The 72,089-nt window shown below is 33.9% G+C and overlaps 1 pseudogene; it reads left to right on the top strand.

Moving 5' to 3' along the window:
• The first annotated feature begins 34,836 nt into the window (after window positions 1-34,836).
• Window positions 34,837-60,168, top strand: LOC149545818 (protein ASYMMETRIC LEAVES 2-like; annotated as a pseudogene).
• Window positions 60,169-72,089: the final 11,921 nt, after the last annotated feature.

Here is a 72,089-nt window from a genome sequence, read left to right as displayed (position 1 = left end):
TATTTGGGGAAGGCAAGTGTCTATTCAAAGGTGGACCTTAAAACTAGATACCATCAAATTAGAATCAGGGGTGGAGATGAATGGAAAACATCATTCAAAACCTTAGAACGATTGTATGAATGGTTTGTGATGCCTTTTGGCTTGTCAAATTCACCTAGTACCTTTGTGAGGCTCATGAATGAAGTCTTGAAACCTTTCTTGAACAAGTTTGTTGTGGTGTACTTAGATTTCATTTTAATATTCAACAAGGATAGGGATGAGCGCTTAAGGCACCTTGATTTGGTTTTGAAAAGGCTTCATGAAGAAAAATTGATAATAAATTTGGAAAAATGTTCAATTTTGCAGCATGAACTAATCCTTTTGGGCTTTGTGATATCAGGAGGAGAACTAGGGATGGATACTTCCAAGGTAGAAGCCATCCTTATTTGGCCACCACCCACCACTCCATCAGAGGTAAAATGTTTTCATGGTATGTGTAGTTTCTATAGAAAATTTATAAGAAACTTTAGTGGTGTGTGTGCCCCAATGATAGATACAATTAAAGGATGAAAGAAATGTGTATTTTCTTGGACTAAGGAGGCAAATGATTCCTTTGAATGTTTGAAAAGAAAAATTGCAGACCAAATGGTCTTGGTACTCCCTAACTTCTATAAATTGTTTACAGTAGAATGTGATGCAAGTAACATGGAAATTGGAGGAGTTTTAAATCAAGAGGGTAGGCTTGTGGCCTTTTTTAGTGAAAAGATTAATGAAAGTAAGAAAAAAAATTCAACTTATGATCTTCAAATCTATGCTATGGTGCAATCCCTTTGAAAATGGAGGCATTACTTGTTGCCTAAAGAATTTTTTGTATATATAGATAATCATGCTTTGAGTTTCTTGAATAGGCAGGAAAAGTTGAATAATAGACATATAAAATGGATTGAATTTCTACAAGCCTATACCTTTACTATTAAGCATAACAAGGGAGAAACTAATAAGGTTGCTAATGCACTTAGCAAGAGGAATCTAACCATTTAGGAAATCTAGTTGGAAAGCATTGGAATCCATGCAATGAAAGACATGTATGAGCAATATGAAGACTTCAAGGAGGCCTACCAAGTTTGGAAATCCATGGTGAAAGGTACCACGTTGATTTGGTGAGTATATCTTGCAAGAATGTCTTTTGTTTAAGGGGAGTTAGCTTTTTGTTCCCAAGGGATCCATTAGGGAGAACATCATTAAAGAAAAGCATTGTGGTAGTTTAGCCAAACATTTGGGGTTGGATAAATCTTTGGAGCAGGTTAGAAGGTTTTATTATTGGCCAAGGTTAAAAATTGATGTTAGGAGATATGTTAGGGAGAATATCATTAAAGAAAAGCATTGTGGTATTTTAGCTGAACATTTTGGGGTGGATAAATCTTTGGAGTAGGCTAGAAGGTTTTATTATTGGCCAAGGTTACAAACTAATCTTAGGAGATATGTTGAGGAGTGTCTAGTTTTCAAACAAGCAAAGGAAGGCTCACAAAATGTAGGACTTTACACCCCACTCCTAATACCTCATAAACCTTGGGACTCAGTGACTATGGATTTTTTTTTTGGTCTACCAAGAACCAAATCAAGTTTTGACAATTTTTTTGTAGTTGTGGACAAGTTTTCCAAAATGTCTCATTTCATGGCTTGCAAAACCACTCATGATGCCTCCCATGTAGCAGGTTTGTTCTTCAAGGAGGTTATTAGGCTACATGGTTTGCCTTTATCCATCATATCAGACTGAGACCCTAAGTTTTTGGGGCATTTTTGGAGGACATTGTGGAGAAAACTAGGCACTAACTTGTGTTTTTCATCTGCCTATCATCCTTAATCTAATGGGTAGACTGAGGTAGTCAATAGATCATTGGGAAATATACTAAGATGTTTTTCTAAACAACATGGTGCTTCTTGAGATTGTGTCTTACCCTAGGAAAAATTTTCCTTCAATGATTCCATCAATAGAAGTACTAGTTTAACACCTTTCTAGATTTTTTATGGCACTCATCCAAGGGGCACTTTGGAACTTAGGAAAGTAAAGAACATGGAAAGAAGAAGTGCATAAACTGATAACTTTGCAGAGGTAATGAAAGAAGTCCACCAATGGGTCCAAGATAGATTGCAAGATGTTTCCAACAAGTATAAACAACAAGCAAATAAAAAAAGAAGAGAACTCCAAATTAAGGTGGGGGATATGGTGATGATTCACCTCAACAAGACCAAGCTTCCAAAGAAATTTCATACCAAATTGTAGATGAAGAAAATTCATCCTTTTAAAATAGTGAAAAAGTGTGGCAATAATGCCTATCAAATTGATTTTCCTTGAAATATTAATTTGTCCCATATCTTCAATGTATCTAACCTATATGCTTTTAAGGGTGCTGCTATAGATGATGTTGATGCATGTACTATAGTAGATCTCAAGGAAGGATTGGGAAAAATCATTCCACCAAAGCCTAAACCCATTGTGGAAGCCATCCTAGACAAAAGGATCAGCAAGTAGACTATAAGGAGGAATTACTATGAATATCTTGTACATTGGAAGGGACGACCTACAATAGATGCAACATGTATGTCCAAAAAGCACTTCAAGGAACATTGTTTTGATCCTTCACTTCTGAATACTCCAAAGACTGGAGTTTCTTTTATGTATGGGAGAATGGTGTAGAGCACCTAATCAATTAGTTTGTTTTATGCAATGTAATAAGGTCTTAGGATTGACAAATATCTCCTCAAGGCCATCCACCATTTGTGATGGACACAAGACCCCAAGGTGACAATATGTACCTAGGAATTGATTGGTCAAAGGTGGAATTTGATTTATACTTTTCTTTTTAGATTGGTTTAGTGGTTTTGAGTCTTAGAATAATCATTTATAATGATTAGAATTCATTTAGGTTGGTGGTTAGTTGAAATTCCAAAAAAGTGCAAAAATTGTAGAGTTGCATTAGCAACTTTTGCAACAACTTAACAACTTTTTTCAATAATTGAAAACAACCACTTTGGTGGGTTCAAGCTATTTACAAATGCCTTTATACACCCCGTGCACTTGATTGAGAGGCATAGAAGGAGTTTGTTATGTTTTTCTTCCAAGGATCTAATAAAAAACCCACTATTCCAAAAATCTATGACTATTTTTGGCCATACAGTATGGATTTTCTGATTGAAAGGGTGTTATTTTGCATTGGTCAGTTAGTGCATTTAATTTGAAGAATTTTGGAGGTGGTTTGAAGGAGATATCAGTTTCCATTTGCAAGTTATACAATTTTCTTCCTCACTACCTATGAAACCCTTGAACCTAGGGTTTGGCCAACGAAATGGCTCTAGTTTGAGTTCCCACACTTGGAATTTCTTCCAAACTTGCATGGGGTAGGCTAGGGCTATGTATTTTCATATTTTGATGGTTTTGGAATAGGAGGTTGAAGTGGGAATTAATGGGAGCAAGCCCTAGGTCTAATAAGACCCATGTATTAGACCTATTTTGAATGCTTTGATCGATAAATGCAAAGAATAAGAGTTGAGGATTTGACAAATTAGGAAAAAACCCTCACCTAACCTAGAAGAACACTCTAGAGTTGAAGAATGAAGCCCATTTACCCATTACTTGGTCTTTGTTTTGTAAACCATGCCTACACTTACTAATTAGGCCTGTGTGCAAGGTAATGGTTAGGGTATGCTGGAGTGGAGAGGAGTTTTGAAACTCTAGAGTCTTAATGTACTTGGAAAAGGGTGTCTTGAACTATTATTACGTTTCCAAGTCCTTTTTCACAATCTCAAGTTATTGGTGAAAAACATTATTGAAAAACCTAACTGTTTATTAGGTCTGTTGTATCAATTTTCACTACATGTTGTATATAGTGGTTCCAGTCAGTGATATTGCTTGGTTTGATCTTTTTGAAGGTGGATTAACCCTTCTTTGGTGTTTGGGACCCTTGGAGTCTCCAAATCTCAATTGTGTTACTTTGAGGGAAACAAAACTAAATGTTCTATTCTGTCGTGTGATTGATAATAGTCAATCTTCTCATAAATTTTATTGGTTTGAGTTGTGTTGGATGGTTTTTTGGTTCCTATTAATGATAGGAAGGGTGGAATTGTTAATGCCACAAATTGCCAAGGTGGGGAGTATGAGGTCTTGATTGGTACAAGGGAGGAGAAGTTAGAATTTAGTCTTAGTTGAAGAGTTGGATTTGTATAACCAATGGAACAATTTTAGACCTTAGTGTAGTCTTTTTGAAAGAGAATCAAGCCCTAAGTGATGTTGTGGAGTAAGGGGATTTGAAAGGAAGTTGATTTGCTTGGTGATTCAAAAGTTCTTGGAGTTGTTTGGTGCTTCCAAAGTGCTAACTTTGCATCATCCTACCCCCTTGGGAGAAAAATTGAAATATGACACACTAGAATAGTTATGTCAAGAAATATATCAAAAGATACTAAGAAATCCAAGGTTTGGAAGAATATAGATCAGATCAGAAGGATCTAAGGAATATTTGAAGTCAATTTGAGGTGATTTTGAGGTTGAAAAGACTAAGTTTGACCAAAGTTGACTAGATTTGACAATTTTTAACCTTTTTAAGAAATTTTGGAAAATTTGAAGAAAATTTGATTTGTAAATATTCCAAGATTCACAAAGTATCAGAAAAACATAGACTGCAGAAGTGGTAGATCATGTTGGTCCCAAAATTTTAAAATTCAATTGTGAGTTGTTTAAGTGTGTTATATTTCAATTTGGATCCCAAAAAGGGGTCCAGAGTAGCCAAATTAGCCAAGGGGTGATTTTTATGCCAAATGTAGCACTTCAAAAAATTAGTTCAAAACCTATATAAGGGCTCAAGCATCATTTTCAATTCATTTTTTCTTTTGTGAAGAATAAAGCTCTAAGGAGAAAGCTAGTGGTCCCCATACATACGTATCTATTTGAGTGCTCCATGTGATAGAGTTGATCGGTGGACTATGGACCTCTGGTGAGTAATTGATAATCCTACTTTGCATTTCAAATTTCATGTATTTCGAGTCATTTTTGGTATACTTTTAGGGTTTTTTAGAGGTCACAATGTTGGATCTTGTGCAAGTATTTTATTCTTCGTACAGCTCTAGCTCACCTTTCACACAAAGAAGTGCCATCCTAGTACTTCTTTGCATCACATGGTAGATTTTTTGCATGGAGGAGACCTACTTCTTATGCAAAAAACCCTAAACTTGGCTAATTTTGCGATGAGTATTTTGAATTTTCTTGTGTGAGAATGTATTTACTCATGCAAAAAGTTGCAAACTCACATGAGAAGATGAAATCTTGTGTGAACATCTGGTGTAATTTACAAATTGAATGCTTGAAATTCAATTTTTCATTGATATTTAGTGCTTTCAGTCATTGTTTTTGCATATCTAAGACATATTGTTTACATGTTTTTTTCATGTTTGTAGGTTAGCTTTCTTGATGTTGGATTTAGATCACATTATTCACCCTATGGTGCCTTGATTTGATAGCTAGATGATACCAAAATGGAAAACATTGATGCCCTTGGTCTATGATATCTTTGTTAGATTCTCATATTGTTGGTAAATCATGACCTATTGATAGCATTGGTTGAGCACTTACATTCAAAGATGAACACTTTCCACTTTCCCTAAGGGGAGATGACTATCACCCAAAGGACATCTACTAGATTCTATGGATCTCATTCCATGGGCCACCAATAGTGTATGACATAGTGCCACAGACTAGCATAGCAGCACTAAGGGCTAGATTCTTGGAGGATCTCATCATGGGCAGAGCCATCACATGGGATGAGCTAGTGCATACATACGGTCCCACCCACAGGTTAGCAATAGTATTGGGTATACACACTAGCTACTTTATGATGCCTAGTAGAGGCCAACATGGACTTGAGTGTGGATGGGGTAGGATGTCGATATGATATGGATGGGGTTAGTGCATGCTCACCCATATGTTTCATGAGATGCATGGAATTGTTTACCATGAGATGAATAGCATGGCCATTGGGGTCTATGTCCTTCAAGTGTGGACATGGGAGAATTTTTCCATCATGAGACCCATTTTTCCTAATGAGAGATAAGTTGTAGAGCCATACATATGTAGATATTAGTGATAGTAGAAATAAACAACTCTTGGGAAGACTAAGTAGTGGAAACATTGACTAGATGACCTAGTAGAAGTGGTGTGGAGACCATGGAGAGAGACAGAGCTATGGGATGATGCACTAGTAGAGATAGGGTATATGTTTGCATCTTGACCACCGATTGGTTGCTTCATGTAGGTTATTGAAAGATTCCCACTTACTCTTGTCTTGTGACAATATGGTTGACCATAGGAGATCTTACTAGAGTATTATTCATATGCACAGTTTGCCAAAGATCTGGATCGTGGGTTTTCTATCATGTTAGACTAGGGTTGTTCAATGATTGATGTGTGGACCATAGTGTTGACATAGTGCGATTACATGCCAGTTGTAGTAGAAAGGGGGATGGCTCTAGCATATTAGGTACAATTTGTGAGTCATCATTTCCCATGACTCACAAACCTAGTAGAGATGGTCATACATATACAGCTAGTGCTAGTACCCTAGCCACCACTATAGAAGCCACAATAGGAGAGAGCTTGATTGAGGAATTGATAGGTGCATATTCCTCCTTGCTAGATAGGGTTAGATCCAGATGCTAGCAATAGTGGTACAAGACATAGATATCCTCACAGTGAGATGGGATCCTTAAGAGAAATTAGAGAAGATACATAGAGGCCTTGTACAAAGGAGCAACCATCCCAATAGGTAGAGTAGGGGATGGGTGATGGGGAGATATAGGATCCACCTACTCCTAAGCCATAGGGTGGGGATATCCTGGCACAAACCTAGGATACCCTCAGGAGATTTGAAGATTGAGTTTAGACAATGCAACAGTAGTTGTGAGAGATGACTATAAAGCTCATTTTTAGGGATGCTCAAATATCAGAGTGGGATCAAGAGATATATGGATTATGAGAGCAATTGGAGTGAGAGGATCATATATCATAGCCCTAGTAGGATGTGATTAGCCAACAATTAGTGAGAGTGTTGTACTACTATGTAGTTTATGTTGCAGTAGTACCATTTGAGGTAGAGTAGGTGCCACAATTTTAGCAATATGCTAGAGAGTTGGGGTCCACCACCTTCAACTAGACCAAAGATGCCTCCTCCTACTCCACTTGGGGGGGGGAGAGGGATAGAACTAGCTCACTTTTCTTCTAATTTCTTTTAGGGTATATATCAATTAGTGTGCTAGCATCATTTTGTATGATATTAAGATAGATAGCACTAGAGTAGCATTTAGTTTTAAAGTGATCTATATAATTGACTTCACACACACACACACACACACACACACATGAGAATTTTTTACTCAATTATCTTTGCATGTTACTTTCTCTCTTTAGAGATTGTTTTGCATGAGGTGTTCATGCTTATGATTATGAATGAAAATTTTGTATGATGTAGGAATGTAGTGTAGATGAGATGAATCATGAAAGTATGTATACAAAATTTAAAATGTGAATGACCTAACATCTCATGCAGTGTTTTATTTTATTGATAGTGGCATGTATCTCATGGAGATCAAGAGGATGAACCAAAGAACTAAATGCTTGTGCAGTCATGAAGAATCATGATACTTTGTAGAAACTAATAATCCCTCATCATGAAGCATGCAAATAAATTAGTGGTCAAATCTTGTGCTTAGTCAATGTAACCCTATGTTAGATACAACCCTAAGTCTAGTTACCAAACTCAAAAATGATCATCATTGAGTATTTAGCTAAATCCCAAATGTCATACGATTTCCACTGATATTGCAATCATGGGATTATGAATATGACACATGTTCTAGTTTTTTTGGGATTAAATGAAAGCATTCAAGGCACAAAAAGCCAAAATGACCAAAATATTTATTCATTTTGATATAGCAAGTGAACATAAGCATCAGAGCATAAATGCTAGGATGATCAAAATGTTTCTTGCACACAAACACATCAAATATATGAGATATCCTTCTCATGCTAAGTAATCGGTATGTATTTTATCTACAATGACCCTTGCATTCATAACCTAATACAAGTGTGCTAAGTATACTCACAGTGACCCCTATGTTCACTTTGCAGAATGAGTATCAGTATTTATTGTAGCATAGAGAATTCACTCAAACAAGCAAAGAAAAGAGCCAACCTCAGTGAAGAGTCCATATGAAATGAAGGTACAAAAAGCCATCCAACAGAAGATAGAGGCTCTTATAGTTGACACCCCTTTCATATGGATGCTTCAGATTATTGGAACTAAACCATTAAACAAAAAGAAAAGAAAGTATCATGCCCCCAATCCTCACTTCTCTAGTCGAAAGTGACATTATCAAGTTGCTCAAATAGGCATGATAAAGAAAAAGAAAAAGAAACAAAGAAAAGCTCATCATATCCCAAATAGGGTGTTTTTTAGTGGTGAAAGTTCATATATTTGTGAATTTTTTTAAAAAAATTGCTAGTAATTTGGCTAATTATTTAAGATTTAATGCAACTTAAATCTCCACATTTTTATTAAAATTAGTTCTAAAATATTTTAAATCACTCATTAATTTATTTTATTAAAAAAATTAAACTCAAAGATTTGCCACAATATTTGATACATGATTAGATTCGATTCACCTAATTATTATATATATTATCAAATAAATTAAAATTAATTCACCAATAGTTATCATAATTAATAGTTTCTTTAGGGATATATTACAAATATTAGTTTTCACTATCTATTTAAAACATAATGTAATTATCCACACAATTTCCATGAGATAAAACATGTTCAATTTTTGTTTGTAATATACTATGACAATTAGCAAAATTCCTATTATTATTGAGATTCACCAATATTTTCTACTAAAAAATTATGATTCCAAAATAATTGCTAATCCAAATAATATTTAAAATTCAAAAATTGAGAGATTCACCGATAAAAATAATTTGGATTTTCAAAATAATGAATGATTTGCCTATAATTTATATCTTTTTCTAGAGGGGGTTTCTTTAAGTTTACCCTAATCCCAAACAAGTTCATCATTTTGAGTTTATTTTTTGTGTCATAGGATTGCTATCAAGTATTAATGTTTAGAACAACTGTGAAAGAAATCTCTTTAGTAGGAGTGACGATAATAGGTAGATGAAATTAAAAAAATTGGTAAGTGAAGTCAAAGAGGAATCTTTAGTGAGAAGAACCTTAGTAGGGGACTGAGCAATAGTAGTTAGACATAGTTAGGGCAACTAGTGACTGACATGAGAGAGATCCTCTTCAAGAGGAATCTCACTAGTGACATAAGAGATAGTAGGTAGATGGAGTTATAATAAGTAGTAACTAGTGTGAGAGATCTTTCGTGAGAGGAATATCTAAAGTGACACAAGTGACAGTATGAAAACATAGTTAGAACAACTAGTAACTAACATGAGAGATCATCTATGAGAGGAATATCTAAAGTGACACAAGCGACAGTAGGAAAATGTAGTTTCAACAACTAGTGACTAATAAAAAAGAGGTTCCTACGAAACTATAGGGTGTTTCCCTCGAGTTATGACATGATTCAATCCATGGATGCATGAGAAAAAGTAGAAAACTAGATCAGGAAAGCAACTATACAAGAAGCTAGAAGATGCACTATGAGATATAGCCTTTAAAACAAGAGGGGCCTATTTACTAGGTTTTTTCTTTCTTGGCAGAGATTCTTTCTTTCTATGATGATTCTTGTTTGTTAGGTTTTCATAAATGGCACTTTCTTGTTTTTCAATTTTTTTGTATTTTTCTTTTTTTGTTTTTTCTTTTGTATCTTTTGATTTTTCAAATTTTTTTAGAATTACCAAAGTGCCTATTGCTATTTTTTAACAAGATAATATTTTTTTTAAGTCGTTTTATAAATTTTTTAAATTTTTTTCAACACTTTTAAGTATATACAAAGAGCTTTTGAAATTAGGTCAGCTATAGAACTGCTTTAGATGGAGAGTGTTGATGAGCCCCTTGAGTGCCTCTCCATTGGCTATAAAAACTTTTTAATCACCAGATCCAAACACTGCAATAACTATCTATGGACCAAGTCAATTGGGTTTGAATTTCCCTTTTTGTACCCATTGTTGCTAATTCTTAGGGTTATTTATGATAATAAGATCAACCAGCTAGAAGTCATGTGACTTAATTTTCTTGTTGTATCTTCTAGTCATACACTGCTAATAAGCTTGAAGATGATCGAACACCACTTGTTGATGTGCATCTAACAATTCTAACTCTTGAAGCCAAGATATTTTATAGTCATCATTAGTAATGAGGCCCTTCATGGAGATTCTTAAAGTAGGAATCTCAACCTCAATTAGAAGCACAACATTCACTTGATATAACAAGGTAAAGGGCATTGTATCCATTGGTGTTCTAATACTAGTTCTATAAGCCCATAAAGCTAGATTAATTTCAAGGTGCTAGTCCCTTCTAGATTTTTTAATTGTGATACAAGATCTTAAGGACCATCTTGTTGGATGCCTCTGCTTAACCATTACCCCTAGGGTAACAAATAGAAGATCAATGTTGCATGATTCTAAATTTTTTACAAAATTCTTTAAGATCCTTATTTTTAAACTATTCTTCATTATTAGTAATGATGAAGGTACACCATACCTATAGATGATGTAGTTCATAATGAACAGAGCTACAATTTTGTCATTTTCTATAGAAAGAGTGACTACCCATTTAGTGAAGTAGTGTGTAGTTGTAATGATGAACTTCTATCCATTTGAAGAAGATAGGTTAATCTGAGCCACAAGATGAAAGGTGCATTGTTGGAATAGCCACAATTTGAACGATGGAATTAGCTCCTTGGATGGAGCATGAATTAGATTCCTATGGAACTAGAATTATTTGTAGGACTTGGCATATTTGATTGTAGGACTTGCCATTAGAGTGAGATCCACAAATGCCCTCATGTACATCAATTAATGTGCATTTAGACTCATCAAGTTCTAGAGACCTAAGGAGTGTTCCATCAAGACGTCTCCTAAACAAGTCATTAGCAATACTATCATACCATGAAGCATTGTGGATAAGGTGATGTTTTTCATTCTAGGTTAGATTGTCCAAAATTATTTTGTAATGCAGATAAGAGTATATATGGTGGTTTCGAGATGATTCGTGTCCTACAATAGAATAGATCATCTAAGATTCAAGGGAATTATAGGTAGGGTAGAGTAACATTTCCACCAAGAACTCATGTTAAAGATTATTCTCTGGCATATGTAACATGGATGCAAGAATAGCCATTACATTAGCCACTTTTTTTTCTACCCAAGGGATTTGTTGAAAAATAATACGAGCAAAGCATTTCTTCAGGTCATCTACCATGCATTTATAAGATATCAGCTTCTCATCCTTTGTTTGATAAACATCATTAACCTAGTTGATTATGATCTATGAATCACCAAAGATATTTAATTCATCCACTCTCCATTGAACTATAATCTTCATCCCATTAATTAGGGCTTCATATTCTACAATATTTTTTGTACAAGGAAACAAAATCTTCTATGCCTTAGGCTGTGAATATTCCTATGGTGTGATGAATACGAGTCTAGGATCAGATACTTTTTGTGTGAAGGATCTGACAAAGAACATCACCAAAGTTTGGTGCATTAGAACTAAATTTGATTAATCAAGGAAGTCAATATTTAGTGGAAGAAGACTCTACATTAGTGCTTCTACTAATTGATCACTAATTATCTATCCTTTGATAGCTTTTCTCTCAACATATTGAATGTCAAACTCACTTAATATCATGACTCATTTAGCTAACCTTCCTGTTAGAGCTGACTTGCTGCATAAATATTTTAGTGTATCAATTTTACCAACCAATCACTTAGTAAGAACAAGCATGTAGTGTCTCAAAATTTTGGAAAGCAAATATGACTACCAAGAAAGCCTTCACAATAATACTATAACTCATTTGATAAGAAATTAACATGCAACTCAGATAGTAGACAACTCATTCCTTGTTATCATTATCTTCTTGGGTAAGAAAGATACCAAGAGATCACTCTATTGCAAAGATGTAAAAGATAAGAGACTTCTTGTACAAAGGAGGCATCAAAATTATATGATTAGCAAGGTATTGTTTTATCTATATGTTAGACTCTAATCACAATCTTAGCTTTAGTTATATTTCAGCCATTTATGTTGAGTCTTAGTTAAAGGTTGTGACCTATCTGGCAATTATGAGATGAATCTACAAATTGATTGACGTCTTATTTTTAAGCCCCTCATTTGACTAATATTATGGGGTGGCAAAATATCCATGATTGCTTGAAATTTCTCTAGATCTACCTCAATTCCTTTTGTAGAGACAATATAACCAAGTAGTTTTGCAAATGTTATACCAAATGCACATTTCGTGGGATTGAGTCCCAGACTAAATTTCTCCATACAATCTAGGATAGGTTCCAAATCTTGAAGATGAGTATCGTGTTTTGTGCTCTTAACCAAGGTATCATTGACATAATCCTCTATTATCTTATGCATCATATCATAGAAAATTATAGTAATTTCCCTATACTACATGGCATCCACATTTGTCAAATCAAATGGCATTACATTCCAAAAGAAGATTCCCCAACCACAAGTGAATGTAGTCTTTTCCTTATCTTCAAGTGCAATTTTAATCTGATTATAACCAGAAAATCCATTCATGAGTGAGTACATCTCATGTTCTACTATCATATCCACTATCATATCTATGTTGGTGAGAGGAAAACTATCCTCTAAACATGCTAATTTCAGATCTTAAAAATCTATACAAACTCTGATAGATTTGTCATGTTTGGAGACTAGAATGATGTTTTGTACTCATTCAATATAATCAATAGCATAGATGAAACCAACTTTCAAAAGCTTTTCTAGTTTAGATTTAACAAGTAATGCAACACGAGGATGCATTTTATGGAGTTTTTTTTTAACTAGTTTAACTCCTAATGCAATAGATAAATGATGCATTATGAGATTAGGATCTAGGCCTAGCATGTCTTAGTATGTCCATGCAAAATTTATCTTTTTCTCTTGGAAGAAGGCAATAAATTCTTGGCTTTCTTCTAGAGATAATGATTGTGCAAGATATATCATGTGAGGTTGTTCCAAAGTTGATTAGTTGTGTTGGTTCTATCAAAAATGATGATCTTTCCTAAAAATGACTAGAAAGTGCATTAAATATCTCATTCATAGGTTCCTTAGAGAGGTTCTAACCTTTGGATACATCTTTTATTTTTACTATTTTAGGTTTTGATACTACCACAATGTGGTTTTGACCATTAGACCTTCTATTTCTTTTCATTTATATTGTGTGACTAAGATATTTGATGTTAGCTTCACTCATGTTGATGCTTTGTTCACTAGTGGAAGATGTTGTAGGTTCAATAGCATTTAACTAGCATGCAATAATTGTAAAATGTAGAGACTTCACTAGATGCATTAGAATTCCAGTCTATGAGCTTAGGATAGGTGAGTGAAATAGATGTGGTAAGTTTGATGGCATTCATACTATAGTAATCAAATGCCTAGATAAGCAATATGAGACCTAGAGAAGCTTCATTCACAAGTGTGGTCAAATGCCTTAGAGTTCTGACATCATTAATCAAAGACTCGATGGCACTAGCTAGGTGAGACTCATCTAGCCTACCCCTACATGATTCACCTACTTTGAGCTGATTTTCACAAACATGAACTTGATCTATATCTTTCTTTGCAATTGCTTCTGATAAAGAATCAAATTCATATTCTCAAGAATCTATGCTATATGGAGACAAATTATAGAATTCCCTAGTAGTAATAGGAACCCATTCTCCTTAATCATCTAGACTTTTACAAAATCTCTCAATGACTAAAGCATGACTAGATCTCCTTATTCTTGTTGAATATGGGGAGAATCAATAGTGCTATCAGAAGAATCACTATTAGTATCTGCAGTGTTGACACATGGTACAAAATCAACTGGTTCTATAAAGAATTTAGCTAGATCAACAAGAAATGGATAAGGACAAGGATCCTCATTTTCAATATCACCCTCATTTTCATCTAACTCTACCTATGACTCATGATCCAATAAACTTTTAGTTTATGGTATAGACTTGTTAATCTCTAGATGGAAGGGAATCTTCTTGAGACCTAGACTAGATGTATCTTGAGACCTTATAGATATTGTTTTGATGGGACCAATCATATCATTTGTGGTGTATCCAATCAAACCATTCCCCTAGGAGCAAAATTTTTTAGTGGGTTTAAGACCTAGACCATAATCTATAGGAGTAATTTCATGAGACTGTTCTGTGAGGTCAACTGGATTTTCCTTTTTGTATATCCATGCACGAATGGCTCTATTTTCATCTTCCTCTTCTAGAGGTACATTAGCTTTAACAAATGTACAATTTTATTTTGTTTGAGGTGTTAACACAAAAGGTCTCTTCACTTTAGACTATCTCCCATAATGATGGGGAGACTCGGGAAGAGATGTCAGAGACAGAACTAGTTCTATGTGATATTCACCCATCCTAGTTTCTTTCAACTTGAGTTACTACTGAATTTTTTTCATCTTATGATAATAATTATTTATATATTTACTATTAGTAGGTACAAAGATCTCAACAAATTTCAACATGTTATAGGTGTAACTAGTATTTGTAGGGATTGTTACCTCAGAGCTATGAAATGGAAACTTAATGCATTAGTTGTAAGTTGAACATACAACTTGAATTTTATGTATCTATGGCCTCCCTAATAGGATGTTTTATGCTAATGGGATATCAAGGACTTGACAAGTGATGTCCCTTTTTACAGGACCAACTTAGAGAGGCAATACAAGAAGACCTAAAGATTTATTCTCAACTTCATCGTATGCCTTGATGGTTATCTTGTAATGAGGATCAATAGACTCTTTAAAATAGCTCAATTTTCTAAGTAAAGTAGTAGAGACAATGTTTAAACCAGCCACATTGCCAATAAGTAGACAATAGAAATTTTTTTCATGTATCATGACTTCAACGTGTAACAGTTGGTTATGTGAATGACTCAATGAAAATTCATCCTCTTCTAAGAAGGATATATAGTAAGGTCAGGTCAGATGACCTACCATTGATTGTAACCAATCAAGATCAAGATCTTGAGGTATGTTTTCCTTAGTGAGGGCTTTTTCAAGAATCTACCTATGAACAAGTGAGATTTTGAGCAATTCAAACATCATTATTTGAGCATTTGTTTGTTGCAATTGATTGAGAATATTGTACCTAGTAGCCACAAAAGAAGTTGTAACTTTTGTACGTTTGCTAGATGGATTAGCATGAGGTTTGTCTTTGTGTTGTTCTAACTCAAGGGTAGAAGGTATAGGGCCTTTGAGTACTATCTTGGCATGAGAACATAGAACAACATTGGCACAAGATTGGGATAGTTTTTTGTCAAATGTATTTTTACCATCCCTTAAGAAAAATGGTGTCTTAGGTTTGGTGTTGTCTTGTTTTTCTTTGATGGTGATGATATCACAATTCTCACAATCCATAGGTTCAACCATGTTGATCACATCATCATCATTAGAGGACGTAAAATTGACCTTTTTATGAGGTTTTTGTTTTGAGTTTTCTCCCTTTTTATAGTGTGGGAATGGCTCCTTGAAAGCCTTCTAATCTATATTCTTGTTATGTCCATCCAAAAAAATGTCACCATCATCAATTAGGTCTTGAACTTTGTGTCACAAATTGATGCAACTTCTAGTTTTGTGAACTTTGTTCTTATGGTATTAACAAAATATAGTTTCATTCCACCATGAAGGTAATGGTCGTGCATCATAGGGACAAGAGTTATCCAGTGAAGAAATGAACTTACTTTGTAGTAGGGTCTCCAAAGGTCCACCAAGAGGTCTATACTCTCATTTTTGATATGTAACCCAAGATGATTTTTTCAATTTGTTTCCTAATGTCTTGTTTTCTAGAGGACGTTTGTCAACATTTTTAGATGCTTTGAAATTGTCTACAAGATTGGAAGCTACTTTAACAAGGTTAGGAGTAATTTTGTCCACAACTCCATCATGTACTACCTCTTGGTTCTTGTTCACATATTTACATTTATCGTTACTACAGGTTGATCCTTGTTTGGTGCATGAACCTTAAAGTTGAACTTTATACCCAAATTTTGGTTAACGATTATCGATGAAGATGTAAATTTTTTCTATTTCAAGGATCTTTCATTTATATTTGGTGTATAATTATCACCACCTTTGAAGAAATGTGAGGAAAGGTTCCCAAACTTTCTATTTAAGTTTACACAACTCACATATGTTAACTAGATGTTCTATGTTGTGTGACTACTATTGAAAAAATAGGTTAGCAATCTCATTGAATGTTTTGATACCATGATAGGGAGAGAAGGCATGAATCAATCACTGATTCATGCTTCCAGTCTACCTCTAAGACTTAGGGTGTCCTCCAAGATCACCACATGGATTTATAGGATCTTTTTCAAGAAAAGATCCCCCAATCCTAAACCTTTCTCCACTATCTTGAGAATTTTTGACTTCTTGCTACTTGTCAGGCTACCATTCTCAATGAAGATCATTAAAAACCTTCAATGAAACTAGGTCTTCTTGACTAATCTTACCAACCACTTGTATTATCATGGAAGGATTCTCACACCCTTGCAATGTAATCCTTTATCATGTCAAAATAGGTTTCTGAAACCTTCTTCCTTACCAATTTCACCAAACTGCTCCAAAATAGAGCTACAAGGAATCAAACGACAACCTATTGTCCTATCTTGTTTCTTGGCCAAATGGATTGGTGGAGAATTGTAATTTCACCCAAAGAATCTCCTTTCACTCCTATTCCAACCTCATTCAGCAACTCGCAACAAAATCCACAATCTTGCAATGTAAAATGTTGATTTATGCAACTCTTTCCTAACCGGGCTTGCTTTGGCTTGCCTAGGGCAAGAGATTAAAAATGCTTGCCAGAATTTTGAAGGGCCCTGATATTTTTCTACATATATTACATTAAGTGTACTCACTATCCCCAAAAGGTTTTACAAGTCCTATGGTGGGATAGTGAGTTATCTCATTTTCTTTACAAAATGTTGTAAACTGGACAGCAAACTACCTAAAAATAAAAGATTTTTACAACTACCAAATGAAAAGCTTTCAAGAAAAGCTTCCTAAATAATTTTTTTTCTAAATCATGCAATCTAATGTTATGTAGGTACAGCATGCAAAAATAATGAAGGAAAACCTCAAAACTGAAAAAAAAAAAAAAAAAAAAAAGTTTTTTTGCTCTCAAAATGCATGCCACATCACTTGTTTTTTTCAAAATGACAACTTCTTTTTCACTTTAGGGTTTGGGAAGTAATTTATACTTCCTCCTAGGTATTTTACTCTCCTCCTAATTCTTTTCATTGGCCTCTTTATGTTTTTCTTTAAAAAAACTCCAATTTCTAGCAAAGTACAACATTTTTTTCAAAAATTGCTAAATTGCAATAGAACAACTTTTGCAATTTTCTTGTTTGTGACTTTTTACACTTCCAACTTGTAAAAATAGTTCACCCCTTAGAAATTTCATGCTATAGATGCTTTTCTAAGTTATTTACTCATCACTTATGCTACCCATTACCCCATGGTAAAGTATACCTTGCCTTTTAGGCCATTTTGCACTCTACCTAGGACATTTTGACTTCCTACACCCCAAATACCACACTTAGGTCCAATGACCCTTATTATTATTTACAAGAGCTCTCTTGGAGCACAAGACAACAAAAAGAAAAGGTGAGGGTCCTATGTTTCAAGGTTCCCCTGCACCATACTCCCCACCAAAGAAGCTAAGTCCCCCCTAGAGACAAAATGTGGAGATCCATGCCTTTTAGCTTGAACTAATTCTTAGGAATCCATGGAGCCTCTGAGTCTAGTTGACCATGCCATTTGACAATATTTTCCTTATATGTGCCATTTCTGGTCTTTGTGTGGATCCAAGAATCTAAGATCCTCTCTACTTGAAGCTTTGGCTTAAGAGGTAAAGTTGTTGTTTGAGCATCCTTCTTAGCTTCCTCCACATGCTGATCCATTTTAGTAAGAGGGCCTTTTACCTAGTTATGTCTGCAACATTGAAGATGGGAGAGATAGCTAAGTCATCTGGTAATCCAATCATGTAAGCATTCTGCTCATATTTGGCCAGTATTGGACATGGGCTAATTCTTCTTATGTGCAGCTTTGTGGAGTTTCCTTTATCCATTCAAGCTTTGTTAAGGTGAACCATGACTAAATCCCCCACACCAAACTAGACTTCTCTCTTCTTGAGGTCAATTTTATCCTTGATCTTCTTGGTGTTATCAATAAGGGATTGTTTTACTTGTTCATGCACTTCTTTCATGGATTGACTAAAATCTTCAGCATAACCACTATCAGGTACTTGTCCATCTAGGTTTCTCAATTCACATATACCCCTAGGATGTATTCCATACACAATCTCATAGGGACTCTTACCCGTAGTTCTACTAATGCTATCATTATAAGAAAAATCTGCTTAGTGAAGGACCATATCCCATGTCAAGCCATACTCCTTGGTTAAACATCTTAGCAAGTTGCCAAGTGTCCTATTGATTACTTTAGTTTAACCATCAGTTTGAGGATGGTAGGCTGAACTAAAAGAGAGATTGGTACCTAGCCTTTTCCATAAGGATCTCCAAAAATGCCCCATAAATTTACTATCTCTATCAGATACAATGCTAGTTGGCAAACCATGAATTCTCACAACTTCCTTGAAAAACAAGTAGGCAATATGACTTGCATCATGAGTGACCTTGCATGGAATAAAATGACTCATTTTACTAAATTGGTCCACTACAACATAGATGCTATCAAAACCACTCTTTCTCCTAGGTAAACCAACCACAAAATCCATACATACACATTCCCATGGTCTGCTTGGGATTGGGAGAGGTTGATAGAGTCATGCATTTTTAGAATTCCCCTTTGCTCTTTGACATATGATGCATTGCTCATAATAAGTTCTAACATCTCACTGCATTTTAGGCCAATAGTAGTACCTTTGAACCAATTCCAAAGTTTTATTCAAGCCAAAATGGCCACTCAAACTTCCATTGTGTCTTTCTTGTATAAGGTTCTCCCTCATGGAACCTTTTGGCACATGTAGCTACCCACCTTTGAAGAGTAACCATCCTACAATGTAAAGTTTGCAAAAACACCATGAAAGTGATTTTGGTGCTCTTGACATACCTTGTATGCTGCTAAAAAATCTTCATCAGTTTGGTAGAGTTCTTTAAAGTTATCCAATCCTATACTCCTTATTTGGATTTCTTGAACTGTAAGAAACCTCCTACTCAAAGCATCAACTACCTTATTTAGCTTCCCCTTCTTATGTTTTATGGTGAAGGTATAAGACTATAGATACTCCACCCACTTGACATCTTTATGGTTTAGCTTGTCTTGAGAGTTAAGAAAACTCAAAGCTTGGTTATTAGTGAACACTACGAACTCCTTGGGCAAGAGATAATGCCTCCACTTCCTAATGGATTGAACAAATGCATAGAGTTCCAAATCATAGGAAGAGTACTTTTTTTTTTTTTCATTTAGCTTTTCACTAAAGAAAGCCACTGGTATATTGCTTTGGCTTAGGACTCCTCCCATTGCTATATTACTTGCATCACATTCTACAACAAAAGGTTCATTGAAAGTAGGCAACTTAAGAATAGGCTTAGCAGCTACCACTTTTTTTAATATTTCAAATCCCTTGTTTTTTTCCTGTGTCCACATAAACTTTGTCTTTATTCCTCCTTTGATCGTATCCATCACGGGAGCACATATCCCACTAAATTTCGTAATGAACTTTCTATAATATTGTGCTAGGCCATGGAAACTCCTCACTTCACTGGCATGTTTAGGAGTTGACCAATTCAATATTGTTGTAACTTTATCTTCATCCATTTTCAAGTCTCCTTGTGAAAGAACAAAGCCTAAATAGACTAGTTCCTGCTTCATGAAATCACACTTGTCTAGATTGATGGTTAAATGTTCCTCTTTCAATTTAGACAATACAATCCTAATATGCTCTAAGTGCTCTTCTTTACTCATACTTAAAATAAGTATATCATCCAAATAGACTACCAAAAACTTACCTATGAAGTCTTTCAACACCTCATTCATGAGCCTCGTGAATGTACTTGGAGCATTGGAGAGGCCAAATGGCATAACTAACCATTCATAGAGTCCTTCAATGATTTTAAAGGTTGTCTTCCATTCATTCCCCTCTTTGATTCTAATCTGATGATAACCACTTTTAAGGTCTATGTTTGTGTAGTACTTAGCTCCTCCTAAGAAATCCATTAAGTCTTCAATCTTGGGTATGGGAAACCTATACCGGATTGTGATTTTGTTTATGGCTTTGGAATCTATGCATAGTCTCCATGTTCCTCCTTTTTTGGGTGCCAAAATTATAGGCACAACACGTGGATTGATGCTTTTTCTTATCAGCCCTTGATCCATTAAATCTTGCACTTTCTTTGCAACTGCCCTATTATGTTCAAGAGTTAGCTTGTAAGGTGCTTTGTTTGGGAGAGATGCTCCTAGAATCAAATCTATTTGATGGCTAATTGTTCTTTTGGGTAGTAATGTTGATGGTGTACCATCTAATATAAATCTCTTTATAATCATCAAGAATCTGCTGCACTTCATGAGGTATTGCCTCCTTCTTAGCTTCTCTTTCTTCCTCACATTACCTATTATGTCTTGGACCTCACCCAACAACTGTTCAAGTTGTGCCAATCTTTCTCTCAAAGACCTATTGTCTTCCTCTTACTCATCTACCTTCTTGGCCAATTCAGCATTTGTCACCATTTTGCTAGAACCACTAGATTCACTAGGTGATAGCATTCACCTTGCTTTGCACTTGCTTTTTCCCACACATTTTTTCCTCTTTCTCTGATACCACTTCATAGGGAGAGAAGGGATGAATCAATCACTGATTCATGCTTCCAATCTACTCTAAGACTTAGGGTGTCCTCCAAGATCACCACATGGATTTATAGGATCTTTTTCAAGCAAAGATCACCCAATCCTAAATTCTTCTCCACTATCTTGAGAAGTTTTTACTTCTTGCTACCTGTCAGGCTTCCATTCTCAATGAAGATCATTCAAAACCTTCAATCAAAATAGGTCTTATTGACCAATCTTACCAACCACTTGTATTATCATGGAAGGAGTCTCACACCCTTGCAATGTACTCCTTTATCATGTCAAAATAGGTTGCTAAAACCTTCTTCCTTAATGATTTCACCAAATTGGTCCAAAATAGAGTTACAAGGAATCAAAGGACAACCTGTTGTCCTATCTTGTTTGTTGGCCAAATGGATTGGTGGAGCATTGTCCTTTCACTCCTCTTCCAACCTCCTTCAGCAACCTGCAACAAAATCCACAATATTGCAATGTAAATTTCTTATTTATGCAACTCTTCCCTAATCGAGCTTGCTTTGGCTTGCCTAGGACAAGAGATTAAAAATGCTTGCCAGAATTTTGAAGGGCCATACTTTTTTCCTACATATAGTACATTGAGTGTACTCACTATCCCCAAAAGGCCATACAAGTCCTATGGTGGGATAGTGAGTTGTCTCATTTTCTTTACAAAGTGTTGTAAACTGGACAACAAACTACCTAAAAACAAAAGATTTTTACAACAACCAAACAAAAAGCTTTCAAGCCAAACTTCCTAAATAAAAATTTCTCTAGATCATGCCATCTAATGTTGTATCAGGTACAACATGCAAAAATAATGAAGGAAAACTTCAAAACTGAAAAAAAAAAAATCAGTCTTTTTGCTCTCAAAATGCATGCTAGAACACTTTGTTTTTTTCAAAATGACAACTTCTTTTTCACTTTAGGGTTTGGGAACTTTGAGAAAGTAATGATTGTTTCAACATTAAAGTGGTGAGGTAGCTTGGGCCCCTCTCAATCAAGTTTGAGAAACTATTCCTCTTTCTCTTCATTAAGCAAGATTTCCATGACTTTTTAGAAGTTTTTATCCTTATGACATCTTTCAATGTCTTTAAGAAGTATCTCTCTATTTTCCTCATTCTCATCAATAAATTTTTCTTTATGTCTTTCATTCCTTTTGATTAAAGATTCTCCCCTTAAAACCAAAAACTCATAAGAGAAACAAAGAAACAACAAAAAATGTGAGAACAAAATATGGACTTTCTTATTTGCACCACAAATATGGAATTATAGAATTAATAGGTACAATATGGTAACCCACATGGGCACCTTCATTATAGTAATTTGTAAGGCAATGCTCTGAACTACTCCTAGAGTTGTTCTAGACAAAGTTCAGGCCTTTCTTAAATAGACAATTTTATGTCACCTGAGAAGGTTCTACACATTAAAATTTAATACCTAGGGCCTACAGACCCTAAAAATACATATAGAGTCAGTGAAATACATCTTTGACAATTATTTTAAATTTTTTGGGTAGCCAAACTTTGAAAAGCCATAACTCAAGAACTGTTGCTCTGATTGGCTATTATAACCACTTTTCAAAAAATGTAAGCTCCTGATCTATAGGCTTGGAATAGGGAAAACACCCTTCCATCGAGTTTCTGGACCTCATCCAAGCACTCTAAGGCCTCCAAGAGTGAGTCTGGCGATTTTTCTACAAACGTTTCCACCAAAAATCTGCAATAACTTCTCTAATACGTATGCTTCAGTAATGAGATTTTTATGCCAAGCTTACAACTCTAAATGAACCTTGCTGTAGAAAATGAGAACATTTTGAGCTCGTATGAAAAACTTACTAAAAATTGCAACCTCCTAGAAATAGCATCCCCCCTATCTACTAGTCCTTATTAAAATAGAAAAGACTGAAAGTAAAATATTTTTGGGCAATGCAAGATTTCTTTACACCCAGGATTCTCCTACATTAGACACCTGGAGTGATTTTTGAAGTGACTTCCTCACGTCTCAAGTTTTCAAAGGAAAACCAAGATGGTGAACCTCCTCCGTTTCTAGCCATGATGAATCATCTACTAGCCTCATTTTCCATTTGATTAGGCATTTCTCATAAGTTCTATTCCTTGTACTTTTGTTAACATGACTATCTAGTATCTTCTCAATCTCCTTTGTAGCCAGACTATTTACTGGAATATTCCACTGCTCTTCTGCAACTTCATCTCCATCACCTCCTTCATAATACTCTATCAAATCTAAAATTTTAAATATTTTTGAAATATTAAACTCAATAAGAAACTCCACTTTTTAAGCATTTCTAGTATCATGCCCTTTCACTATCTTGTACAGTCCAAAATTCTTGATCTTCAACTTATTATATGTACCCACTAGAAAGTAATCCTTTCTCAAATGAACCATGACTTCATCTCCAAGCTAAAATTCCTTATACCTTCTTTTCACATTTTCCTTAGACCTGTACTATGTATTTTTCTTTGTGATGTGTTCCCTTACCTCCTCATGGATGTTCTTCAAATGTTCCAAAAATTCTTCTCCTTTAGCACTACTTATCTCTCCTTTATCCATCTATCTTAATTTAGAAACATTTCTAGGACTACTCCCATATATAATCTGAAATGGTGATTTACTAGTAATCCTATTGATACAAATATTATATGCAAATTCTACTTGTGCTAAAATCATATCTCATCCTTTTGGCTTGTCTTCAATTAAACATCTCAACAACTTTCCCAAATAGTTCACAACTTTTGTATATCCAGCAGTCTATGGATGATGTGATGGAGTAAACTTCAAATCTCTCCTCAACTTCTTCCATAATATATACTAGAAATATCCATAAAATTTAGTATCTCAATTTGAAACTATACTCTTTTGTAAGCCATGTAGTCTCACCACTTATTTGAAAATAACTCAACCACATGAACAACATCACTAGTCTTCGTGTAAGGAATAACACGTGTCATCTTTGAAAACCTATCAACCACCACAAAAATAGAATCATTACCTCACTATTTCCTCCATAATCCAAGAACAAAACCCATGCTAACATCCTCCCATAGCTTCTCTAGTATACATAATGGCTAATACAATCAATTATTTTGCTTCACTGCTTTTGCCAACTAACATACTCTGCAACTCTATACAAACTTCTTTACATCTAGCTGCTACTATGACCAATAATATTCTCACCAACCAAAGCTATGGTTTTATCCCTACCAAAATGTCTAGCCAATCCCCCACTATGCTTCTACTTGATGAGATTCTCTCTCATTAAACTTATGGGAATGCGAAATTGACTTCATTTGAACAACATACTATCCTAGATCATGGAATCCAACTATTTTTTCCTATCAAGTGTAATAGATTCTCTACAAGCCTTCCACACTTCACCAAAATCAAGATAATTTAGATACAAAGTACTAAGCTCCTTGAACCCAACCACCTTTATCAACATTTTTGTCAACAAAAGTTATCTTCTACTAGGAGCATATGTGACTCTATTAGACTTTCCACTCCCGTGTTTCAAAACAAATGTATAACTCTACAAAAATTCAACCCACTTCAAATGTATGTGGTCTAATTTTCCTTGACTATTTAAATATTTCATAGCTTGATGATTAGTGTATAAAACAAACTGCTTAGGAAAAAGATTGTGTCTCCACTTCTTAAATGCTTGAACTATAGCATAATATTCTTGATCATAAATAAAATATTTTCTTTTTGCATCATTCATTTTCTCACTAAAATAAGTAATAGGTTTACCCTCTTGGCTCATAATAGCTCCTATTGCAATACCACTAGCATCATAGTCTACTTGAAACACCTTGCTAAAATATACAAGTGCTAAAATAGGTTACTCAATAACATTCAATTTAAATAGATTAAAACTCTTAACTGCTCTTATAATCCATTTAAATTCCTTCCTATTCCCTCTCATTGTTTTAGTTAGGGGTCCACAAATACTGCTAAAACCTCTTATGAACTTTCTCTAAAAACTATCTAGTCCATGAAAATATTTTACCTCAATGGAACTCCTTGGAGTAGTCCATTTAAGGATAGCCTTCACTTTCTTTGGATCCATATTCAGACCTTCTATTGAGGCTACAAATCCTAGGTCCATAAGCTCCTTCTTTATAAAATTGCACTTCTTCATGTTTATCAACAACTATTCTTCAATCAACTTATCAAACACCTTTCAAATATGAATCAAATGCTCCTCCAATGTCTTACTAAAGATAAATATATCATCTAGGAAAACAATGAAAAACTTACCCTGAACTCCTTCAGTACCTCATTCATGAGCTGGGCAAAATTGCTTGGTGCATTGGTTAGCCCAAAATGCATGACTAACCATTCATTGAGTCCTTTTTTGGTCTTGAAAGAAATCTTCCACTCATCACCTTATCTGATACAAATCTAATCGTATCCACTCTTTAGATGTATCTTTGTGAAATACCCAGCCCTACTCAAATAGTCAATAATATCATCCATCCTTGGCAATGGAATTCTATACTTGATTTTGATATTGTTGATAATATGAGAATCTATGCACATCCTTCATTCTCCATTCTTCTTTTATGTTAATATTTTTGGTACAACACATGGACTTAGACTCTCTCAAATTGACCCCTTCTACAACAACACATGAACTTTTCTGTTCAATTCTTCACTTTCTAGTAGTGTTATTTTGTGTGCTTCCTTGTTTGGAAAAACTAAATCCATTTGGTGACTAATCCTCCTTCTTGAGGGAAATCCATTAGGTACATTATTTGATATGATATCAAAAAAATGCTCCTAACATATCTAAAACCTTTGCACATACCACCTCTACTTCTTCTTTACTATCTTTTAGAATTATAGAAAAACACATATGCTCATGCTGCATACCATTGAGTATCTCTTTACCATCAGAAAAACATATTTTTGTAGCACTACATACCTTTTCTTTTGTATCCTTCAATGGCTTCAACTTATGCTTCATTTTGTCCTTAGTTAGAGTGTAGGTGTTTTGTCGCCCATCATATATAGAATGCCTTTCAAACTTCCATAGCCTACCCAACAACATATGGCATATCTCCATAGGTATGATATCACATAGTACCTCATCCTGGTACCTTCCAATCTTGAACTTCACTAAACATTGTTAATTTACCATGACCTTGTGGTCATCTTGCACCCAAGCAATATGGTATGGATGCCAGTGTTTCTATTTTATCACCTTCAACTTGGTAACCATCATTCTAACACTAGATTGTTAGTACTTCCACCATCAATTATCACATCACAACACTTATCTTCACATCTGCACGTTGTGTGAAACAAGCTCCTTCTTTGATCAAGTTCATTCTCACTTTCAGTAGGAGTCTTCTATTAACTAGGACCTCTCCTCTTTTAACATCTCTAGAATGTGAGTATTTGGCACCTTCATTAACATGTGCAACTCTAGCTTGGAATTCTCTTCTTCAATCTATTCTTCCTTGGCATTGGGTACATTCAAATGGTCTATGTCCTTCTTCTCTATAGTGAGAACATTTCCCATGAAAGCCTCCATTTCTAGATCCTTGTCCTCTGCCTCTTCCTCTTAGATTTCTATTATTTTGATCATGGAAATGATTGGAATTGCTTCCCCTCTGGTTCTAACTGCTACTTTTTGCCTCATCCTTATTCTTCTGATCATCATTATAGCCACCATAAGATCATCTGCTAGATCTTCCACTATGACCTCTTCCATTGTCATCATTGTCAAATTTATTACTTAGTTTTTCTCAACTCATAGGGAAAAATGGTATGCCTCCACAATATTGTTCGTCCAAACTAGACTCAGCTCATAATGAATGCTTGGCCTTAACCCATTAAGATAGCAGGCCACTTTCTCCTTATCAGCTTCTGCATGGCCAATTCTAATGGGAACTCAATAGAACTCTTTAGAATACACTTGAATAGATTTTCTCACATGCTTCAACCCTTGCATCTTTTTCAATAGATCAATTACATAACCCATAAGAATGAATTATCATTTTTTTTAGCTATCATCCAATCCCATCTGGTGATTTTTTCCTTTCCCTTTCTATTTTACTCCAACTAAACCTCCTGTCACCATATATTTTCATGTCCCTATAGTTTTGCCTTCACAAAGTTGACCCTATCAAAATCATCAATATATTCATACTCAAAGTACTCCTCTAGTTCATTAATCCAATCAATCAACTCCTCTAGGTTAAGATTTCCCAAAAATGTTGAAACCTCAAACTTAGGTCTTTTTCCAGTCTTGGAGATGGCCCTGAAAATCCTATCTTCCTCTAGGTTTAGAACTACCTCTACTTTGACATTTTCTTCTACTTCATCCTCCTTCTCACTTTCATCTTTTACAGGAAGATTCATTCCACTCTCCATTTGTTCTTCCAATACTTTCATTTGTCTTTGGAGGGCTCTAAAACCATTAGGTGTAACACCTATTGCTCTTTCACCATGCTCTCTTCATGGAGGCATTTTCACTCTTTCATTGAAGCCCTAGTAAAAACTACCTCAAAATTAATGATCTATCTACATGCTCAGCCCAAGCCATTTTCCTTATGTGAACTAGCTCATAGTTGGCGATCTATGCAGACACTCAAGAACTTGGGTTTGATACCACTTGATGAAGGATGCTCCCCTTAAAACCATAAACTCATAACAGAAACAAAGAAACAATAGCAAATACTAGAAAAAAATATGGACTTTTTTTATTTGTGCTACAAATGCATAATTATAAAATTTGCAAGTACACTATGCTAACCCACATGGGCACCTTCATTATAGTAATCTATAAGGCAATGCTATGAACTATACTTAAAGTTGTTCTAGACAATGTTTGGGCCTTTCTTAAATAGGAAATTTTAGGTTCTAGACATTGAAACTTAAAACCTAGGGTTGATAGACCCTAAGAATACATATATAGTCAGTCAAATACATCTTTGACAATTATTTTAGATATTTTGGGTAGCCCAACTTTGAAAGACCATAACTCATGAACCGTTGCTCTGATTGGCTATTATAACCTCTTTTTAGAAATGTCAGCTCCTAATCTATAGGCTCAAAACCATTAAACCACCCTTCCATCAAGTTTTTAGACCTCATTTGCGTACTCTAAGGCCTCCAATGTTGAGCCTATAGAATTTTTTGCAAATTTTCCAATGAAAATCCCTAATAAATTTTTTTGCTACTTAAGCTGGAGCAATGAGATTTTTATGATAGGCTTACCACTCTAAAGTGAATGTTCATGTATAAAATGAGAACACTTTAAGCTTGTATGACATACTAAAAATAACAAGTTCCCACAAATAGAAATCCCCTATCTACTAGTCCTTATTAAAATAGAAAAGAATGAAAAGAAAATATTTTTAGGTGATGAAAGATTGCTCTTAGACCTAGGATGCTCTTGCATCACCTTTGGTGATCTTGTTCTCTGTTATGTTCTTTGTGTTCTTGGTCTTGATCAGCCATGTCAAGAATATGATAAGTTCCAATGTATGTTGGTTGAAAAGGTCACCTGAATAAGAATTTAGCTATATTTTTTGGAGATGTATGTGTTTTGATAGTTTCAGGATCCTCTTGATACAAGGGATTCCTGATTTTTTGTAAGTTTATGGAAAACATTCTCTAAACAAAAGGTTTTCTAACAATTGAAGGAGATGATTACGACCCCTAGCTCTACCTCATCTATGCCTATGGGGATGAAACATGTTTCCATTCCTTATTGCAATAGTTGTAGACAATTACACAAAGTAAAAGCCTAGATGAGCACTAAACAAGAACATAGCCTTAAAAAGTGAGATAAGAGTGTTGTATACTTAGGTATGATTCATCTAAGTAATGGCTAGAATAGCCAAGAGTTATGACTACTGTGACACAAGGTATGAAAAACATAAAAAAGGATAGAATAAATAACTAAGTAAGGAGACTAGCTCATGTGTAGATCGCAAGTCATCAACCAAGCAAGAAGTCATTGTTTGACACTATTTTAGAAAGAGAAATGACCAAGTATTCCAGACACAAATTAGACTTGGATTATGTTTTGAAAAGGGGGCTTAAACTAGCTCACTATTTTTGACAAATTTTGACATATTCATGTGAGGAAATGACTCTAGGGTGTGGAAGTATAGTAACCAGGTGAGCAAACACAACTAACAAAGAAATTTTAATAGTTTCAAGACAAGATCATGCATGAGGATTCATAGAGAACCACATGAGAAAGAACAATGAACCAGGAAAATTTTTAAAACATCAAATTTTGACTAGTTATCTTGTATGAGGACTTGTATAGAGCCATTTGAGGATTTGATAGATTGACTAAAAAAGTAGAATTTTAGCTTTAGAAGATAGTGTTTAGTAAAATTTCATTAACAGATTCATAAACAATCACACAAGGAACTACAAAGAAACCTACGAGGAAGTGCTGATAGAAAGTTTTCTAACACAAAAATTTGCAGAATTGGGCACAAGAAAAGGGATAAAATGACAATTTTTTATTGAACTCAAAGAGACTTTCAATGGTTTTAACAGTTCTAAATAGAAGGCTAATAGTTTTTACAAGTTTCAAGTAGATATCAGTATAGGTTTCGAGTTTTGAACATCATTGTGGTTTACAAAGACAATTGTTTTCAAACATGGGAAACAAGCAGTAGTTGAAAACAATCCAACCAAGGAAAAAATGACTTGGTGGGATGGGGGAGTCTTGACCTTTTTCTTGTTTGAAATACTTGGATGATACACTTTATCCCTATAACCAAAAATGGTAGATGAAGAAAAACCTTTGTCTCACAACTTATGCGCATGCATTCACCTCACACTGTTGTGTCACCCCACTAGAAGGTGCCCATATTTTTTATGTATTCCAAGGACTCAATAACATATACACTAAATGAAAACACTTGTGGCAAGGGTCAAGTGTGTATACTACATTCCAACCTCTAGATACATGCCCATGGTGAGTATCTATAGGACAGATTCTTCCCCCTCCTTGCACAAAGATTATGTCCCCTTTCGGAGGTGAACTAGGTAGCAACCAAGAGGTTTTTACTTGGCTTCTATTCATATTAATTCATAGTGGCTTCATGAATTAATTTAAGGCCAAAATCCCACACCAGCATCTAAAAGTGCACACACTTGACTAGAAAGACTGGGCCCGACACTAGCTAGTGCAACAAATAGAGGCTCTTCTTGATATACAATATCAAAATGAAGAAGAGGAAATTAACCTAGATTTGGATTATTTCTCTCTACAAAGCTTCATTATTATAGTGAGTTGGAATCACTGGTGAAAGGTGTGTTCTCACTTGGGTCATTCCAAAAGGTTAGATCGCTCTAGCAGACCTTCTAAAGGTTGACTTGGATTGGTGGTTCAGATCTAAGGGTCCATGTTTCTAATTTCCCTCAATGAGAAAGAGCACACTCATCTTCCTCATCACCTTAACCAAACACATAGTACATATTCATTGCCAAGTTAGCTTATCAATACCAACTTGTCCAATTCCAAGACTTTGATCCCCTAAAAGGAAAACATCATCTCTTCATCAAAGGCTTTTCTTTGAAGAACCACTAACTTTATTTCGTCCCTTGGGTACCATGTCCTAAAGGTATCTAGGTTTCTAATTTACTCTTGGGCATCACTTCATAGTAGTAAAGAGCATAATCCCCTATTCCTTTGTCTAGAGCCCTACAAAGCTCACAAGCCCTATTAAGCTATGTGTAAGAAAGTAGTAAAAAAGACACAATGTTTTAGTGGGTTTGAATGTATTATTTGACATCAATATCTTTGACAAAACCACCTATAATCAAACCATTAGTGTTGTTTTAGAGTTTGTAATAGGATGTCTTCGACAATCATTCTGCAAACCACTATTAAGCTATTGAAAATTGGAAACCAAAAATGAAATACTTTAGAAACAACTATTAGTTAATTCATCACGATAAAAAAAATAAAATCTAAAAATGGTGTTTTTCATTTACTAATGCTGAACTTTGTGCAAAATCTTGCACAAGCCCACACGAGAAAATGACATGTACTATGTGAGAGATCGCACAATTATACACTTTTTCACATAAGGAAGTGCAAAATATGGACCAAAATCTTAGCTTCTTCAAGCTAGAATGAGACATTTTACATGAAAAAGTGAGGGACTATAAGGACGAACATAAAAAAACATAAAAAGTATAGGAAAAAGAATAGATGAGGCCAACAACTTGATTTGTTAGCCCCACGGTGGGCACTAGAAATGTGAGTGTTAATTATGGCATGTTATTCAACTACACTTCAACACGATCCTTATAGGAAGAATCATTTTGGAAAGAACGTTGGATTGTTCATCTAAAACAAATAAACAAGACAATCTACTACCTCCTAAATAGAATAATTATCCTATTGCTCTTAGACTAAGAGGCTAGCAACTAGATATCTAGAATGTAAGAATTGTAAAGCTAAATAATTGGTGAGATTAATCTATATGATATGCAAGATTAATCTAAGATAATGAAAGATAAATTAATCTAAATGAATGTATTTAAGCTAAATGAGATTACTATGCAAGAATAACAAAGATATGAATGTAAATGGTTCAATGATTAATTAAACATCAATTCAATGCAATTCAATTTCGACCTTTGTAATGAGGATTTGAGGGCTCCTTCAATAGAATCCAAGAACTTGAACAATGGCTGAGATCAAATTGAATGAATGGTTGAGATTTTAAGAAGAATTGATTATAATAGAAAGTTTTCCTATGAAAAGGAAGTTAATTGATTTTCTTTTGAGTGGAATAATGAGTTAACTGATTTAATTCCTTTCCTAATTTTAGTCAACTCAGAGTTTCCATTTTTGAACTAAAGAGAAGATTTGAAGAATATATTCAATTTAATAAAATAGAATATGAGCTCATAATGGATATTGTTAACTAATTGAATAATTAAACTCAATAATTAAATTGAGGACATATATTATTAAATCAAATGCATTTCATTCCTTAATATCTATTTTAGGAAAAGGCGTATATTTAATTTAATTTAAGTACTTGGACATATAATTAAATTAAAATGATTAATAGGTTTATCTTTGCTAATTTGATTAGACATAGGAATTAACTGTAGTATGTTATTTTAATTTAGATTAGGAATTTTTTGCATTTGACACTGAGGTCCAGTAGTGATTATTAGAATCAAAGTTTCCTAGTAAAATAGGAATTAGGATTGATTGAATAGACCAGAATTGGTTTAGCATGGAAATGTGCCAATTTTAGGGTATTACAAGCATAATCTATAGTTTATTTAGTGAAGGTTGTTGAATGTTAAAATGTGATTTGTTCGATGTTGATTAACATTTTGGTTATTTTATTTTTGGAAGTTATAAATTTAATGTAATATCTTGATGAGGCCCTACATTATTCATTGTACATGGGGGAAGCCTCAAGGAAAACTCAATTAGTTTTTAGGACAATGTATAAAGACAATATGTTTTCTTTGGTTCTAAGTATCATTGGATAACTGTCAATGTAATTAATGAATTAATGTTGAGGTTGAAAAATTGATGAGACTAGAGTAGATGATAACAATGGAAATGTATTGAGAACTTCAACCAAACTCTATTGAAAAATAAGTTATTGTATTGATTATTTCACCCTTGCATGTGTTATCGTAGATATCTATGTTATAATACTCATCATGCATGGGTCAAAGAGTTTCATTAAAAAAACTACACAATTAAATCTTCATAGCAACATGACAATTGCTTGTGAAAAATATTTCCTACTTATCAAAATATAGATATTCAAAGGTATGTGAAATTTTTGTTTCTACAAATAAAATTCAAAAATATTTCACTGATTCTGTCACTTTATTGGATTTAAATTTCTTTGTATTTATGACAACCAAAATCTAAGGCCTTTGAGTTAAGGCCTTTGAGTTTAATGTCGGGAGTAGATTTCCCATAATGTAAAGCAAAGACAAAAGGAAAGCCAAGCCTTTATGTAAAGCTTGTCACTTTTAAATATTCTTTAATCTAATATTTATACATTTTCTTTATAAAACTATCTGAAATTTTATAACATATTTTTATGATAAATCTTTCTTATTTAGTGCTATTATTTGCTGAACTATTTTATGATAAATATTGTAAATATTTTTTGTTATCATTTACAAAACCTTTAACTTACTTTTTTAGGAGGAGAGAAAGAAAATAAAAAATTTCCAATTTTATTTCAAAGTAAAGATTGTCATCTTGCAAAAAAGATTTTCTATGGAGTAGTTTCTAAATAGTTTTCTAAAATTTAATAGGGTGAAATTTATTTGCTGTTATTTGCATGTCTACATACATCACTTATTACTTCCCATATGAAAATTTATATCATTTCTTAATTTAGATTAAAAATAATAATGTTATATTAACATATTATAAAATGAAATATAAATTATGAAATTAAATCAATGTATTTAGTTTTAGGATTGTTTTTTTTTTTGTTTTAAATGTAGCACTAAAATATTTTAAAATTTATATTACATTTACTTGTCATCAAATTTTCAAAGATGGAATCATGACAAAAGGTGAACTAAATGTTATAAATAGTAACATATAGCATCACATTTCATCTCAAAGAAAAAATATAATAGATTAGTTGACCAGAATTTTAGTTTAAATATTGTCGAGGTGATGCTCAACTTTATATGAGATTGCCTTCAAATATAATCTTAGGAGGACAAATAGTTGGATTTTAGTGAGTGAAGAAAATTGAGACCGAAACCGAGAGCTTGGAACATAAATCAAATTTCAAAAAAAATAAATGGCTGATTGGACTTGAGCCCACTTCATGCCTTCCTAGACAACAATGATGTTGTCAAGAATATACTACCACCATCAAATTTTCAAAAATGAGATGATGATACACATCACATCACATTTCAATTCAATGCAAAAATATAATACATTAGTTAGATTTTAAATTTAAATATTGTCGAGATGATGCTCAACTTTATACAAACTTGACTTCATCACCACAAATATTATCTTAGTAGGAGAAATAATTGGATTTCAGTGAATAGTAACTATGCTACGATTCATGTATAAATATTGCAATAATTATGTCCACTTTTTATCCTGGTCAAACATATCACTCATCATAGACTCCTTCACTAGACTTATAGATCGACCTTTACAAGACGTATAGATCTGTCTCTCTACATTCCTGCCAATTTTTTAAATAATACCATTTCTCTCAGTCTAAACATGTCCAGTTACACAGTATAATAAATTTGAAATTTACCATAGAATTCTTAACGTGCTTGTTAAACTTTATGGATTCCGGCCGTGTGTTGTGAAATTCATTGACAAATCGTTCTACCTAGGAGAACCACGAACCTACAATCATAAAACGCCAAGCGTAAACAGCGCTACAGATTTTTCAAATGCGTAACCGAATCTGTCTTCCCAAGGCACACATTTTCTCATTTTTTGCCCACGTACTCCTCCCCTACTTCAATTCGAAACACATATTCAAATAAAACGCGATTAAACTATTTTTTTATATATTTAAAAAAATATATATAATAAACACCATTCTGTCGGCTAGTGGCTATGAAAGCGTACCCTAAACCACCTTCCGAAAACAACGCAAATCATTTCTTCGTACTAACCAAGAGTCTTAGTAAATGTTGATGTTTTCCTGTTTAATAGAATAAATTGTTTACATGATTGTTCTATAGTAATTGTCTTTATTATATATTTCATTAAAGAAAACCATTGCTGGAAAAAGTCGATACTCATTGTTGCTGTTTTAGTTCCGACAGCAATGGCAAAGGGGAGGAGTGTTGCCTGTGCAGCCTGTAGAGTGCAACGCAAGAAATGCTCAGAGGATTGTGTTTTGGCTGCACATTTTCCTGCAGATGATCCCGATAAATTCGCAGTTGTCCAGAAAGTGTATGGAACCAGCCATGTCATCAAATTGCTTCAAGTAATTTTTCACCCATGGCCCCATTTTTAGTTTTTGTTGACACTGGCTCCATTTTTGCAGCCATTTTTAACTGTTTCTGAACACCATTATCTTTTCTCTGTTAAATTTGCTTTGCTTGCCTATAACTTCATGCTCCAAAGGTATGGTACCCAAGATCTCCATGTACTCAACAGCTACTTAATTGATTTCTTAAACATAGCAGGGTTTGATTATGATTTTACTTGTTTGCATCGGTTTCAGTTTGATTGTACTTGTTTGCTTCATCTATATTGATTTTAATTGAAGTGTAAATTATAAGGGGGTAAGACAAGTGCATTTCATTTGCAAAGAATTCAAGAATTCAGATGCATCGATTTGGACAAGATATGTACATCTTGTTTCTATTACAGTTAGTTGTCTTCTACAAGAATTACAAGAACTACAAGAACTACTAGATCACATTTCAGATTTAAGTTTTTGTTTGAAATAAAGTATAAACATCTTATTTATATAGCATAATTACGTACTCCCTGTAAGAGAGCAGTTGTACAGCCATACAGATCATTAAGTATCGAGAAAGTAATTTCTTTATTCTTTTAAACTATGAGAACTTCATGTTTGTAACCTCGATCAAGTAAGTGTGTTGGCACAAATTTCATACTGTTATTAATATTAAATATTTTTTTTGGTTAAACTAAGTTTATCTTAAGAATGATGCATAGACTGAATTCATTCTTGACATGATTCATATTGCAATATGAAAGAACAAAATTCATTAGGTTTTGACCAATTCCTCTTGATGAAGTGGAAGTAATGCTAAATAAACAAACTTACTCTAATTTCGTCTTAGACGCAAGGATTAATTTGGTGAAATACAGGTGTTAACAATTTAAAACTCCTTATCAATTAATTTTCTCAAAGGTAGCCGAAATGCTACTTCCAACTCCTTCAAATCTATGGGCATTACTTTCTTACACACTCTGACTGTGGGTCCTCACAATGGAATAACATGGTAGTGTTCCAAATTCATAGACAACGTTGTAGCTTAAAAAATATACTTTAAATTATTGAAAATAAAAAATATATTTGTTTATAAAATGGGAACAAGATTTGTCAAATATTAAGACAAAATATATTTTTCAATGGGGAGGTTTCGACATATAGGTTTGTAGTTAGAGCGAAACTGGGAGCTATTGGATTTTAACAAATTTCTAACAATCTCTGCCTCAACATTATCCATGGGTCTGAGGATTCGAACACATGACCATGTTCTGATATCACTTGTTAGAGTGGGGTTGTCATTGCAACAAAAGATAGATCTTTCAATGCCTGATACAAGCACTCAACTTATAGTACACAGGAGGCATTGTCACGAATCCTGGGGACTAAACAAATTTCTAACAACCTTTTGTTGAAATACTTTAAGTTTGCAATGTGAATGAAGAGAAGTTGTCATTTTTCAGCTATATTTTTTAATGTAGAGTTAGAAATGTTGAATTAATAAACACGATCTCTTTCCCTCCTAGATAGAAGGACTCATTTGGTTGAATAGACGGTCATATTTTCACACTCCTTGTCAATTTTTTTTTGTCTCAAATGCATCTGAAATGTCCCTTCCATATTTTGTAGCTCTTTATCATTTTCCAAAGAGAGTTCTTTAGCGAAATCCAATTTGAAGTGATTTGTGAGATTATCTATTTCTAGCTTTCAAAAAAGTTCATACCAGTAACATCTAGATAATTGTATTGTATGCATGGAACAAAATGGCTTTTTCTGATGGTTAAAAGAACCCATATAATACAACCATAAAGCAGCCCTAAAATTTTTGTGAGTTCATATAAGATATGAAAATAATTATTTTTTGTTGTTATTGTATTTTTCTATAGAACATAGCTTGTGCCCCCTATAAGGAACACATTTTGTATCTTGGTTTAGGCTTGTTATATATAAACCATAGTCTATGAGTTGTGTAGCTCCCACACACATTTTAGAGACTAGAAAGGCATATGGTAACTTGTTGATCTTCCATCTTTGTGCACCAACCTAAACTATTTGTCAACTATTTTTATATTATTCTTGTGTACACATGATCATGAGCATGGAAGAAGAACTTATATTACCCATGATTGAGGAGGTTACACAAGGAGGATTATTTAGTTGGAAAAGTTTAGAGGACCTAATTGCTTCTAACAAATTGTTTGTATTTGTAGATTTTCATATAAAATTATGACAATCAACATCTGTAATATGATCACAAAACATGAGACATTGAAAATAAGCATCTTGGTAAATATGTCAGTTATAAGAATAAATCCTACAAGACAACAAAAAGTGATGGAGTATTTTAGAAATGAGATAAGGGCTCAGATCCAAAATAATTTGGCTAAATCTAGGAAAAATCTTTAAGGTGAAGATTAATTTAAGGATGCATCTAGAGATATTCGTAGGATATAAGTTGATATTCTTCTTGAGGAGGAACAATTGTTGAGTGCTTTGACACAAATGGGTAAGACTAATATACTTAATGTTACATTCTTTTCGGATTATTTACAGGTAGAGGAACTTGTAGATTATATTAATGAGCAGGAGGATTACTTTTAGCTTAAAGATGTTAAAGATAGACATGGAGTTAGAACAGATCAAACAAAGTTCAAAAATCATGTTTTCTTATGGTAGAAAGAGTTACACAATGATAGGGTAGGTTGTGGTGAATCTAAGATAACAAGATAGATTATTATGGTTTCTCTTCTTAAGGCAAAAGTTCATATTGGGTGATTAAAAAATTGGATTGTTTAAGAGGTTAAAAAATCTTAAATAGATAGATTTTAAAATTGAAGAGAATGTTAAGGAGTTCTACAAGACGAGATCTTATGATTTAAAATCATCAAAAGAAGAGGTGGATAGATATGTTAATGGCCTAAGAAATAATATTCAAAATAAAATAATTATCTTGAGGATTAGTATTATGCAAAGGAATAAGATATGTTGAAGAGAAGAAAGTTACCCATAAGATGAGGGACAAGCCAATTGTTGATAAAGAAATTTATAAAGTTATGATTAAATAATATGTATGTATAATAGAGAATATTTTTAATGATGTGATGGTGGAAAGGTAAAGTGATGATTTTATTAAAATGGTGATCAATTGTTATTTTTTCATTGATATCAACTATTCGCCTGGTGTTCTTGGTGTTTTAGCAAGTATAAGATAAAATGCAAATGATCTATAGGATAAATGTTTTTCATTGATGAAAGAACCAGCCCCTGATGAACCTAGACATAGAAGGGTCATGTTTAGGATAAAATGCAAATGATCTATAGAGTGCAACGCAACAAATGCTCAGAAGATTGTGTTTTGGCTCCACATTTTCCTGTAGATGTTCCAGATATATTCGCAATTGTGCAGAAAGTGTATGGAACCAGCCATGTTATCAAACTGCTACAAGTAATTTTTTAACCATGGCCCCATTTTCAGGTTCTGTTGACAATACTGGCTCCATTTTTGTTTTGTGTTGTAATGGCTTTTGTTTTTGCAGCTATTTTTAACTGTTTCTGAACACCATTATCTTTTCTCTTTTAGATTTGCTTTGCTTGCTTATAACTTCAAGGTTCAAAGGTGTGGTACCCCAAGATTTCCTTGTGCTTAACAGCCGGTTAATTGATTTCATAAAGAGAGAAGGGTTTCGTTTTGATTGTACTTGTTTGTTTCATCTGTATTGATTTTTATTGAAGTCTAAATTAGAAGGGGGGTAAGATAGGTGCATTTCATTTGCAAAGAATTCAAGAATTCAGATGCATCGATTTGGACAATATATGTACATCTTGTTTCTATTACAGTTAGTTGTTTTCTACAAGAACTACAAGAGCTATAAGATCACATTTCACATTTCAGATTTAATTATTTTGTTTGAAATAAGGTATGAATATCTTATTTATATAGCATAATTATGTACCTTCTGTAAGAAAGCGGTTGTAGATCAATACAAATTCAGATAGTTCATTAAGTATCGTGAAAGTACTTTCTTTATTGTTTTAAACTATCAGAACTTCATGTTTGTAACTTTTGTCATGTGTATTGGCACATATTTCATACTGTTATTAATATGAAACGTTTTTGTTGGTTAAAGGGTTCTAATATTGTTATTGTAATATTTGTATTGTTATTGTAATATTTTTGGAGTGTGATGTGTGCATTGTGCATTCAATTTTCTCCCAATAAAACATACTAATTTGATTTCAAGGAGCTGTAATAATCTAATATTTTTAACAACCAAAATATATTAAAATGAACATTTAAATAATTATCATAGATGCTGAATTTTTAAGTTCATTTTTATTTTTCATTTATTCCAGATTGTTTTCTAATATTTAGATATATATATTTTGAAATGAGTAACAATTGAGCTGTCTTCTATAATGATATTTACTCTTCAAGTTTATTTATTATTCCTCTGATTAATTTATTTATTGCTTCTCATGATTTTTTTTATTCTTTATAGCTGATGCATGTTCGGTTGTTCAGAAGGTGCATACCCCTTTAGAAACCCTACTTACATAATAAAAAATACTTTTTGTTTTGTTCAGAAAGCATAAAATCTGAAATGGCTACTAACTGGATTTTGTTTTCTTCAGCTTAGATACCTGTATTAGTTTACCATTTATTGTATAAAGCTAGTAGCTATTTTGACAAGCTATTTTTCATTTCTATTGCAAAATGGCTTAGTTTTTCTAGCCATACAATCCATCCTTATTCTGCTGTCCAACTTGATCATAGTCTGAGGGAATTTTGCCACCAATCTTTCGTTCACTTCTTTCAAACAGATTTTTATGTATACTCGGGTTTAAACAGCACACTTTAAGCTTTAAATTAATGTGAGTGGGTTATTCAAAATCACATCAACTACTTTAACAGTATTTACCTTTTGGTCTACCTTCAGGTAGTCTATTGAAATAAATCAAATCTTTAAACATCTTTTTAAAACATGTGATTAATGTTGGGTGGGCAAAGTCACACAAGAATAAAATATGAAACTTAATGTGCTGCGGCACAATAAAAATCAATTGTATTTTATTACTCTTTGATTCACAAAATGCATACACAACACTTCCTTTTATAGGAAAGTTTACAATCTCTAGAAATTTCTGACATTTGCCGACAAGACAATTATCTACAGAAGTCTGGAAACTACTACACCTGACACAGCCTAAACCTAAACCAAAACTTAAACTACTAGAAACATATAATGATAGATTAGAGTAGAAATTAATATTTCTAACACTGCCCCCTAATTTCTACTATCAACTATTACAAAACTTTTTTGATATTTACAACTCTAAAAGCCTCCTTAAAAATTTCAAATTGTACTTGTGGTAAGGCCTTGGTGAAGATATCTGCAAGTTGCTCCTCTAATCTACAATGATATTGATTAATTTCTCTGCTATTAACTTGCTCTCTAACGAAGTGATACCTTGTGTCAATGTGGTTTTTCCTCTTGTGAAACACATGGTTTTTTGAAAGTGCAATAGCAGACTTGTTATCACAATAGGGCATAGTAGGTCCATCTTGAGCTTGCACTAAGTCTTTCAAAATCCTTTGCATCCATACTGCTAGACATGTCGTCGTTGTTCCTACTACATGCTCTACTTCAGCTTATGAGAGAGTTACTATAAGTTTTTTCTGTGATGCCCAGGCTACAACACCTATCCGAAGGTGAAATGTATAACTAAATGTGCTCCTTCTATCCTCAGTATTCCCTGCAAAATCACTACCTATATATCGAACTAACTGAAAATTATTTGAAGTAGAATACAAAATTCCATGATTCATAGTTCCTCAATATATCTCAAAATCCTTTTTCCTACCTACTAATGTGAGTTCTTTGGTGAATCCATGAATCTAGAGATTAAACTCACTCCATACATAATATCTAGTCTAGTAGTAGTGAGATACATCAAACTACCAACCAATCTTTTGAATATAGTTGAATCTAAACTTTTCTCAGTATCTTTTCTATTGAATTTGGTGCCTACTATCAGAAGTGTAGAAACTGGACTGCAATTTATTAATCTAAATCTTTACAAAATATCATTTGCAAATTTACTTTGGCAAATAAAAATTCCTTTATCATTTTGAGTAACTTCAATGCCAAGAAAATATTTCATCAATCCTAGATCTATCAGTTCAAATTCCCTTTTCACTGCTGATTTAAACATGTCAATAGATAAATTACTTGTGAAGATCAAATCATCAACATATAAACAAACAATCAATATTTGACCTTGTTCATTGATCATGGTATATAATTTAGGTTCATTGGTGCTTCTCTTCAATCCATTCTCCATCAAGTATGAATCTATTCTGCTATACCAGGCTCTTGGAGCTTGCTTCAATCCATAGAGTTCCTTCTTCAACTTATAAACTTTGTCTTCATGTCCTCTTATTTCATATCCTAGTGGTTGTTGCACATAGACTTCTTCATCCAAATATCCATTTAAAAATGCTAATTTGACGTCCATTTAGTGAACCATCCATTTTTTTTGAGCTACAATAGCTAATACTATTATGATAATATAAAATCCTACTATAGGTGTAAATGTCTCATTATAGTCAACCCCATATTCTTGTGAAAATCCCTTAGCAACTAACCTTGACTTATAGTTCTCTAAATCTCCATTAGCTTTAAACTTAGTCTTATAAACCCATTTTACACTGATGCAATCTTTATTCTTAGGTAAATCAACTAATTCCCATGTATCATTTCTCTCAATTGATTCTATTCCATCATTCATTGCAGTAATCCAATGTTCTTCCTTAATTGCATCTTCAAAATATATAGAATCTTGAGTAAATAAAGAAAAATTTGATTGCAAATATAATTTACTTTCTTGATCGTAAATCTCACTCAACCTTCTAGTTTTCTTGCTTGATCTCAATTGTGCAAGTATAGGATTTGAATTATTACTTGTGAATTCAAAGATTCTCCATGCTCAACTTCATTTTCTAAGTGATCTCCTAGTGGACTTCATGGTGGAGTTCCTTCTTGGCCACTTGGTTGATCCTCTTGATCTTCATGATCCTTTTTATCCTCCCCATTATATGGTATTGTTGTAGCACTTGTAACATTTGTGTCTATATGTCCATCTCAAGATTCATCCTCTATAAATACAACATCCCTACTCACAATGACTTTTCTAGTAATAAGATTAAACAACCTATATGTCTTAGATTGTTCATCATTGCCAACAAAAATGTAATGTTCCTATTATCAGCTTGAATTTTGGAGAGAAGAAAATCAATGGTTATGTGCCTAGGATTGGCCCCATATAGATGAGGAAGTGCCTAGAGTGTAGTGATAGAAGCCGTACGGTGACTATATATTTCTTGTAGTAGTCCACACGGAAGTTAACAAGAGTGCAAGATTCTTAGTAGGAAACTAAGTTCGTACAGTGAGTAGGTGGGCCACAGAAGACCATACAGTCTATTGCCGTATGGTGGTATGTTTTTCGAAGGGAATAAGGAAGTGGTCGTATGGTAGATCACAAATAACCATACGGAAACCACAGATCTAGCTGTACATCGCACTATTATTAAATTATGAATTTTGAATTATGAAGCGGGGCCAAATACAACACAGAGGAGCTGTACGGGCATGAGGAGAAAGAGTGAATGATGGAGGCCATACAGTAACATTCCAGGAGGCAATTATCAATGCAAACTAATTGATAATCAATAGTTCAATTGCAAGAAAACTTACACAATTTGCACATGCTAAGATTAAGCTTTCACCAACAGGAACAGAGATGAAATTTAGCCTTTGGATTGGTTCAAACAGACTAGGGACACAATCAGAATAGGGTGAGGGTTTTGTTCCCACCGAAATCGAGCGAGCCAAATAGGGAAGGGTTTTCACTTCCAAAATGGTGAACAAATTCTGAACTCCAACAAGAATCCGTAGTACAGAGAAAATATGATCCAAAAACATACCTATCGACTACTACAAGCCGTGCTTAAATACCCATCAGAAAAAGCTTTTCAAGGGTGTACAAAGATTAGCCGACAGCGATACCAACTAATATGAAAAAATTAAATTTGGGTCTGAGTTAATTTAAACAATTGGCCTGTTACACAAAAAAAATTAAATACATTTATTTATATTTGAGAACATTACAGTCCTCTCATTCAAAAAATTTCTTGTCCTCAAGCAAATGTAGTGCTAGATGCTAAAGGATGTGTTCACCTTGCCACATTGCATCATCCAGTGATAGATGTTGCCAATGTACCAAGTATTCTCTCACCGTTCGGTTACGCAAGACTTTTTCACATCGAGAATCTCAGCAGGTTCCAAGATGAGTTTCCCCTCCTCATTGAGTGGTGGAAGATCTATAGTGATGGAGATGTTTTGCCCAATAGCCTTCTTCAGACAAGAAACATGGAAGACATTATGAATGCGACTACCTTTGGGAAGCTTCAGTTCGTACGCTACCTCACCAATGCGACGGATCACGCGGTAGGGACCATAAAACTAGGGCTTTAGTTTCTCCTCCCCTGTTCCCTTTAGTGAGGACTATCGATAAGGCTATACTCAGAGATAGACCAAATCCCCCACTTCAAAACTCCTCTCTAATCGATGTTTGTTAGCGTATACCTTTTGACAGTTTTGTGCCTGCTGCAAGTTTTCTTTCAAACTCTTCAAAATGTCCTCTCCTTCTTGAAGCCAATCCTTTGCCTTTGGAGCATGACTTTCACTCAATACTGTATCGACGAAGGAGAGTGGTTTGTGTCTGTACAGAGCCTTGAACGACATCATTCTAATCGACATGTGATAGGTGGTATTGTAGCAATATTCTTTGAGGTGGATCCATTTCACCCATGCACGTTGTCATGCTAAGACATAGTTCTGTAGAAAACCTTTGAGCCATTTGTTCACAATTTTAGTTTGGCCATCTATCTTTGGGTGGTAACTTGTGCTCGATGATATTTTAGTTCCTTCCATCCGAAACAATTCTGTCCAGAAGATACTGATGAAGCATCTATCCTAGTCGCTGACAATGTTTCGAGGTAACCCGTGTAGGCAGAAGACTTCTCTGAAAAATAGATCGGCGATCTGTGTAGCCTGAAGGTCCGAAGGGATGGAAAAGAAGTGAGCATACTTTTTCAATTGGTCAAGTACCACGAAGATGTAATCGCTTCCGTTCACCTTGGGAAGACCTGTTATGAAATCCATTGATATACTTTCCCACTTATGATCAGGAATTGATAGAGGCTGTAGTAGTCTAGTAGGAAGAGTGTGTTCAGATTTCTTCTATTGGAAAATAGTACATGCTTTGACATACTACAATACATCCCCTTTCAATCACTTCCATGAGAACCTCTCTCGCATACTTCTGTAAGTTTTTCGAAAGCCGAGATGACCAACCAGAGGGGAGTCGTGCACATGCTTTAGGATCTTTTTCTTCAACTTTGATTCAGGCACTAGGTAGATCTGATCCTTATAATAAATGATATCATTCACCACCTTATAACGATCATCATGGACGTGACCATCCATTATCTCACAGGAAAAAGTATTCTTGGAATATTCCACCAGCAATTGTGCCTTCCAATTGGTTGAGATCTGCTCTAGTGAGTAGATGGTGGGTCTTCGAGACAAGGCATCTACAACAACATTGTTTTTCCCCTTTACATATTCAATATCAAAATCAAAAGATTGAACCTTTCTCACCCATTTTTGTTGTCGTTTGTTTAGATCCCACTGCTCCAGGAAATATTTTAGACTGTTGTGTTCCATACGGACAACAAACTTGGCACCAACTAGGTACTACCAAAACTTTGTCAGTGTGTGACCAATGACCAAAATTTCCTTATCATAGATGGAATATAGGCACTCGGCTGGTGTAAGCTTCCTACTCTCATAGGTAATTGGGTGTTTGTCCTACATCAAAACTACTCTAATGCCTTCACCTAATGCGTCGCATTCCAAAATGAATGGTCGGGTGAAGTTGGGCAATTCCAACACTAGAAAGCCTCTTTCTTCGTCAGATCTGTTAAAGGCGCACTGAGTTGAAAGAAACCCTTGACAAATCTCCTGTAGTAGCTGCACAATCCGAAGAACCCTCGTAGGTCTGTGAGTGATTTCGAGGGAGGCCAATTAAGGATAGCTTGGATCTTCTCTCGATGCACTTGAACCCCATATTGACTAACAACATGCCTAAAGTACAATATCTCTGTCATTTCGAACTCAAATTTGGATTGTTTGGTGAACAAGGACTATTCTTCCATGATACTTAAAACCTCATTCAAATGTTTCAAGTGCTCCTCGAATGTCCTACTATAAATGAGAAGATCATCAGAGAACACCAACAAATACTTACGCAACTGGTTGTTAAAGATGCAATTCATGCATGACTGGGATGTAGCGGGTGCGTTGGTCAGATCGAACGACATGACTAGGAACTCATAGTGTCTATAATGGCAATGAAAGGCCATTTTTTTGACATCCTCTTCCCTCATTTAGATCTGATGGTATCCATAATGAAGATCTATTTTTGAGAAATAGACCGCACCATGTAGTCCATCTAGCAACTCATCTATCCTCAGAATGGGGTACTTGTTCTTTATTATCCTCTTGTTTAGTGCGCGATAGTCCACACAGATATGCAACGTTTCGTCCTTCTTCTTGACCAACACCACTGATGATGTGAATGGGCTATAACTAGGATGGATCCATCCCTTATCAAGTAACTCCTAGATCATCTGTTCAATTTCATCTTTGAACTTCTTTGGGTGGTGGTACGATGTGGTTATAATAGATTTCATTCCTAGTTCCAACTCTATTGTATGTTCAAATCCTCAATGCGGCAGTATGCCAGGAGGAATATCCATGAAAACCCTTTCATGCTTACTTAAAAAATCCTGAAGCTCTTTATCCTATGGAGGTGTTTGGTGCCCCTTAATAGATTCTGCCAAGATGGAACATTGTGCAGCCCATGCAGCATCATCATGCCATAGGATTGCCTCAATCTGATGCACAGATACTTCCTTCTTTCCTTCATTTTCCATCCCTCAGAGGACCACCTTCTTCCCATCAACCTCAAAAGTGAAGTCCATTCACTTGAAACTCTGAGTGTATTCATCAAGTGTCTCCATCCATTGTATGCTGAGGATGACCTCCATGTTAACCAGATCCACTATGAAAAGTCCTCTATTACCATGTGATTTTCCATCTTGATGCTCAACAGAGGAACTAGGTGCGTGTAGGGCAGGAAAGTCCCTTCGAAAACTTTGATCTAAAAGCCCACGTGTGCTTCTATCGAAAGATTTCTTCGCTATACTAAAGATGAATTTATAAAATTTAATGTAGCTTTTCTATCTAGCATCACTGTGACCCTTTGTCCCTGAAGGGTACCTTGCACACAAAAAACTATGCACCTCAGACTGCCAACCAAGGTAATGGATCCTCCACATTTTATTAAAGAGGAAATCCTCTTCATATGGTTGAAGTTGGCCATGTCAATGTTATCACTAGGTTGGATGTCTTCCACTGGTGTTTCCTCTCGATCCTGCTCATCTTCTTCACCAGACATCACTTCAATGTAATGAATTTTCCCTTTCATAAGCCATTAATGGCCAGGTTCCCAAGGCCCCTTGCAATTAAAACATAACTTCTTTCTTCAGAGTTCTTGTTGGGATGCTTCATCTAGTGATGGTTTCTTGGACAGAGGTTTGTCCCTCGAGAACGTCGGCAATTTTGGATGTGAATGAATTCGAGAGGATGAGGATGATGTTGACGATGTCACCATGCTTTGTGCCTTACTGATTGCTTCCATCAAGGTTGACGAGTTGAATCCTTTCACCCAACCTTTCAATGGTACTGCCAGTCCATCCATAAGGAGAACAACCTACCTTCATTCAGAGATGTCTATCACCAACATAGAAAGTCTCTGAAACTCCACGATGAATTGATCTACTGATCCCATTTGCCTTAGCTATGCCAGATCTTTGAAATTGAGGTTAGGGTCTTTTCCATCAAATTGTTCAATTAGTCTCTCTATGAACTTAGCATAAGTCTTTATTTGATCATGCCTAAGAGTGATAGTGCCGTAGTGCCACCATTTGTGTGCAACACCCTCCAAGTGTAATGCAGAAAATTTAACCACTTCTTCTTCAGGCATAGGATTTAGCTAGAAGTAGGTGTTAGCTTTCATTACCCATGCTTGTGGTTAAATGGAGCCTGATCTATCAAATGGAGACAGGTTCACCTTACTCAATTTTCTCCTTAGGTCATCTTTAAAAAATCCTCCTCTATTTCCACCTCCCGCATATCTCATTCTTAGATCTACGCAATCCTTGTTGGAGATGTCTTCTTCAAGATTTGCATTCTATAAATCCTCCCATTTTTTCTCAAAGGTTAGAAGTCTCTCTCCACGATGTGTCTTAGTCCGTGGTGGTAAAGTCAGCATGGATGGTCGAGAGTGTGCAATGTGAGGCTGTGATCTGCCTGTCACTGAATCTGTGCTATGTCCATTCAGTTCTCCAAAAATTTTGTTTTTTGCCAACTTTTTGAGAGTTTCTTCCATAAGCCACTGAGTATCAGTGATCTATGCCTAGTTTCGTGCAAGATCCCTCAGAAGTGTAGTGAGTTTGGCACCTATCAGTTCCCATTCCCATTCCTATTCTTCAGCCATTCGATCAATAGAATGTGTCCTTCTCTTCTGGCCATAAACTCGCATTCACTAATCACAAGCTGGCAAGATCGATTGCTCTGAAACCATTGTAATGTTCCCTGTTATTAGTTTGAATTTTGTAGAGAAGAAAATTGATGGTTATGTGCCTAGGATTGGTGCCATATGGATGAGGAAGTGCCTAGAGTGTAGTGACAGAAGCTGTATGGTGACTATATGTTGCTTGTAGCAGTCTGTACGGGAGTTAACAAGAGTGCAAGATTCTTAGTAGGAAACTAAGTCCATACGGTGAGTAGGTTGGCCACAGAAGACCATACGATCTATTGCCGTACGGTGGTATGTTTTCTAAAGGGAGTGAGGAGGTGGCCATACGATAGATCACAAATGACCGTACGGGAACCAGAGATCTAGCTGTGTACTACACTGTTAGTATATTATGAATTGTGAATTATGAAGTGGGGCCAAATACAACACAGAGGAGCCGTACGGGCATGAGGAGAAAGAGTGAATGATGGAGGCCATACAGTAACATTCTAGGAGGCAATTATCAATGCAAACTAATTGATAATCAATAGTTCAGTTGCAAGAAAACTTACACAATTTGTACATGCAGAGACTAAGCATTCACCAAAAGGAACAGAGATGAAATTTAGACTTCAGATTGCTCGAAATATGCCAAGGACACAATCGGAATAGGGTGAGGGTTTTGTTCCCATTGAAATTGAGCAAGCCAAATAAGGAAGGTCTTTCACTTCCGAAATGGCGAACATATTTTGAACTCCAACAAGAATCTATAGTACATAGAAAATATGATCCAAAAACATACCTATCGACTACTACGAGCCATGCTTAAATACCCATCAAAAAAATATTTTTGAAGGTGTACAAAGATTAGCCAACGACGACATAAACTACTATGACAAAATTAAATTTGGGTCCGAGTTAATTTAAACAATCGGCTCGTTACATAAAAAAATAATTAAATACATTTATTTAAAGATTCATCCTCTTTAAATACAACATCCCTACTCACAATGACTTTTCTAGTAATAGGATTAAACATCCTATATGTCTTAGATTGTTCACCATAGCCAACAAAAATGCATTTCTCAAACTTTTCATCTAACATACTTGTAGTTTCTTCAGGAACATGTGCATATGCAATACAACCAAATACTTTGAGATGAGAAACATTATGAATCTTACCACTCCATACTTGTTGTGGAACCATGTCCCTCACAATCTTTGTTGGACTCCTATTCAAAATATAAATAGCATAAGAAATTGCTTTAACCCAATACTCATTAGGAAGATTCTTACCTTTCAAAATACTCCTTGCCATCTCCATTATTATCCTATTCTTTCTCTCTACAACACCATTTTGTTGTGGTTTGTAACTAGTAGTAAATTGCTTTTTAATTCCATGATCCCTACAATAATCTAAAAATTCATTTGACTTATCCTCTCCCTCTCTATCAAATCTCAATACCTTGATAGGTAAGCCACTTTGTTTCTCAAGAAAATCCTTGAATTCTTTAAATTTGCTAAAAGTTTTGAGATTTTTATTTAAGAAAGTAAACCCATGTATTTCTACTAAGTCAATAATAAATGTTAAGAAACAAATGCTCCCCACTAATGATGGCATTTCATTGGACCACATATATCTAAATGCACAATTTCTAAAGATACTCTTGCTCTATATGACATCCCTTTTGGAAAACTCTCTCTATGATGTTTAGCCAAAATGCAACTTTCACATGGATTTAATGATGCTTTGATTGGGGGTAAGCCTCTTACCATTTCCTTTCTTTGCAATAAAGATAATCATTTGAGATTTAGATGACAATACCTCAAGTGCCATAGGCACATTTGATCTTGACTTGCTACCTTGAAACTTCTTGCAACTTCATCAATCATAGTGCTTTTAATTCGAAGTGGAAACATTCTGTTATTTGTCATTTCTACCCTTGCAATCACCAAGTTACTGAGAGGTATATCAAATATAGTGTGAATTTTTTTCTCAAAAATAACTCTATGACCCTTTTGACTAAGTTGCCCCACACTTATAAGATTACGTTTCAAACCAGGTACAAAATATAAATCAAAAATAGATTTATTACCATGCTTTGTTATAACATTGACTGTGTCTTTTCCACTTACTTCCACTATCTCATTATTTCCTAACTTCATTTCTAATTTAATTAATCTATCCAAACATTCAAAAAACTCTTTATTGCCTATCATGTGACTACTACAACCACTATCTAAAAACCAAAAATCATTTGTGCTCTCTTGAGCTACATTGAAAGTAATAAACAATGTCTCAGAATTACTCTCAGAAAAATTTACATTTTGCTTACTCATATCAACTTTTCTTTTTTGCCACTCATCTGCAAAATGTCCAAACTTTTTGCAGTAATAACATTGAATATTTGATTTATCATACCTTTGTGATGTCTAGTTGCTATAGCTTCCCCTTGAATGGGAGTATTGATTTCTTCATCCTCCTGAATCTGGACTCCTTTCTTCTTTTTGAAAATTATTTCTACCTCTTCCTCGTCCTCTAAATCCAACATTTTCTCTTTCTCTGCCTCTACCAAATGTCATTTGTGTTTTGAATGCATTCTCCAGTGAATTACCATTACGCTTGTTCAACATGTCTTCATGATTATACAAGGATCCAAACACCTCATCTATAGAAAATTTTGTTGAATCCTTATATTCTTCAATTGCAACCACAACATTTTCAAATTTAGGAGGCAAACTTCTTAAAATATTTTCTACAACTTTCTAGTCAGAAAGCTCATCACCATTCATCCTTACTTGATTAACCATATTCATAACATGATTTAAGGATTGCTCTACAAAGTCAGAATCTTTCATTTGTAAACTCTCAAATTCTCTTCTAAGTGCTTGCAATTTAAAAATCTTTAACTTACTTGTACCTTGATATGCAATCTAGAAAATGTCCTAAGCTTGTTCAGCTATAACAATTGGCTTAATTTTTTCAAGAACTAAGTCATCTAGATCTTGTCCAATAATCTGCAAAGCTTTTTTTACTCTTCTACCTATTTTCATTAAGCTTTTTCTTTTGATTAGCATTTAAAGTAGACTCATCTACAGGTTTAGCATAACTAGTTAAGATTATATCTAATAACTCATAGGAATCAAATATAAGCTTCATTCTAAAAGCCCAATCATCATAATTCTTTCCATAAAACATTGGAGTTGAAGCCTGAAAACTCCTTGAAGCCATGCTTGATAGAAACTTATAAACAAAATTTACAGATATAACAAACCCTAAATAGAGCAATAAAAAACTTATAGATCTCACAATAACTTTATATCCCCTTTCTCTCTTGCAATCCTCCTTATGCACAATCCTTCAAAACTTGTCTATAGATCTCACAATAGCTTTATATCCCCTTTCTTTGTCGCAATCCTCCTTATGCACAATCCTTCAAACTTGGCTTTGATACCACTATGTTGGGCGGGAAAAGACACACAAGAATAAAATATGAAATTTAATGTGCTGCAGCACAATAAAAATCAATTGTATTTTATTATTCTTTGTTTCACAAAATGATACACAACACTTCCTTTTATAGGAAACAAGACAATTATCTACAAAATTCTGTAAACTACTACAACTAACACAACCTAAAGCTAAACCTAAATCTAAACTTCTAAAAACATTTAATGATAGATTAGAATAGAAATTAATATTTCTAACAATTAAAACAATTTTGTTAGTACAGTCCTTACTCACCCTATAGAAACAACAATTCAACCTCTTGCAATGATGCACCATACTCCACCTATGGAGATATAGTGATACAAGCTTCCATTTTTATTTATTTCAATATGGTACCTACGAACTCTACTCCTCAAAAATTTTATAATAGCTTGTTACTCGGATTTGGCAACTTGTTGCCATTGTATATATTCTACAATTAATAGTGTGGCCATTCCTGTATTTTGAATATGGGAAATGCCTGGAATCATTCAACATGCTGATCATCTAGGAGAAGAAGAATACATGGTGAGTAAGTGCAATAGCCAGGTTTTCATTAATGGAAGGTGTTGGAAGTTGGGCTGTTTTTTTCTTTTAATAATGTTCGTCAAATATTTTCACATCAATATAAAAAACATCATAATATTTCCACCGTATACTATCATGTAGCAAAAAGTGGTCAAATTATAGTACTATTTATAGAGTCAAGAATGAATTTGGGTTCGACAACTTGTTTGAACGATACGAGACAATTTCTGAGTTCCTTCAGGTGCACGAATACCTATAGATACATTCTACGTACCATGTACAACATTCTAGAAATGCAGTGGTGATCAAGTTGTTCTCACAAATTTCTCATTTCTACTTTCTTATGGGTATCCTCATTTCAATAGTGATATTTAAAAATCTAACAAATGGGTTCTAATTATAATAACTCTTGCAGTGTTATGGAAGGCTTTAACAAACTTTATAAACAAAAGCTTTAGTACAACCTCATCAACAAACATACGAATTAATTGTATGGTTGTGGAAATCTGATATTTATGCGATTTTGCTTTAGGGTTTGGAGACTGAGCAAAGAGCAGAGGTAGTAAGCAGTCTGGTCCGTGAAGCAAATGCAAGAGTGAAAGACCCCATCAATGGAAGTATTAGTGTAGTCCATGAGCTACAAAACTGAATAAAGGATCTGGAGTCTCAGTTGGCGTCCAAGAGAGAGGAGGTCGTGAAAATGCGTTCAGAGTATGATAAACTTGTATTCGTCCTGTTTGCTGGATCTCTAGATGTTCAAGATGTGCACCACAATGACTTAGCTGATGAGATCTTGTATGAAGATATGGATCCACTGCTATTGTGGGAGCCAATGAACGTATAGATTTACGAGGATGGGTTAATAAACCTGTTTTATTGATGCCATATAAATTAGCTACTGTTGTGGAAATTGATGTGTGATATACACAAGAATTGTTTAATATCTTCTTGAAAACTAGATGTGCACACTAGCGCGATAAATATTATGTTTACTAAACTTTATCGAAAACTGTATCTTTGAACTGCCTAAAGGTATAATATATTGAAAAAACTTATACTATTCAGATACAGATAATCCTCAAACAATTTTGGACATGCTAAGGTTTTATAGCTTTATAACACACAACATGAATTCAACCAGCAATGCAGCTTTAATTGCTGGTTACAAAAATCATAGTTTGATATAAAAATCGTAAGATGTAATGTTTTTAAATATAAAATAAAGTAAATTATGTATATATTTGTTATGTTTGATATTTTTTATTTAAAACAATAGTAGCATGTTAGTTTATGACATTGTTATAGCATGACCTGTGAGATGTGTAGGTCTCATTTTGTTGTAGGTAGTTGTAGAGATAGAAGAGATGAGTAAATGTATGTTCAGCATGTTTAGTGAATGTATGTTCCTGAATAATTAGTCTTCTGATGAAAATAAATTCTTTTGAATGTTATAGGAAATCGTAATATTGTATTTCTTTTGTATAGCTATATGATCAGTGAAGTTGTGAGTGTTTGTATTTATGTATTTTGTCGTATGATTTTCTGAATTGCAGTGAACTATGGAGAATATGTTGGAGCCTTATTTCATTTCTTCATGATGTTTCTTAGTTCTGTTTTGTGGTTAAAAATAAGTATAAAAGTGTCTCTATATAATTTTTAATTAGTACAGAAGAATAATTTAGAATCTCTTCATTTTTCATAGTGCAGCTGCTGGTTAACTATTCAAAATAAACTATTAAACAAAGAAGGGGTATACAAAATTGTCCAAAAGTCCACAATTGTTTTCTTCACCTCTATTTTTTTCATTTCCCTCCAATATTTTCTCTCCAAAAGTATGTGTAAACATCAAAACAAACAGAATTTGTAATTTCATGGGAACACTGCTCCATAAAATATTCCTTAAAACTGTGGAGTAACTGCTGTAGCCAAATCAAGCTTAGACACGAAGATCTCCTCTTATCAATATTGATCCTCTTATCAATATTCATTAGAAGAGGTCTAAAATAGATATTCAAACAAAAATGTTAATTATAATTTTTATAGATAAATGTTTTGATGGAAATGAGACATCAATGAAATAGATGATATCTTGTGGACAAATAAGTAACAGCTAAGGCCCCTTTTATTTTAAAGTTTATTTTATAAATTGAAGAAGTGGCTCTCATATTTATTGTTTCATCATCTTTTTTTAGTACTTGTTGATAGGCTAAGTATTAGTACTTGCCAGTAGGCTAAGTACTATTGTGATACATATTTTTGGTTTCTACATGTTTGAATTTGAATAAGTCATTCTTTAAATTTCTTTATCAAAATATTACATTGCATATTATAGAACCATGATTTTTAACTTTAGAATTTTTAGAAAATATTTTTCTACAAATTTAACATATATATCTCTTATATTGGTGCCATAAATTTTAAAACTACCATTTTTTAAGACTGATTTTTAATTAAACTAATGTGATTCATATTTGTTTGATAATATTTTGAAAGTAAGTACATTGATTTAGACTTTTATATTTTAATATTGTATTTTCTTATTACTTATATTATATAATTGTTTAAGAAATATTATTTTATATTATGAAAATATTACTATTTTCATATTATAATTTATTTATAATATATCAATAATTATATTTATTAATAATTTTTTTAACATAATATAATAACTTTACTAAATTAAAATTACATTTATATAAAAACTAAAGGCAAGTACTAAGCCACTATGTAGCACTTGTTTAATTTTACCATAAGTCAAGCATAATTTAGTGAATTCTTCCTAAATAAAGTTTTTTCTTTTTAACATTTTGTAATTTAGGTATTGTATAGATATATGAGAAAATTCCATCTTAACTTTTAGAAGCATTTTAGATATATTATGAAAGGGTCGAAAGTCAAAAACTTTATTTTTGTTGTATTTATATTTTGAGTGTTATAACAATCAAGTCACGAAATAATAAATTTACTTAAAGTTTATGGAGAACTCATGATAACTCATTATAGGGTTACTTATACCATCTTTAATTTGAAATGTCCATGTCATTATTGGTTGGATTATAATTAGTTCAATTAAAGCTAATAAAAGGGTCATGTATTTGTGGAATACACCAGGAGATTAAGAAAGGAGATGCATCACAATTTAACAAAATTAATTTATTTTTTTTGGAGCTCAAAATTCATAACTTTCATCAACAAAAGAAAAGACCAACTAATCAAGTTCAATGGCTAAGAAGCACAAGATTTTTGGAGAAAATCCAATTACCCAAAAGCCAAAGTGATGATATCGCATTATATGTGAAAGCTTTTGTAACAAGAGCTCTATGTGAGTTGTAGTCCCTGCCTTTTGAATTGAGATAGGGATGTTTTGTTTTTCAAATTGCAGAGGGTTGCAACTTTGAAATTTATTCATGATTAGTTGTCTAGTCTTTCATACAACCACTCGTAAACAACAACTACTTACGTAGAGCAATTTACATGAAGCATGTTGAGCATACCAAAACTTGTTATTTTAAAAAATTAGGGAGTGAATAGTTTTCAGAAGTCTTATGACTCTTATAATGATATCAAATTTATATTATATTGTGCTATATAAACATGCATAAAATATATACACAAGTCATAGGTTTTGTACAATGCTTTGTAAAAAGAAAAACTCATTTAGAATTCTAATTTGAAACAAGTAGCATATTTTCACAAAGTCAACATATTTAGTAGGTTCCTTTTCTAAAAGGAAAAATCTATATTCTTCTATTTTTTATGATGTGTTGGAAGTAATATGAAAATGGTGTTCGAAATTGGAAACTTAATTACTTCTCTTATACATGATTTTCCTTCACAGTAGAAAGGTGCTAGTTGGAGGTAGAAGTAATGTGATGTGAATGAATTGAAGAATGGAAATCTACAACTCATGATTGATTGGTTGCTTTTATGGTATGCTAATTCTACTCCAATGCTTACTATCCAAGTATTCCAAAATTCTATTGAAGACTGTAAGTTGCCTATGTACCCTATACTTCATGAAGTTAGTAATGTGTTTGTATTTGTTTGAAGTAAATTTGATTTTGACTAATGATACTAGTAAAAAATTATTTATAAGTGCTTACACTTGGTGTTTCTATTGTAATTGAATAATAGTATAAAGTGCTTAGATCATAAAACCTATGTAGTAAGATTAATTATGAGTTTCTTAATAAGCTGTTTGAAGATTTCAAACCAAAAATTATTCAATGAGTATGATACTATAAATCAACCTTGTAAACACTGCCAAAACATTTTTAAGAAGATGTGTTCTCTATCGCTTTCTAGTATCTGTCATGACCCAAATAATTGTGCATCTCTAACCTACATGCATAAAATCATTGACATGAGAACACTTTTAAGAATAAATGACATATATGCTAAATTCAGTCAACTAACTCGACTCATGGTAACTATATTTTTCAAGAGAACTTACAATATAAGTATACTATATCAGTAACAAAAGTGCCTTTAAATGCATATTAGGGTCAGATGATATACAACTTTTCTTTAGAGTAAGCTTAATTAACATATTGGAGACAATGTGATAGTTGTTCTAGAATCTATATGTATCATAAATAAAAAATACATAGAGTGGAACATGTGTGTGCTAACATTTGTACACAAAGACAGAGTTTTTGTTATTTGCATCTCAAAAATAGATCTCTATCATAAAGTGTTGCTTATATTTTTTAATGTTCATTTTCAAATAAGTTGCACCTTAAAACTATCTACATAAATTTATGTAGATTTGAATTTCAAAAACCATAAAATTAACATTGGAAATGGAGATCTTAGTTGAGACATTGCTTGGTCAAAGACTTGGAACAATATTTTCTTTTATGTAAAATAACTAATTAGTAACCTAATTTTGAAACACAAAAGATACCAAATTAGATCATTATTATTTTACAAGTTGTTTTTTATGATTGTACAAACATAAATTTTAAACATTCACTCATTATCATAATATTATGTCATTGGGGGTTTCAGATTTTTATTAAATGTTACTTATCAAATAAATTACAAATGCACACTTTGGTATTGATAAAGATAATATATAGTATTATAGCCAAAAAAAATTTAAATATATAGACCTTGACAGAGACTTGTGTTACTAAACCATGTGTGGAAAGTCTGTTGCCTTAAAAAAAACAAATAAAAGAAAATATAGTAGAGGTCTTCTATATCCATCTATGTCATTTATGCGCTCAATGCATGCATAGTTAACCTATATAGAGTGGGGGTCAAGGTCATTTATACCAGAAAGCTTGACTGCCCATTTATGTGCTTGATATTCCCTGGTTGTTGAGTGTTGACTGTAGGCAAGAAGGGAGTGGCCAATGCCCATATTCCTAAAAAATTCCCAAATTTATGTGAAAATTCAACACTTAATGATGGTAGAGGTCAAGAAATGGAGATAATTTCTAAGAGATTACAATGGAGAATTGTAAAATGGGCTACGAAAGTGTTTATAGAAATCATTATTTTTTCTTGTGTAGGACAAGATCCTCTGAATTTGTAACAATAGAACACACTACAAAGAAGTTGGGAATAGATGTAGCCATTATGATATGTACATACATGTCATTTGTGATGTAGTTCCAAGCATAGAACTCTAGAAATGGAGGTCATGTGTTCAATCTCACTTCCACTAAAGCACGGGAAAATTAAAACTAGAGCCATAGTGTGAAAGAACTACTATATCTTAATGTAAATTCTAGAGTGTGGAACCAAATTAGACTATCATGCTCTAACCTCTAATTGTTGGGTTGGAGGATTTGGACCTTAAATCACAAAATAACTGTGAAAAATCCTCCCTAGTTACCATGTTTGAAAGTATATATACAAAAATAGTATGTGTTTCCCCTCAGTGACAAAAAATATGTGCAAAAACACCATCAATTATGGTTAACCTACACCATGACCATTAATCTTTATGCTACAACTTCATCAATTTTTAATCTAACTAAAGGTTTCTATTCAAAGGGGCTTTTATAGAAATAAAAACTTAAGGGAGAGGTCAATAGAACATAGAGAGACTAAAAAAGGGAAAATTTATCAAGGGTTTGATTATTCTTGTGGAGTAATTGACATTTTTTTCGCACTATTTTCTCTTGTTATAGCATAAAGGACTTTGCATAGCGATATAAAGATTCTCTGAAAGCAACAAATATTATTTTTATTTCTCATAAATGGACAAGAAAATTGTAAATCTATCATAAGACTCACTCCATTAATATAAAATGTTCATCCAAAACAAAGACAATCCTATCTTTTTCAGGAAGGAAAACATAGCTACAAAACCTCATCCTTCACTTCAACTCCAAACCCTTAATAATGGCTACGTAGTCCACTATTTTTTACCTACACCTTTTTTGTGGCCAACTTCATTCTTGCAAGGCATCCTAAGATATGAAAATAATAGTCTATTTAAACCAATCCTAAGAAAATGTAAATTACCTCAAACCAAACCCTAAACTCTCTAATAAATTTATAGCAGTGTTTTTGATGTTTATAAGGAAAGAATAAAGAGAGCCAATTTGTTGTTTTTTTTTGGAGGAAATTACCTTGCAAGTGAATGCATCATCTACCACCTATGTCTCTGCATGTAAGAAAAATGTGGAATTATAGATAATGCATGTGAATCTTTTTATAAATGATAGCTAGAGACCACATGTAATTTTATTAATTTTTTCAATTTATTATAAAAGGACTACTTGGAAAAATAGTATCAACTAATGAAAAAATAGAAATAATAGAGTGAGAAAATAGGAAATATAATATAGTGAGTAAAACTATAGCTTAAAGGTTCTTGAGATAGTTTTCCAAGAAAGATTAATTAAAAAAATACACATGAAAAATTTAGTCTCCTACCTTACGATAGGGACTAATAATGCGATAAAAGGAAATTCTTGAAGATCTCTTGCAAAAGTCGAGTTGCATTGAGCTAAAAAGTATGTTGAGGAATTAAAAATTGGAAAGTCAAAGAATAGCAAATTAACATTCCAGATTAAATGTAAACTAGCTGTATATCTAGCATGGTCTTCTATATATTTATTATTTCAATTTTTAGGCATATCTTCCAAACAAGGCTATACAAAATACATACAGAGAGAGTCTAAATTCTGATAGATGATCCTAAGAGTATATACAAGTATATCTAAGAAACCTAGAAATTGTAAACATGATGTGTTGGGTACAATTTTTCAATTGTGTGTTGTCTTTGATGTCACACAAATGTCATATCAGTCATCACATAGATACTACCGAGCTCAAAAGGTCAGCAAGGCAAAGGACAATGTCTATCGACCTTAGAAGGTCAACAAGGCAAAGGATAGAGTCTACCGAGCTTAGAAAGTTAGCAAGGAAAAGGATAGATTCTATCAAGTTCAAAAATTCAGCAAGGAAAAGGATAGAGTCTACCAAGCTCAGATGGTCAGCGAGGCAAAAGGACAGAATCTACCAAACCTAGAAGGTTAGTAAAGAAAACTTGTAGTATCTATTGTTAGATTAATTATTTGTTCTAACTTATTAATTAAATCACTTTGATTTAATTAATTAAGTTGCCTATTACTCTAATTTTCATAAGCTATCTTGTAGGTGCATATAATTAATATTTTATTAATTATATTGTGCAACCCTAGCTTTTTTAGGCTTTAGTTTCCCTTTTCGGGTTTCATGATTCCTTTCTAAGGATTCACCTCTTTGTATTTTATTAATTCACTTATTGGATTATATGAGATATTGCTCTTTGCATGTCCATAAGATGGATCTGGCTTTTTGGCCTCCTTGATTTTTCCTTGCCTCTATTCCTTGCTTCATCCATGTGACAGGGTTATGCATGCAGGTGTTCTTAGGAGATTAGTTTTTCACTTAATCCTACATGGTATCAGAGCTAGCTTGCTGCTCACTATTCGTGGTTTGTTGAAGCATTTCAGAAGCTGTGTTTTTTGGAGTAGTGCAAGGCTGTACGGTGCAAAAAAATTCTTTTGGGGTCACTTTGGGCTCAAACGGATGCATCCATTGGATCCAGAAGGTTGTTTGCAGTCAGAATCCATATAAAATTTGTCCATTTTGGACACTGTTGGTTTGGGAGGCAAAAAAAATTTGTCCAACAGGCCCATACAACCCCCTACATGCAGTACGAGGCAAAAAAAAAAATTGCAAAAAAAATTATTTTACGGCTATTTTAAGCTGCCGCATTTAAGAAACCGCAGCGGAGCCGCTAGTGGCCACCGCTGGCGACAACCGCTGGCGGTCCACCAGCAGCCCGTAGCGGCTCCGCCGGAGGTTCCTGCCGCGGCCCCACCGCAGCCTCGCCCATGGTGGCCTCCGCTCTGCCCTCCCACCACCCAGCCTCTGCTCCGCTGGCGGTGCGGTGGTGGTGGAGGTTCCTTTTTTTTATTGTTTTTTTATTAAAAAAATAATAATTTTTTGCATTTTCAGAGGCCCTCGAGTTTTTTTCTGTAACTTGAGCATACGGATGTATTTTTTCAATCCAAAAAATGCGCCGGAAAGCTGGTTCCGAGATGGAGATGTTGGTATAGGTGTTTTTGGGTTTTGATGTAGTTTGGTTTCCTATTTTGGTAGTCAAAGCTGGATGTTCTATTTTGCACTCTGGGAGGTGTATCTTGAGCTTCTGATCTCCAATTTTGGACTTCTTTATATTGCTGGAAAGCTCTTTCTATGCTCTTTCTAGTGATGCTGGTTGTTGTTCCAGATTTTGTTCCAAGCACATCCTATTCAGTCTTTTGCATTTTAGCATTCTCGTGGATATTCTGTTTGTTTCAGGTCTGGAGATCAATTTTGTTGCTTTAGTTGCTTCGTTTTAGGCTCTACCTTCTATTGTTTCAGCCCTATGTCTTTTCTGATCATTTTTTATATTCATTGTAAGAATTTTTATGCAACGCACTGAGATAAAGTGCCACTCTTGCGTTTCAGGATCCTTTTCATCATTGTGATTCATTGTACTCGCACTATTATATAAAGTGCCATGGGAGGGATAGTTGTTTGCTTTTTATAGGCCCTCTTTCTCTAATTCCTCATGCAGTGTCGATGACATGTACCTTTATTGGTGTTGTGTACCTCACTCTCGATGTGTTTGGCTCCTGTGTTGTAGGAGATTCTTGGCCCATCTTTTCAGCTGCCTGTCACCTCACCTGCCTTAAGGGGAGGTTATATTCTTGTTCTATGCTTCTTTGGTTGATGGTTCATGCCTTCTATTTCCATGGAGGTTCCTTTGGTTGATGGTTCATGCCTTCTATTTCCATGGAGGTTCTACAGATCAACATTTTGACAGAGTTTTGTGGTTCTTCATGCTTCAATGATTCTCTTCTGATCTCTTTGTTCCTTCTTCTGGAACATTCTTTGCTATCTCTTTTTGGAGTAGGGTTTTCCCCATGTGGTTTCCTCTATTTCTCCTCTTTATAGAGATTTTGTTGTGATTGGGTACCTGATCTGGCCTTATTGCCGGGACCCAATTCTCTTTCATAGCTGTCCTAGGTTAGCTTCCTCCCAAGCTTCACTTAAGGGGGGGTGTTAGAGTAATTATTTGTTCTAACTTATTAATTAAATCACTTTGATTTAATTAATTAAGTTGCCTATTACTCTAGTTTTCTTAAGCTATCTTGTAGGTGCATATAATTAATATTTTATTAATTATATTGTGCAACCCTAGCTTTTTTAGGCTTTAGTTTTCTTTTTCGAGTTTCGTGATTCCTTTATAAGGATTCACCTCTTTGTATTTTATTAATTCACTTATTGGATTATATGAGATATTTCTCTTTGCATGTCCATAAGATGGATCTAACTTTTTGGCCTCCTTGATTTTTCCTTGCCTCTGTTCTTTGTTTCATCCATGTGATAGGGTTATGCATGCAGGTGTTCTTGGGAGATTAGTTTTTCACCTAATCCAGCATTTATTGAGTAAATAGTTCTTACTGAGCTCACTCAGTCATCAAAGGAAATGTGGCAGAAAAAGTTCATACTGAGCTCACTCGGTCATCAAAGGAAATGTGGCAAAAACAGTTCTTGCCAAGCTCACTTGGTCATCAAAGGAATTGTGGCAAAAATAATTCTTACCGAGTAAACTCAATAGCCAAAGGATTTTAAGGATATTGCAATGTTAACTGAGTCAAGAAGGTTAACTTAGGAAATTTTTGGAAGTAGTATTTACCGAGCAAGGTCGGCCAGTAAAGTATTCCATTGTTTTATGAAATAACATTTTTTTTTTAGAGTAATATTTGTAGCCGACTGATGTATGGTTTATTGGTAAATGTAACATGTAAATGGGCTGACTTGACAATCTAAATGGTATAATTAAGAGGGCAAGTTGCGAATTCTTAGTGTGAGCGAAAGTGTGTGTTGAATTAATGTGATATGAGGACTGATTAGTATGGAAGAAAATTTGAAGGATGATCAGAGATCATTGAGGAGCAACAAAGCTATATTTGATCAAGGAGGATCTAATGATGCTTAATAGAGACTTGTAGCTGGCAAATTTAGTTGCATCTTGTTCAGGTCAATTCATTGTTGCTATCTAACCATTGTAGCAGTGATTTCAAATCTCTTAACAAAGTTGGTTTAATAGCCATTTTGTAAATCCTCTGACAAGATGCCAGTTCAATTGAATTTTTCTAAAGACTTCTAGCAAGGCCACTCCTAATAGGGTGATTAAATCCTCTAATAGGGTCACAACTAACAATGTGTATTGTAACCTTTAATAGGGTTGGCTCCTAACAAGGCTCACTTCAGAAGAGTGAAAAATCAGTGACTAGTTACTTGGTGGTTTTTCCCATATTGGGTTTCCACGTTAAATCTAGTGTCTCTTGTGTTCATTTTTTTTTTAGTTACATGCATGAATGATTGAAGATAAGTAATAGTTTAATTTACTGAGTTACACCATTTGTTTACTGAGTATCAGCAGTAACTAGATCTTTAAGACATCTAAGACATCTATGGATTAATTTTTGTTGGTAACTGATTCACCCCCCGCCCCTCTTAGTTACTCTATCTTTAATCCCAACAACTGGTATCAAAGATTTTGGTGTTTATAGGAAAATATTTCAAGGATCTAGGCTAAAGATCAGGATGTCTTACAAAAGGGAAATTCCAAGACTTAATAGGGACAACTTCTCAGCATGACAAGGATTGATGAGGCTTCATTTGGCTTCTATTGGTGATACAGGGCTAAAGTACCTTGATGAAAAATATGAAGAACCTTTTGGTATATTATTTGTCAATGAAATTGCTAAAAAGAAGACTCACAACAACATGATGATAGATATAGCATTTACTCTGAGTTATGAAGAATTTGATGACATTAAGGATTGCAAAACTACCTTTGACATGTGAAACAAGCTAAAAGAGATCTATGGAGGAGATGATAATGTGAGAAGAGCCAAAGTAGAAAGTTTGAGAGTAAAATTTGATCAAATGAGGATGAGAGAGGATGAAAACATTGTAAATTATGTTGAAAGAGTTAAAGCATGTGTTAGTACAATCAAAGCATCTAGAGGAGATATCAATGATGAGACAATTATAAGTAAAGTTCTTAGAAATCTACTTCCTATTTATGCAAGGAGAGTCTCTGAAATTCAAGTAAGAATATGTGAGGCAAATCATAAAATAAATTTAGAGGCCATAGTTGGAAGATTGACTGCATTTGAGCTAGAAAACTATGACAATTATGTTCCAGCTACCAAGAAAATTGAATCAACGTTTGAAGCCAAGCTTTCACTCAAAGAAAAAGGTAAAAAGATGAAGGATCCACAATTAGACAGTGATGAAGAATTAGAACAAAGTTCAGACAGTGATTTTGAGGTGGTTGAAGCTCTACTAGCAAGAAAATATTCAAGAGGCAAAGGGAAATACAAAGGTAAGGTTCCTCTAATCTACTTTTCTTGTGAAGAAATTGGACATATTGCTGCTAGATGCCCAAATAAGCAGAACAAGGATGAGAAGAAAGGTCACAAGTACAATGGCAAGAAAGACTTCAAATCATTCAAGGACAAAGGTAATAAAACATGTTTCATGGCTAAAGATTCTAATGATTCTAATGATGAAGAAGAAGATAAAATTGTCTACATTGTTGTGAAAGATGAGTCTCATAATGATGAAGAAATGGCACTCATTTCTCATATGAGCACAAATGATATATGGATCATAGATAGTGGTTTCTCTCATCACATGACTGGTGATAAAATTAAGTTTGAATACTTTGAAGACTATGATGGTGGCAATGTAAGATTTGGTAACAATGAACCTTGTTGTATAAGAGGAAAAGGAAGAATCTCACTAACTGATGAACTTGTATGTGATAATGCATATTGGGTAGAAGGACTAAAACATAATTTTTTGAGTGTGGCATAGCTACTCAATAATGGATACAAAGTGGAATTTATGCATGGAAAAGCAAGATTGTTGGATGGCAAAGGAAAGATGATTGGATCAGACACTCAAACAAAAGGTAACTTATTTTATCTTGAACTTGGTGAATGTTCATGTTTCATTTCTCAAATTGAAAAAAGTTTGTTATGGCATAAGAGGTTATTTCATGTAAACTTTGAAAACTTCATAAAGATTAGTAAATTTAGGAAAGTAAGAGGTTTTCATAACATAAAGGAACTTGAGGTTGGTCTATGCAAGAATCGTCAAATTGGTAAAATGGGAAACACTAGTTTTAAAAGCAAGAACTATCAGACTAAAGAAGTTATATAAGTTGTGCATACTGATTTGTGTGGACCTATTGGCATTGAAAGTTATACTCATGAAAAATTCTTCATTTTGTTTGTTGATGATTATTCAAGAATGATGATTGTCATGTACCTAAGAGAGAAATCAAAAGCATTTGAAAAGTTTAAATGGTATTTGGCCAGAGTAGTAAAGGAAATAGGCAAAAGACTAAATTGCTTAAGGTCTGACAGAGGTGGTGAATTCATTTCACATGAGTTTGATAACTTTTGCATTGAAAGGGGAATCAAAAGATTGGTTTCAACACCTGGAACTCTTGAACAAAATGGAATAGAAGAAAGAAGGAACAAATCTATCATGGATTGTGCAAGAACCTTAATGATTAAGAAAGGCATTGCTATCAAATATTGGAAGGAAGCTATCAACACTATAGTTCATACCTTGAACCGAGTATAGCTGAAAAACCCGACTCATTGAAAACACCCCATGAGATGTGGTATGGCTACAAACCCAATGTAAGTTATCTAAAAGTATTTGGAAGAAAATGTTACATTTTTAAAGAATCTAGAAAAGGTAAATTTGATGTAAAAAGTGATGAAGAAATATTTTTGGGATACTCAAGTGCAAAATAAAAGCATATAGATGTTTGAACTTATCTACTCACAAAGTTATAGAAAGTGAACATGTGAAAGTTGATGAGTTTGCAGAAAGAATAGAAGAAGAAAGCAAAAAGGAACCTAAAGATTATAGAAGATTTTTTTACATGGAACCTGATATAATGCCAAGTATACCTATTAATCATGAATTCTCAACTCTAGAGTCTTTATTAACCGAGTCACAAGAAGTTCAAACTGAGCTAGTACCAACAGAGCTGCAAGAACCTGAGTTGCAAACATAAGCTATTGAGTTAGCATCTATCAAGCTTCAACAACCAAAATTAGAACCAAAAGTTGAGACATAGAAAGATAACAATGCAAGTCATTCAAAAGGCAAGGAGCCCATGTTAGCCAAGTATGTTAGAAAGCACTATGCACTAGATCAAATCATTGGAGATAAATCAAAAGGAACAATGACAAGAAGTTGAAAGGCACTTGTTTACTTACTAATTTTGAACCTAGAAATGTCAAAGATTCACTAGACAATGAAAGTTGGATTGAAGCTATGAATGAAGAGATAGAACAGATCGAGAAAAATAAAACATGGACACTTGTGTCAAGACCTAAAGACAAAAATGTGATTGGAAGAAAGTGGGTATTCAAAAACAAACTAAATGAAGATGGTAAAGTATCAAGGAACAAAGCTAGATTGGTATGCAAAGGATACTCTCAAGAAGAAGGTGCAAACTATGGAGAAAATTTTGCTCCTATTGCAAGATTGGAAGGTGTCAGAACTTTACTTGCATATGCTGCATTCAAAGGATTCAAAGTTTATCAGATGGATGTCAAGTTAACATTTCTCAATGACATATTGGATGAAGAGGTTTACAATGAACAGCCTGAAGGTTTTGTTAATCTAGACAAAAAGGACATGGTCTACAATTTGTATAAAGCATTATATGGTCTGAAACAAGCCCCTAGAGCATGGTATGAAAGATTGCATAACCATCTTATTCAGATTGGTTTTCAAAGAACTAATGACAATAGTAGTTTGTACATAAAGGAAGGACCAGATAATAACATTGTTTTGGTAGAAATATTTGTAGATGATACTTTGTTCACAGGAAATGATGATCTTTGCAAATAATTTTCAGAATAAATGAATAAAGAATTTGAAATGTCAATGTTTGGTGAAATAAAGTTCTTTGTTGGTCTTCAAATTCAATAGAGGAAGAATGGCATCTACATCACTCAATTTAAATACATCAAGGAGATACTGAAAAAGTTTGGTATGAAAGACTACAAACTAGTTGGGACTCCTATGTGTACTAGATTAAAACTTACTAAGGATGATGAATCAAAAGAAGTGGATTAGACATTGTATAGATCTATGATTGAATAGTTGCAATATGTAGTGCACACAAGACTAGACATTGCCCTTGCAGTAGGAATTGTAGCAAGATTCTCAACAAAATTAAAAGAAAATCACATGATGGCAATGAAAAGGATCATGATATACTTAAAAGGAATTGAAGGTTATGAATTATGGTATAAACTTGGAGGAAATATGGATTTAAAGGTGTTCACTAATGCAGATTGGGCAGGAAATATTGATGATAGAAAGAGCACAAATGGAGGAGCTTTCTTTCTTTGAAAAAGGTTGGTTTCTTGGATAAGCAAAAAGCATAATTGTACATCTCAATCCATAGAAGAGGTTGAATATGTTGGAGTAGCAGTAAATTGCTCAAACATTGTGTGGTTTAAACAATTATTGGAAGGTATGAAGCAAGAAATCAAAGAACCTATTGTTATGTTTTGTGGTAACACAAGTGCAATTAACATCTCCAAGAATCTAGTGATGCATTCAAAAACCAAGCATATTGCCATAAAGTATCACTTTGTTAGAGAATTGGTGCAAGAAAAAGAAATAAGATTGGAATATGTCCATACAAAGGAACAAATTGCTGACATATTCACAAAGCCTTTACCTAAGGATGCATTCTTGTATCTAAGAGGTAAGTTAGGGGTCATTCCCCTATCTGAAGCTCACTAAAATATAGTTCTAGTGATGCATGATCAGGAAGAATAGAATTGAAGATCTATTAGTTGATGCAACAAACCAATGAATACATTGCATATGAATCAGTACATTAGGTACAATGCTATTCAATTTTTTTGAGTTGTCTTTGGCATGTGTTGTCAAAGAGGGAGAGTATACTATCATATCTTTCTGAAATTTGCAAAATAATAAGAGTTTGTGTAAAAGGGAGAGATTATTATGAAAGAGGGAGCTTGTTGTATTTGAAGAAGAAAGTGAAGTATTCTATCAGTAAAAGACTTGTTTTCAAATTTAATTCTGCTATGACATGTTGTGTTTCCATCAATGCCAAAGAGGGAGATTTTTGGATAAAATTGTTCAATTGTGTGTTGTCTTTGATGTCACACAAATGTCATATCAGTCATCAGATAGAGTTTACCGAGCTCAGAAGGTCAGCAAGGAAAAGGATAGTGTTTACCAATCTTAGAAGGTTAGCAAGGCAAAGTATAGAGTCTACAGAGCTCAGAAGGTCAGCAAGGCAAAGGATAGAGTCTACCAAGCTTAGAAGGTCAGCAAGGAAAATGATAGAGTTTACTGAGCTCACATGGTCAATGAGGCAAAAGGACAGAATCTACCAAACCTAGAAGGTTAGTAAAGGAAACTTGAAGTATCTATTGAGTAAATAGTTCTTACCGAGCTCACTCAGTCATCAAAGGAAATGTGGCAAAAATATTTCTTACTGAGCTCACTCGGTCATCAAAGAAAATGTGGCAGAAATAATTCTTGCCAAGCTCACTCGGTCATCAAAGGAAATGTGGCAGAAATAGTTCTTACCAAGTAAACTCGGCAGCCAAAGGATTTTAATGATATTGCAATATTAACCGAGTCAAGAAGGTTGACTTAGGAAATTTTTGGAAGCAATATTTACCAAGCAGGGTTGGCCAGTAAAGGATTTCATTATTTTATGAAATAATTTTTATTTTTTTAGAGTAAAATTTCAGCCAACTGATGTATGGTTTATTAGTAAATGTAACATGTAAATGTGCTGACTTGACAATCTGAATGGTATAATTAAGAGGTCAAGTTGCGAATTCTAAGAGTGAGTGGAAGTGTGTGTGGAATTAATGTGATATGAGGACTGATTATTATGGAAGCGAATTTGAAGGATGGTCAGAGATAATTGAGGAGCAGCAAAGCTATATTTGATCAAAGATGATCTAATGATGCTGAACAGAGACCTGTAGCCAGCAAATTTAGTTGCATCTTGTTAAGGTCAATTCATTGTTGCTTTCTAACCATTGTAGTAGTGATTTCAATTATCTTAACAGAGTTAGTTTAACAACCATTTTGTAAATCCTCTAACAAGGTGACAGTTCAGTTGAATTGTTCTAAAGACCTCTAGTAAGGCCACACCTAATAGGGTGATTAAATCCTATAACAGGGTCACACCTAATAGTGTGTATTGTAACCTTTAATAGGGTTGGCTCCTAACAGGGCTCACTTCAGAAGAGAGAAAAATCTATGACTAGTTACTTGGTGGTTTTTCCCATATTGGATTTTCATGTTAAATCTGGTGTCTCTTGTGTTCATTTTTTGTTTTCAATTACATATATGAATGCTTGAAGATAAGTAATAGTTTGATTTACCAAGTTATAGCATTTTTTTACCAATTATTAGTAGTAGCTAGATCTTTAAGACATCTAAGGGATCTATGGATTAATTTTTGTTAGTAATTGATTCACCCCCCCCTCTCAGTTACTGCATCTTTAATCCCAACATTATGTGTGAAGCCAAAAATGTTTCCTGCATGTTTAAAATATTGTAGGAGATTTAGCAAGATAGATTTACAAAAGATGAATTTTATATCAATGTTGAAAGTTTCTTGGTGCATCAACATCTGGGAGTCATAACTTTTGATTCATGTTGAAATATGATTGAAAAGATCGTTTGAAAAGAGTATTGTTAAGAAGGAGATTGCTGAAGAAGACTATGTGTTTCAATCATTGTTTTGTCACTGATGTCAAACTTGCTATTTTCTAGTAAGACAATTACTTATATGTTTCAAGTACTATCACTTAATTGATTGATGAGGAAGATTTCATCAACAAGATATAACAAAAGCACCTAGAGGAAAAGTCGAGTTATGATTATGTAATGAAATAAAAGGATCAATTAAGATAGAAATAACATGATATATTGATGATCTACATGAGGTTACAAAATGGATGACTACAATTAGAAAGTTTAGAAGAACAAGTTAAATAAAGTTTGTCTTCCAAGATTAACTGAGTGGATAGTAGGTGCTGAGAAAAGTGAGTACAAGCCAAGCAGAAAGTCAGTTGGAGCTAAGTGAAAGCGAATTCTAGTGGATGTCGAGCAAGATAGTAGATACCAAGTGAATTTTAGTTGATGTCGAGCACTAGCAAAATCTAGTTGATATCAAATGATCTTACAATTGATGTCAAGTGATGTAGTATGTGTTGAGCATCAGAATATTGATAATGCTGAGCTACTATATTATGAAAAAGATTGAGGATTCGCTAAATAAAAGCTGACAAGTTTTTTTTATTGTAACTTGTGAACTAGGAGGAAGATAATATTGATGAGTTGGTGGCACAAAATTTGATGTAAACCATTTTTAGGAAAATTCAAATCGATTCTAAGAAGAAGCTTCTACAGAAGACAAGATATGGCATAGATACATTGTATCCTACCTAATCAATCCAAAACCCTAATTTAGATGATTAATAATGAGCATGAAAATATTTAAATTTCTTGTAAATAGGAATGTCTACTCATGAAGTAAAAGAGTAAGAGAGATTGGTTTCATGTGTGAGAAACAAAGGAGGAGAAGGAATTAGGGGTTTTGATTCATCAAGTGACCAAGAGAAGTGCCTGCAATGGCGTACTAAGAAAGAAGGCTTAAGGAGATTTATGATTGAAGGGTGAGCAAGCTATTTGAATTGCAAAGTGTAAAGGTCAAGTAGAATGGAGGACTGAATAGAGATTTGTAATCTAGAAGAGAAGTCATAAGTTTTATCAGATCAAAGCTCTACTATTACTCTCTAATAGTTGTATCAATCTAGGGTAAATCCATTGGATTATGGTTGACCTAACAGTCATTAGAAAATCCTCTAATAGTCACATTTAACAGTGTGTATTGTAACCTTTAATAGGGTTGGCCTTTCATAGGGCATCACTCTAACAGAGTGAAAAAGGAGCATCATGTTACTAGTAGTTTTTCTCAAGTTGGGTGTTCATGTCAAATCATTGTGTCAAGTGTCCTAATGAATGTGTTGTGTTTCATACTTTGTATTTTTGCAATCTAATTAGATAGTAACCAACAATTTTTAAGTATATACATATTCATGAAAATGAATGTTTTATGATTTCACTGAGATTAAAAAAGGTTTTAATTGGACATCTAGACCTTGAATAAATGATTTACTACCCTCTCAATTATTGTAAAAAATTCCAACAATTTATATTAGAGCCATGTACTTAAGAGGAATAATTTGAAGGTATTAGAAGCACAAAGATCAAGATGTCTAAAAGAGAAGTACCTAAGCTCAATACAGATATCTTTCCTACATGGAAAAGTTTGATGAAGCTATACCTTGGAGGACTTGGAGATCATGCACAATCTTCCATTACATTGGACCATGTTGATCCAATAGGAGCCTAACTACTGAAGATATGAAGAAAAAGGAAGAACATAATCAAGAGGTGTTGGAGATTGTCTCTACCCTAAGCTATGTCAAATTTTATGATATCAAAGGATGTGACACTACAAAGAAGATGTGGAATGATTTGAGTACCATCTATGGAGGAGACAAAAAATTTCAAAGAGCCAAGTTTGAGAGCCTCAGAGGTAAGTTTGATGACATGAGAATGGAAGAAGGTGAGGCTATTTATCAATATGTTGCTAGGATAAAAGAATTTGTTAGTTCAACAATAGGTGCTACTAGTCAAATAGATGATGATACTGTGCGAAGTAAAGTCTTAAGGAAATTACTTCTTGTTTAAGCTATTAGAGTTTCTACAATTAAAGAGTTAAGATATATACTAGGAAATAATCTAACCCTTAAAGATCTAGTAGGTAGACTCACTACTTTTGAGCTATCAAATTTTGACAATTACAAACCTAAAAGTTTTGAATCTACTTTCAAAGCTAAACTGTTATTGAAAGATTTTGATGAGGTGAAGCAGAAGAACAAGAAGAGAAAGATAAATTATGCATCTAGTGACAGTGATACAAATGAGGAAGATATTAAAAAATTGGAAGCACTGCTAGGAAGAATATTTTATAGAGGTTAAGGTAAGTTTATAGGTAAGTTACCCATCATTTGTTTCAATTGCAATGAAGTTTTTCATATTGGTACAAGATGTACATAGAAAATGAACTATAGAGAAGGAAATAAGAAAAAATATAGAAGAGAAGATCATGGAAAAGATTACAAAGACAAAGGCAAGAAGTCATGCTATATTGTTGATGAATATGATGATGAAGTGGTATATGTTGCAATGAAGGATGAATCTGATGAAGACGAGGAAACTACACTTGTGACTTGTGTGAACAAGAATGATATGTGGATCATGGATAGTGGATGCTCACATCACATGACTAGAGACAAAAGTAAGTTCATTACCTTAACTTCATTTGAAAGAAATAGTATAAGATTTGGTAATGATGAACCATGTTTGATAAAAGGAAAAGTGTCTATCAAAAGACAAGATTTCATGTGACAATGCTTACTATGTTGAAGGATTAAATTATAACTTCTTAAGAGTATCACAATTGAATAATTTGGGATGCAAAGTTGAATTTTAAAATAAACTGACAAGATATATGACAAAAATGGGAAGCTGATTGGAAAAGGTGATCAAACTAGAAGTAATCTATTCTATCTAGATATAGAGGATGTTACTTTTCTTATTATAAAATTTGATGATGTATGGCTTTGGCACAAGAGATTATGTCATGTTAATTTTGATAACATAGTTAGTAGTAGTAA

This window comes from Cupressus sempervirens, chromosome 7, assembly GCF_028749045.1.
Source record: "Cupressus sempervirens isolate cs-2001-9-10 chromosome 7, ASM2874904v1, whole genome shotgun sequence".
Lineage (NCBI taxonomy): Eukaryota > Viridiplantae > Streptophyta > Pinopsida > Cupressales > Cupressaceae > Cupressus > Cupressus sempervirens.
The sequence above is the reverse complement of the archived record's forward strand: the minus strand, read 5'-3'. Positions and strand labels throughout refer to the sequence as shown.